We start from the raw sequence: 71932 nt of genomic DNA, 5'->3' as shown, positions 1-71932 counted from the left end.
TTTTTCTAATTCTTTCTACGAAATGCTCAAAACTTAAAGTCCGCATCATTACATACACCAGAAAAAGAAGAAACAGTATTTTAGAGATCAACTAGTTGACCACGAGGAAATGAAAAATTATAAGCTTGTAAGAATAAGGAGAATCAAATTGATAGATCAAAAAGAAGTAATTACCAAGCGTATCAACCGATCAGCATAAAAAACAAAATCATGTTTCGTAGTCTCTGTGTCACGGATAAGTGTATGCATGCCACGAATCTACAAAAAGAGAACACAAACTGCATTAAGTTTCCTAAGGTACAAGACGCATACAAATCATTACTCATTGTAACTAATGAAATTACCTGGAAGGTTGTTTGAATAACATACAGATTAGGGTATATTTTGCAGAGATCGTGCTGCCCTAATTTTGTACGGATATGTTGCACAATGAGATCAACAGCAACATGATTGTCACCTCCACGAGGAATGATAATATCTGCATACTTCTTTGTTGGAAGTATGAAATCATCAAAAGCAGGCTTCACAAATTTTGAGTACTGCATCATAAAATCAGAAGGGATTCTGGTCAATGTAATGCATAACTACATAAAAGCAAATGCCTTATACATAAATGCAAACTTTCATTCAAGTCATCACAATGACATTCTACTACAGAAGTAATAAACCCCTCTCCCCACCTTTTCCCCTTCTCCCACTAAGCTTTAATGGCGTATTTGCCTCTACACTTCGCTAAGATACATGCTCCACAGCATTCAGTAAAATAACTGATGCTAGTCATAACTTTTTACAACAATGCAAGCAAAAGATTGTTATAGGAAAAAAAAATCTTCAGAGAAATTAAATTCGTCTACGGCATGGAAAAAAACCGCGGTCACATGTGTTTCCACGAACGGTCGCAGTGTTGCGGAAAACGGCATAACAGAGTAATGATACGAATTGTGGTTGATACTGTGATTTTTGAAGAAAAAAAACCGCATAAGGGTAGTTTTGAGCTTATAATTATTATAAATTTAACAATGGAAATACAAATTACAATTTGGGAATTTGTATTTCCCTTTGTTGATGGCAAAAATAAAACTTACAAAATAACACTAAGAACAAACTTAAAGATGAACTTTGTAACGAAGATCGTTACCCGGAAACTTGATATTTGATACTTGTTGTAGGCATGTACTCACTTTCCTTTTTTGATATTGCCCCCACAAAGTACTTGGGTTTTTGACTTGGAAATTCACAACGAGATATAAACAACACAACACACCCTTAGTACTTAGGGTATGTCACTTAACAACAAAGTGTTTGATGAATTATAAACTTTGGAAATTCTAACAAGAAATTTATAACTCTTTTTGAAAGAACACAACTAAGAGCAAAAGCAAGGATAGATAAGGATTCAGAATAAGTGTGTATGAGACATCCTTCCCCAAGCCCCTATTTATACTAGTTCAAGTATACCAAAAGGTCATGGCACATTCAATCACCCATTGATGATCAAGCATAATGACCACCAATCAATACCATTATAACTATGGTATTCGTGAGTATTATTCCTTCTCATAAAGCCTTTGTAACATCAGAAATAGGATGGAACAAAAGAAGGAATCCAATGTTCATTGATCAAAGAAGACGAAAAGGCACATATGGCCAGTCAGAACAAAAAGCCGAGTCGGCTTTTGTTCCACCCACAGAAAACTGATTCGGCTTTTCCTGCAGAACAAAAATTGTTTCCAGTACCTAAAGTCGAGTCGGCTTTTCCTGCTGACTTGGTTTTACAATTTGTCCTTTCCTTTGACCCATTTGGACCTTGTATTTTTAGTACACTTTGACCCACTACTAGTTGTAGTACTTTGTGATAAATCTTAGGATTTAATATACACTAAATGTTCAACAATAATTGCATTTTTGTTGTTAAAATACTATACTATACAATAATATGCCAATAGCTATTGTAATTGCACTATATGAGGTATTTTTAATGGATAATTTGTATCTAAGGTCTAGTCCAAGGAGGGGTGAAATTTGTGAACCATGTCCGTCTAAGGTCTAGTCCAAGAGGGGTGCAATTTGCGACCACAAGCAGAAGTTTCAACTAGTGTAGAGACTTGGAATGTTGGATCACTTAGAGGGAAATCGATAAAGCTTGTGAAAGCACTTAAGGAATACAATATTCATGTACGCGTATAGGCCTAGAAGAACATGTGGTGGAAGTCAAGAAGTGTAATGATAGGATCATGTTGATTAGAATAGTAGTAGGGGAAGAGGTGATCTCGATCATAAGTGCGCATAGGCCTTAAGTATTGGAAATGCAAGAGAAGCGAGATAATTGGGACAACCTCGATGATCCGTTACAGGCCATTCTGAATGATGAAAAAGTTATTTTAGGAGGAGATTTCAATACACATAGCACATAGGTTCCCTGGCGGGCGGTATGATACGGTGTACGACGCGTATGGCTATGGGGTAAGAAATGAGAATGGTGAACAATTGCTTGAGTTTCCTTTAGCTCACGAGCTGTTGATTACAAACTCCAATTTTTAGGAAGAAAGCCGAACACTTGATTGCGTATCAAAGTGATGGTTGTGCAACCTAAATTGATTGAGCAAAATTGTTTTATAGGACGTATTATTTAAGCACACAGCATAGCTGAAGGTTGTGGCGACAAAGACTACCTTCAAAATTAATTTCTCCTGTAGAAGTTTCTTTAATTCCAAATTCAATGTTGTCACTTTGAAGATTATAGAAACATTAAATGGCAAAAATAGAAGTGTTGTATGGGCTAACAGCAAATCGAATCCTTATCTTCTCTACTACAATCAAAGACTTAAAGCAAGTTGTTTGGCAGATGTCAACATTGCCATATATTGCTCATCAAGATTGTTCTTGTTGCATCTATGCTCGAGTTATATCCTGCTTAAGTTGATTCTGAAAAGATTAGTGTGATTGTTGATATCAAGCATGCCCAAAATACCATCCATCATGGTTGAGGCCAATTATAATCAACTTGAGGACAAGGTGAATGTTTGGTGGCCAATATTAAGAATTGTGATGACTAATGACTCACACATGAAAAGGCATCAAATCGAATTGATGTTGGAGTTTGATGAGAATGATATCAAAATATTTGTATGGAGTATATATAACTCTCTAAGGGGAAAACAAGCCTTTGAAAAGTTTCTATTTACTTTCACTTTTTGCGCAATCATATAACTTCATCTTATGTTCCCTTTCAAAATTTTCTCAACTTCCTTGGTAGTCCATTACAAGAATCCATCATCAAATATCAAAAAGGCTATATTGTAGCGTATCGGCTAAGTCATACATTTTTCAAATTTATGACACTATGGAGATGTAAAAATGCTTTTTACAAAGTCACAAGGGATATTTCATAGTTACGATAATATTATGTGGTATGCAACTTCATCACCATGTTACCGCAACATGATTGTTATATCAAGCATAGTCAAATCTATTTGTTTTCAACTATGACATCTACGAACACATGCTCAAAGGTAAAAGTTGACCTGATCAAGCACCATAGCAATGTCTCTACTCTTCTCGGCTGTATCACGCCTTATTCGTCTAGCTAGTCGTACATCCGCATCTACAATGAAAATCATCATTATGTGAAGAACATAAGGAAAAGTAAAAATTCAAAAAATGTGCAAGGTACTACAATTAAATCTACTCTAAAAAAGAATTTTTCTTATTCAAGTTTGAACCTCTATAGCGCTACAGTTCAAAGCATTTAGCAAAAATGATTGAAAGATGTTGTTTTTGATATATAATACAGAAGTATGAATCAATAATGTCCATAAATAAAATAATCACTTCGTCCCAAGTTAGTTGGTGTAGATGGTCCGTGTTTAGTTGACAAGTTTCTATAAAAAAGTAAACATTTCATCTCCAACCCGAAATTCTAACTTCAACAAACATTAAGAATCCATCCAACCCATCTGGTACCATGTGTCAACTATGATATCTCATTAATAACTCATCATCATGCACATGACCTAAACCACAGCAAAAAGGAAACATAAATTTATAGGAAGATATATCGCAAGTAAAGTGACTGAATAAGACCTGTATCAACAAAAATCTTCATATTCATGAGCTCACGAACACGAGGATCATGGAAAACAAGTATCCCTTCCAATATAATCAAATCTGATGGGTTTACCTGCCAATATTAATATCAATATGCTAAGCATAATAAAACATCCAAAATCTCTTCAAAAGCAAAGACTAAAGCACATAAGCTAAGAATGCAATAAAAAGTTCCCCATTGCTAAGAGACTGAATCAAAGCTGAATTTCATTTCGGAAGTTTACTTACTCTTCGAGCAGGAAATACACTTTTTTTGTAACTCTTATAATCATACTTGGGAATATCCACTGCTTTCCCATGCCTTAGTTTCTCCATGGTACAAAGCAACTCTTCAGTGTCAAATGCATCTGTTGAAAGAAATAAACATACATTAGAAAAGAAAAAAGTTCTTCGTTGCTATAATCCTTCTACAACAAGATAGATTTCAGATTCGCCAGAACATGGAAGGAATTGCAGATCATAAGGGGTCTGAAGTCTGAATACCTAGTTTAACCTGACTTCCCTGATATAAAGAGAATGGGTGAAGCAATGAAAAATAACAATCACAGAAAGATAAATTTCTCAGGAGTTTTGAGGTTAGAAGCAAAATTGTCAACCCATTAATTAGGGAGTTATTAAACTTCGCCAGCCCTTTTCATTTTATCGCCAACCCCCAAATGAAATTACGAATTTGCCCTTGAATTTAAACAAAAATTACAACTTCGCCATCCCCTTAAAATTTCTTATTTATAATAATAATAATAATAATAATAATAATAATAATTAAAAAAAAAAATTAAATATAATAATTTAAACAAAAATGAAAATTTAATAATAATAATAATAACAATCACAATAATAATAATAATAATAATAATAACAACAATAATAATAACAATAATAATATAAATAAAATTAATAATATTAAAAAAAAAAAAAAAAACCCAGTTGCATAAAAAACCGCAAGCCAACCGGGGTTCAGTCGCGGAAAAAAACGCGGCTGGACCACGATTCAGTCGAACAATTTCATGCGACTGAACCGTGGTCCAGTCGCGGTTTTTCCTGCGACTGGTTTTTTTTTTTTTTTTAAGTTATTATTAATTTTATTTATATTATTATTGTTATTGTTATTATTATTATTATTATTATTATTATTATTATTATTATTATTATTATTATTATTATTATTATTGTTGTTATTATTATAATTATTATTATTAATTTTTTTATATTCTTCTTTAAATTTAATGTTTTTAAAATGATAATTGTGTTATTAAGTGCGATTGGCTCGCGGTTTTTCCTGCGACTGTCTTTTTTTTTTTTTTTTTTAATTTCGAATTATAAAATTTCTTTTGTTTAATTAATTTATTTTTTAAGTTATTGTTATTTAATAAATGTTGTAATAAATTATTTTATATTAATATATTATTATATTATGATAATGTTATTATAATAATTAGTTTTGAATTTAAATAATTTATTTGAATGTTTAATTATTTTTTAATATAATAATAATATATTAATTAAAATTTAGTTGTTAATTAATAATTTAAACAAAAAAAATAATAATAACAATCACAATAATAATAATAATAATAATAATAATAACAACAATAATAATAATAATAATAATAACAATAATAATATAAATAAAATTAATAATAACTTAAAAAAAAAATAAAAAAAAACAGTCGCAGGAAAAACCGCGAGCCAACCGTGGTCCAGCCGCGGTTTTTTCCGCGACTGAACCCCGGTTGGCTTGCGGTTTTTCGTGCGACTGGGTTTTTTTTTTTAATTATTATTAATTTTATTTATATTATTATTGTGATTGTTATTATTATTATTAAATTTTCATTTTTGTTTAAATTATTATATTTAATTTATTTTTTAAAATATTATTATTATTATTATTATTATTATTATTATTATTATTATTATTATTATTATTATAAATAAGAAATTTTATAAATTCAGGGGCAAAGTTGTAATTTCATTTGGAGGGGGGTGGCGATAAAATGAAAAGGGTGGTGATGTTTAAGGATTGGGATTAATTATTCCATTTTAACCATAAAGACTGGTTAGGAGCAATTTTTTTATTAATGGAGTGAGATGGTGAGCAAAAAAAGCAATGGCAATGATTTGGATATTTCACTGCCCTCCAGTTCTCATATTCACAAAGATATGCATACAATCAAGTACCAAATATCAACAACCAGACATGTCAGCTCTTTTATCTTTTATTTGTTTCAAAATGGATTCAAAACGTCATAACCTTATCATGTTACTGACCTTGTCGCCCAAAAATGTGGCTCAAACTTTTTGATTCATTATATAAAATTTGGTCAACAATTAGATCTTCAAGCAGTGTCATATGATTCGCTAATCTTCTCGCAAATCGAGAATTGAAAAAACAAATTGTGGTCGGTTTTTAACTATTTTTAAGCTATTTTTAGAGAATTGCAAATTCAAAAAAGGAATTTTAAAAAATTGTAAACATATGTAATATGTTTAGCAAATTTTAATTTTAAGAAAAATCTCAAAACCCTTGGCACATTGGGTCAACTTAAACCCAAACAAATTGGTAATGATCTAACCCAAAACTGACATCCCCCCTAGCCATTTTGAGAGGTCTAAACACAACACCAAACTCTTTGGTTATAGCATTGTCGAGATTTAACAAATTTTGAGAACTTCTGCGGGAACAAGATAGAAAAACACTAGATACAATAAAATTGGTCAAAACTATTAAGTAAGCTCACCGGGGTGGTCAAAGTTGTATTCATGAACTCGTGAAAGCTCGTCTTGTGTCAAATTATGATAAAATGAATCCTGTCATCAAAAATATGAAAATAATCAATATCAGCTAATGAAGGAGTAATGATAAGGGCTTGGAATTAAGTTGAAAATCATCAACATTATTAAAATATACATATGGTTGGCTACCAACTGCAAAACAATTATTTGAGCTACAAGTCCAGGCTTTTACAAGATTTTCTTTGCTAACAAAATTATAGACTAATAAAACAGATATGCATAAATCATGACAGATGTCACTAATAACATCAAACTGATATCATAAACTACATCCAGAAAAGACTAGTAGTAGATAACTGAAGCTGAAAGTAGTTTCATATTGCAAAATACATCCAAGCTCTAAAGCTTTCAAGCAAGTCTAACACCACAAGGATAAAATTTGGAAAGCAGATTCATTTACACAAATTAAGATACAATAGATAAAAAAAGAGAGAAGTAAACTTTTAATTTGTAGAAAATGTAGAATCCAAGAAACATCGAGGTGTCAAGTTAAGACAGAAGTCAAAAAGTATAAGATACATCCATTCAAATCATAAGAAGGATCCTACATAAAAAAAATAAACCATCGATCCCACACAATTAAGGAAAGAAAAAAGGGAAAAAGAGTGTATTTGTGGACCTTGCTAGTTACATCTGAATTTGTTTCTCCTATAATAATGTTATTTTGTTATTACTAGACAATATTAATACCTGATTTACAACTACCACACGCTGATCATGAAGCTGCTGAATTATCATATCACAAACGGTAGTTTTTCCTGATGCTGCACCTCCAGCAACTCCTGCTCAAGGAAAAGTCTAATCAAACAACAATAGAAAGCAACCATTGAGAACAAAGTGAAGATAAAAGAGAACGAAAGCAAGCACTAAAGCACAAAATCCAGGCGTTAAATGTGTTTCTATCTAGGAGTAATAAGAACAAGTATACAAAAGGGAAATTACAAATAGCAAAGCTCTAAACAAGCAACCAGCATCAGGAAATTCGAGTATACCATTCCAGTGATCTAGAACAGCTCCAATACCTGCTTACCGATGGTACAAGTCAAAAGAATTATGAACTCACCAATGATAAAAGGTTGATTGCAAACATTTGCAGTAGTTGACGTTGTTGGTTGCTCAATATCTGCTTTCCATGATTCAATGCCATCCATGTGAAATCCAGAAAAATGTACCCCTGATGAAGCCTTTATCATATCTGCAACTGATTGGGAACCCATTTAAGCAAACTGCAAAAACAATATATGATGACATATTAAATTAAAAAAAAACAAAAGAATATTTCCAATAGGTATTGAACAGCAGTACTGTCCCACTACAAGTATCTACACTTTTGCACACTTACGACCAACGGTAATTTGCCTGACAACAATTATGGCTATAATTACTTGTGTTAGGTTAGCTAGTCATAACAAAGCATTTTGTGTGGACACATACATAGTTCATAAACCAAAAATGTGTTAGTCGTCATACCAACTTATCCCATATTGAAGTTCTATGAGCTAAAAATTTCAAATACTCTTAACGGCTGTGGGAATTGTAATGAAAATTAGTGGGAAAATCTCTTAACAAGTTTAATGGTCATACTTCTACTTCAATCATCTCATTTTCTCCCCAAAATTTATTCAAATGCATTACTATTTGAAAAGAGGGTATCAAGTAATAACGTTAAACTGAACAAAAAACTTTTTTTATGATCAAAATTTCATTACTTACCACGGAAATGACATTGTATATTTACACTATAAATCATTTTCATTACAGACCAAACGGGTCCTAATTGTCATGAAAATAAAGGCCAAGGAAATGGGGGAAAGGGCATGGGAGGGATCACATTTACATCATTTGGATACCAATAGGGGGAAGGGATGGAAATGGAGGGAAGGGAATTGGATTGAGGAGCTATTTCAATCTTCCCTCCCCTCCTTTTCCCTTCCCTTTCTTTTATTCTTCAAACATAGTGCTAAGGATACAAGAGGACAAGTCACTAACATAATATCTTGGTCCAATGAAGTTAATGATGCATCAAAGAAACCTTAAAAATCTTTCAAAGTTTCATTTTCAGTCCACTACAATGTTTACAATTGAGAAAGAAAATAAGAGCTTAAGATCTACTCATAAACACTTTTACCAATAGACCAAAGCCATAATGAACAAACTCTTTCAAGGATAAGTATAACTAAAAAAGTAATTCTTGTACAATAGTACAGAATCTGAGTGACGTTGAGTGATAACCTACTACTTTTATATAGTTTATGTCAAGTCAAATTATTAAGTTTTTAGAAAAAAGATTCACCTAGAAATAAATCATATATTCCCACCCACTCATCTTTCTTTATTAAAAATTCAAGAAAAAGAATTATGGGTTGGCCGATGGTTGTTAGCTTTTTCTTCCAGTTATAGGGTTAATTTTAACCACCTACATCAAGATCAATTCCCCTCTTTCTTGCTGAGGATTTCCCTTACTCCGAATAAAAAAAAGTTATACCGGCTCAAGTTTTGCCCACAAAAAATAAATAATCTATGTTTATAATCATAACCATCAATTTTATAATTTCTGCATCATATTAGATCAGCAATCAGATCTTAAAAATTATTTTAAAAATAATAGTAAATTCTAAAGCACCCACATTGATCTGGTACAATCTCATCCAACAAAATACAATCTTTTCAGAAAACAAAAATAAAATAAAATAAAATAGAGCAACAAGACAGATCAAATCTGAAACATAAGCAAAGCATGACTCAAATAAACAATTGAGGTGAATGATAGGATTATATTTAGGTGGGGAAATAGAAAGAGATGAAAATCACAAAAATGCAAGATGATTACACATAAGAATGACACGAGATCTACATCAAAATCACAAACTAAAATCAAGAACAAAAACATGAACAAGAAATCAAAACTGAAATCAATAAATGAAAAACGCATACATGAACGAAACAAAAAACGCAGACATAAAACGATAAAAAAAGCACAAAAAAAAAACATCAATAAATAAACCCACAAAAAAACATACACTCAAAATGAAAAACAAGAAGAATGAAGAGTAATAGAATACATACCGCGGGCCGTGGAGGGCTGGAGGCGTCAAGCGTGGACCTTGATCTAGAAATTGAAGAAGATAAGATGAAGTTTTATATTACAATGGAGAAGAGAAGGCAGGAAGGGAATTGGGAAGGAAAGAATGGGAAGTCAGATGAAATCATACAATGTTGTGAAATCATACATACAATGTTATGAAATCATACAATGTTATAACATCATACAATACAATGTTATATACTTATATTAGGGTTGGGTTATTAAAAATTAATTTGTAAAATAATAAAAATTTAAATAATTATAAGTTTACAATAGATATAACTTATTATTATATTTAAAAGATATTTTAAATCATGTAAATAATAACGTGACATTTGAACACTTTATTAAAATATTATTATTTTTAAAACCATACAATATTACTCCCTTTGTTCTTTTTTGATCTTTCACTTTGAAAAAATAATTATAAATAAAAGAAAAGGGGTACAATAAAAGAAAAGGGGCGTTTTAAAGGGTAAAATTGGGATAAAAACTTTCTAAAAATAGAAAGTATTCTAGAGTGGAAGAATTTTTGAAACTACACGTTATAGTAATGTGGAAGATTAAAAAAGAACGGAGGGAGTATAAGAGAGTGGGGAAATTTCAGGTGTCAGGCTATTTAAGCTTTGACAAATGAAATATTCTTATTTATTTCTTATTGATTACATGAAAAAATAATTTAAAAAATAATAAAAATTTAAATAATTAGTTTACAATGGTTATAATTTATTAACATATATAAAAACTATGTTATATTAAGTAAATAATAATGTGACATTCAAACACTTTAATAAAATATTATTATTTATAAAATTTGAAAAATATTAAAATAAAATAAAAAGATTTTTTTAAAAAAATAATGAAAATAACATTCATATTCAAAATTTCAACATTTTATTTCTAAAAAATACAAATTACACAATTTAATAAAAGATTGAAAATTGATAAATAACACTATTTTTAAAGAGTTTTGCCTCAAGAATTAATATAATAGGTTATAATTATTTTGTGAGTCATGCGTTTAATAATACATGATTTTTACAAAAACTAACAACGAGACATTCAAAACAAGTTATTTATACTAGCAATTCTTAATGCAATTTATATTAATTAACATGTAACTAACTAATATATTTTTGTGATGTAATAAGAATTGTTGATAGAGACATATAGTGAAATGCATAAATTTAGCATGTATATTATATTCACCTAGTGTCATGTATTGTATTAATTTAGCAAAATAACATACACTGCAATGCATTCGATATTAAGTATATACATATTTATTGCTCAATTATGTTTATTCAATATTCATACATGCATCATCAATTATATTATCATTCATATTTTATTTCCCTATTAATTAAGTGAATTTAAAAAAATTAAAAATATATATTCTTTTTGATATTTGAAAATAAATACTTATAGTATTTTTAAATACAAATTATATTAACCATCAAATTAACAGAAAAAATTCGTGTAATGCACAGGCACATGGTGTAGTTAGAAAGAACAGTTAGTCTCTTGAGAAATCGTCTTTTCGAGAGACGTATCTCAAGCCTAACCCATTAAAGATTAATGCCTACTAACATTATTATTAATGCTTACTTATCATATCTTTAATGCCTATTTTTTATTTCTTAAATGTCTACTTACATTATTCTTAGTGTCTACTTATAAAATTTTAAAAAATATGTAATATGGCGGCCCAATTAAAGGCTGTCTCTCATAAGAATTTGGGTAGAAAGAAAACGATGGCCCTAAGGAAAATGAAAACAGCCGTTTGTGAAAACTAAAAAGGCTAAAAACTGTCTCTTAAACCAGATTAACAGGGAGTTAGGATTTTCTCCATTACTTCAATGGCCCGTTTGGTAGGATGTAATAAATTGTGGTAATAGAAATGAAAAATTAGTGTAATTTTGGTTGAAAAATCTCTTAACAACCTTGATGGCCATGTTTGTCCCACTTCAATCATCTCATTTTCTTTATAAACTTCATTTCAATGCATTACCATTGAGAGTCGATAGATGTGGTATTAGGTGGTAATAGAAATTTGTAAACAAATAATTTTTTTGTAATCAAAGTTTCATTACCATGGGAATGATATAGAACTTGTGATGAAATTTTATACTATAAATCATTCCCATTACTACCATTTAGTAACATTAACCAAACGGGCTGTAAATGTAATGAAGAGTCCATTACTCTATCTAATTTTAAAGGTATAAATAAATATAATTTTCAGAAACATGTAATAATAAATATATTATATACTAAAGATGAAGCAATAAATAATAATTGTTAAAATAGGGTGATATCACATTTTTATACGTGTAATAAATTTAAATAGTTCGTAGATGAGTAAAATAAATAACAGGTTGATCAATTTTATTTGCCACTTAAAGCCAATATCAACTAAAAAAATTATTTCGTCTAGCGTGGCTCTAAAAGAATGACATGTGTGATTTTTTAGTTTTTCATTAAATTGTATAATGATTAGTTGAAATAATTTCTATAACTAAATCAGTCTAAATCTTAATAAATTATTTAATATCATCTAAATATCTCTGAATTTATTTTGTTTTTCAATTTCTTTAACTGTAATTTATTAAAAGCTATATGATTAATATTTTATTCCCTAATTTATAATTTTAAATTTGTTAATATCAGCTAAATGATTCTTATTTTATTGTTTCTATTCTCATAGTCAATTTATAAATTAGAGTATCTAATTAGTTGAAATAATTTCTATAACTGAATCGGTAAATTTAACGGGTTAAGTATTGATTGATCGTCAAATGTTTGATTGATGTAAATTGGTCAGGTATTTAATTTAGTTAGTTTAAATACTCCAATAGAAAAATTATAAATGACAAGTGCTCTGTTTTTTTAATATATGTAATTATTATTATTATTATGATTATAATTTTAAAATTTTATTTTTTATTCTAAATTAAGTGTCAAATCTGTATATGCAATAAAAAAATAATGGAGAGGATCTAATACATTAATGGGTAACCATTTAGTTTGGTTAGTAACGACCCGATTTCGAAACCCACTATGCGCGTTTTATATAATTTTTTTATATTTCGTTTTTACCCACCCGATAATACCCCAATTCCCAAAGAAACCCTCAAATGACAGACACATCAAGAGCAATGTCCGTCGATATAACTTCCCATTCTCAGGTTTCACTGCCGTCGCCACAACCACAACAACAATCTACTGAGGTTCCACCACCTCTCATCCCCACCACCGGCAGCATTCCCCCTATACCCAATAAGCTTGATGCTACTCCTCAACCCGCTCCCGAATCTCCCGATTTCGTCACCGTTCCTAGCTACTCCAGTAAATTCCCTTATTTTTCTCGTATTTTTACATCTTACCAAGTCTAGAATCAATCAATTTCAATTTTCAGTTTTCAATTTTCAATTCAATTTAATTTATAAAACTAAACCTGGCAGGTTGGTTCGGATGGGATGCTATTCATGAGAGCGAGGTCCGGCATATGCAAGAATTCTTCGACGGGAAATCGTCATCAAAGAACCCTAGTATATACAAGTACTACAGAGATGCTATCATCAACAAGTTCAGGTCCAACCCTTCTAAGAAGCTTAACTTCACCGAGGTCAGACGTACTATTGTTGGAGATGTGGGCTCCATTCGTCGAGTCTTTGACTTTCTTGACACTTGGGGCCTCATCAATTACTCTCCACCCTCAGGGAAGCCTCCATTTAAATGGGAGGACAAGGATAAGGATAAGGATAAAGAATCATCCACCAAGACCAATGCTGCCACTCCTCCTTCAACTCAACCTGATACCAATGCTCGCAAAAACACCAAGCTATGCAGTGCTTGCAAGGTTGCTTGCACCATTGCCTGCTTTGTTTCTGATAAGGTATATTCTATAAACTTAATTACCCCCTCTGTTTTTCTTTGTTGTTGTTCTAGATATTGTATAACTTAGCTTGAAATTAGTTATTGTTATCCTGTTCCTAATAATAGCAGCCCAATTAGACGATTTAGATAATGACTCATCCATCTTCCAGCATACTTTTGCAATGTATTTAGGAGCTTGTAACCATTGTTGTGCTTTGGAATGCGAATGCCTATTCTTGACCTTGCAAATTTGCTTAATCACCGGTCTATTTCTTTCACACATCTACCACCTATCACTCAAGAGAGTCTTTTTTGAGATGATATTTCAAATAGGTTTCCCTTCTGCAACCATATTCCAGATCATGATGTCTCAGATCCAGGGCCGTCTCAAAGAAAGTGGAGGCCTTGTATGGATAATCTAAAAGGGTCCCTTCACTCTTTATATGTAAATTTCTTTTAGTAACTATTGCTTTCAATAATTTTTTGGTTATATTAATATAAATGTTCATTATTCTATTAATATATTTGTTTGCCAAAAAAACAAATCTAAAAACTCAGCATCAAGAGTACTAATAAGAAATACTACCTCTTTCTGATAATTTGAAAAATATATAAAACTCATAGAGTTAATTTTAAACGTGTTCAATTCATAATGATGGAAGTATTAAATTTAAATTAATGTTTCAAAGGTAAAAATTCATATAAATAGAGAATAGTTCTTGATGATTGAAACCATTTTTTTAACAATCAAGTTAATGATTTATGGGTGTAAATTGTGTGCTATTATTAATTTCAAATTACTATATTTGATTAATGAGTACCATAATTTGTCTAAAAATAAGTAAACAAAATAGTAAAGGGCCCACTATATAAGTAAGGAGTTACTCTTGTGAGAGACTGTCTCTCGGTGAGATGACATCAAAACAAGAAATTTATATGCTAATGAGGCATTACTAGTGAATTGGAGGGAGTATTACTTTTTAGTTGAGCTTCATGGTAATAAATGCCAAAAATGTTTTGTACGTGAAGTCTTTTCTTACTTCATGTATATGGTTGTATCATTGTCACATGTACCTAGTTGCAGTCTTCTTTCATATATAGAAAAGAGATTACCCGCTGTGCATACCTTAATGTTTATTCTAATGTGTTGAATAGTCTAATGACCTTCGTAATAGTAGCAATGTCCTCAATAGGGTTTGGTTTCTGGCCATTGAGGAGCCTTTGGTTTTTGATTTTTGTCTTTATTATTGGATTTAACATGTGTCGCAATTATCATTCATACCTAACATCCTCACTTTTACGTGAGTAGTGAGCTAAGGCGCGATTATCCTTTTTGGGCAGTATGACCTGGTGCTCTGTGCAAGATGCTATGTTCGTGGCCATTATCAGGTTGGTGTAAATTCTACGGAATTCAGGCGAGTTGAGATTAGTGAACAAGTGAAGACAGATTGGACTGACAAGGAAACTTTGCATCTGCTAGAAGCTGTACTGCATTATCGTGATGACTGGAAACATGTGGCTGAGCATGTGGGTGGTAGAACTGAGAAAGAATGTGTTGCTCGTTTCATCAAGCTTCCTTTTCAAGAGCAATTTATGGAATCCACATATATGGAAGAGGACAAGAATATGTCAAGTAAGGACCAAGTGAATGCTGAATCCGGAATGGGCCGCCCTGCTAAGACGATGCGTCTTACACCACTCGCTGATGCAAGCAACCCTATTATGGCTCAGGTATTAATTGTTCCTATGTATGATCTTTTAGAGTTAGGAATGTTTTTAGTTCTATCCACTTTAATATTTGACAAAAAATAGTGAGCATCTGGTTATCCTTTTAATCCAAAGCATCTTTGTTTTATGAAGTGTTTAATAACTTGTTTTTTAAGTTTTTTATCGTTCTCCCTCTTCTGTTTAAGTTAGTTTTTAGTTTAAGCTGGATTTTTTGACAGAAATTATTTGTTCCGAAGTTTAAAAAACAATAAGTTATAAGAAACATTACAATAATGGTCAGGGGTGAAAGTTTGGTTTTTGGTTTGGATTCGATACAAATCCAAATCAAACCGAGTAAAATTTGGTTTTGATATTTTCAGTCCAAATTCAAATCAGAATATATATAACTCAAATTGAACCGAACCGAATTTTGAAATACCAATCCAAATTGAACCGAATAGCCGAATTGCACCGATTTGTATATTTTGCACTGAAAATCAAATTTGCATGTATTGTTTCAAAATTATTCTTTCTAAAGCTCTTAAATAGATATCAATAGTTTTAGGGTTTTTAATATGAACAAATAAAAAACTTTAACTAAAAATAAGGGCAAAAATTCAAACAAATAAAATGGAAGATAAACATTTTGATTTTTTCGTTTTTTCGGTTTTGTTGGACGCTAGACCGAGTCCAAACAAAACATCGAATTATAATTAAAATTCAGTCCAAACCAAACCAAATTTAAAATATAGTCACACCAAATTACTTATTCGATTTGGTTTGGTTTGGTGTTCGGTTTTTCACCAAATTACTTACACCCCTAATAATGGTGAATGACTCACATTCGCGGAACTGGCCACAGAAGGCTAATTTTTGTCCACCTTGAGAGCAAGGTGGAACTTCACGCGGTCGGTAATGTGATGACTCGAGTCAAAAGGTCTAAGGGCATTATCGACATTTCACATTAATGTGTCTTTGTATGTTTTGTAATTAGATTAGTTGTTATTTTTAGTTGTCTTTTGGGGCTTAGGCAATATATAGTGCCACCCTTGTAATAATGATTAGCTTTTGAGTATTTGAATAATAAGGAAAAGTCCTTTTGGGAGTCATTGACCAAACTCAAAGTGTCCATTATTGTGTGTTTACTCTCCGGTCTTGGCTCAGGTCTTGGCCAGTCTGTTACAGTTACATGACTTACTTTGGAATTCCACTAAAGTTTGAGACAAGAAGAACTTGAAATAAAATCAATATTATACAAACTGAGAAAGGCGCTACTTGTGATCCCCTCTTGATACTACTATAAGAACAAAGGATAGGAAGAAGATTAAGATGGAAATCATACATGCTAGCTACTTGTTACTACTTCAAGAACAAAGGATAGGAAGAAGAAAGGCGCTACTTGTTCGATGAGGAATCCTTAGTTTCAACTATTCCGTTACCAAAAAGGAGAATTGTTGAAATTACAAGTCAAACAAATCGTTGTAAATCAATCAGTCATTGGCCAGTTTTGTTTTGTTTACTTCTCCATTTAAAGTGATTAAAAACCTATGTAGAACTTTTCAAATCAATTCTATAAAAACATTAAACAAAATATCTTCTTTGTCCAAAGCTATTCCATTCTTATGGTATAAAACAACTAAAATTCATTAGTTTCGAGTTCCAACGTTTTCCACGCCACAATGCCACATTAACAACCATGTGAGTGAATGATTATAAATTCCTATGTATTATTTGCCTATAGATTTCCATTGTTTTACTTTTCTTCAGATTTCTACATTAAAGATGTTCCCATGATCACTGTTAATAAGCACTTGTGTTTTAGGCCGCTTTTTTATCAGCTTTGGCTGGTTCGGAGGTTTCTGAAGCAGCTGCTCGAGCAGCGGTAGCAAATTTATATGAAATGGATCGTGTAGTTGGTAGAAGCAGTGCTCATTTGAGGAAAGTGCAAGGTATTGTCTTCCCTATTGTCAAGTATGTTACACATCGTCTTTTAACTTGTTTTGAACCATATTGGGTGTCAGGTTTGTAATGGCTTAGGTTTATTTAGATAAAGCTAGGTTTACTTCATTAGACGCATGCTTTCGGTAAGCATCACTTCAGTCATAGAAGTGCTATCTCCTCTTGATTAAACTGTTATTACTGTTTAGTTTAATACTAGGTGTCTTTATACCCTTGATGTAATCATTACATTGAATAATAGTGTCAACTAACCCAATAGGCATATAAAAAATTCATCATGCATCTACCTAGCCCTTCAAACATTAGCACATGCTAGGACTACGAAGGGTAATAAATGGTATACTCAAATCTATAATGAAATTGTTGCTGTGGTGGTTATTGTATTGCAAAAGAAGGCTCATTTATTAAGAGCTAATATAAGACAAAAGGATTAGAGAAATTATTTAAAAAATTATAATTTTTCCCTATTGTTTGTTTCGAGAGTGTATGTTGCCTGTGTCCTATACTCCTGTTGTACACACTTAAGCAAGCCATCATCTTATCTCTTCCTTTTGCTTTAATTTTATGGGGATGACTTGGATATTTGTTGTTGATTGGTTCAATGACTTGTTTGATCAACTACTAGCATAGGCTTTTTTGCTAATTGTTAAGCTAACTCTTTTAGCCGACTGTTAATATGTTATGGATATGTGTGGTACATTTTTGTTGTTAATTTTTCGGTGTTTGACCAAGAGTAGTTTTTTGAATGAATTTCAACAATTTGAGAAGTTGAGTAATTTTTGAAAAAGTATGGTCTTTCAGGGTTATTATGAAGTTGAATGTTTGAATTTTGAGGAATAGTGGAGATGGAATTTACAAGGATTTTCTAATCAGATTGGGAAGCATTAGTGTCTTTCATACTGAAGAAAAGAGTGAAGATAGGTGAATGAGTGAGGGAGCAGCGATGGATTAGAATAAGGTTGGGTATATGAAATTATAAGTTAAGGTTTAGGAGATAGAAAATTAAAATATATTACTATAGACAAGGGATATAAGGTCAATATCCAATTTTTTCTAATAGAGAAATCACTGAATGTAACAATACAACTCCCCAAAGAAGTTATACGGAGAGGCTATAATTGTCACATTCTCAATGAGACAGTCTCGCGATGAGACAATGTCAATTGGGATGACTAAATGTACACATACAATCTTGAGGTAATCGATTATAACCTTAAAGTGATCACTTTTTATAGTCCTAAAGTGATCACTTAAGTTCTTAAAATAATCACTTACAATCTTAAAGTGATTGCAAACTTATGGCTTATAGTGATCACTTACAATTTAAAATGATCATTTTTTATATCCTTAAAGTGAGATCACTTACAACCTTAAAATGGTAACTTACAATCTCTGAGTGATTAATTAGAGAAATGAGCTGATTAGGCTTGTCTCATGTTGAGGATAGTCTCAAGACTTTTTGAATATTTATAACTTTCTTATACACTTTAGAATTTACGTGTGACTACTCAAAAATTGTTTCTACTTCTTAAAAAGAGTGTTTGGCCTATTTTTTGTTTCTTTATTTGTGAAACACTTTTAAAAGTAAAAGCTAGGCCAAACACATAGTTAGTAAATAAAGCAACATACTCTTTTGCTTGAACTGATTTGTGCTTTGCAATCACCAACATTTAAGCTGTCTACATTATAAGCCTATCTGCAATAGGAAGCCTATGTTGAATGACCATCCAAAGGATGAAAATGTTTTTGTAGTAGCCATATATTGTTAATATAGATCACCTAGTCCGATGCTCCTTGTTGATACATATTTGATGGAGAAAGGTCTGAGATTGATAAAAACATGCCACCTTCCACTATCAAGTGCACATTTCTAGCATCCAAAATTGTTTTAGGCATTCAAGACATGTATTTGGAGGATTATAATCTTAAACGTGGTGCTGTTTGAATTAGTACGTAATTATATATGAACCCATTTAGCCCAAAGCTTGTCTTTTTTGTGCTCAAGAGCCTATAAAGTTTAGAAATAGCAACTTCATGCCACAACCACACTACAATAATTTTATATTCCAGCCACCACAAGACGTTGCTCCACGCAACAGGATCTATCTTGGACATACCTTAAGAACAAGACCACAAACAATTAAACAACTGAGTCCAAAAGGTTCAAGAATCTAAAAGGACTACTACGACCTATCTTACTGTCCATAAAGCTCACACTAATTAGACAATTATTAGAGAGAAGGATTCAAAAAGCTAGGTTTAGTGGAACAAAAGTATTCGCATAATATCTCATTTCCAAAAACTCTTATCACTTGTGCTCGCCACTCTACCAAGTCCCTGATTTTTATTATTCCACGAGTAATAATGTCCAGCTAATATAGCTCAAACAAGTTAGAGTCACCAATTTAATTTCATGCACATCAACTCTTGCCATTGATTCAATCATCCAAATGTAACACCTAATCAAAGACTTGAATCCCTAGGTTTGATAGCATCCCATAGTTGGTTCTATTATTAATTTTATACTTTCCTTATTCAAAAGTGCACTCCAAAGTAAAACCCTTTGTGGTATGAAACCACAATGTATAATCTGAGCATGGGAGAATTTCGCACTAATGGAGTGGTCATGATAATTCCATGATTCCATCCTACCCAAATTTTATCATTAGCAGCATCAGCATGATAATAGTTACTTACCAATGACACATGGTGCCAACCATTTTGGCTTTTTAGAGCTTTATTTGACTTCATTTGAGCTTCAATTAGAGCAACAATAGAGTTTCTTAGAATTAAGAAAATGGTTCAAAAATTTTTCAATAATACTTCATCCTGAATCGATTGCCATCAACAACAACACAAATGCTAAAGCCTTGATCTCCCGGGTAGTCGTCCACTTGAATTAATCTCCTCCATTTATTTCGGTTTTATACAAGCTCAACTAGTAAATTGTTGTAAATGTGAATTTAATTTATTAAATAAACTTCTAAAATAAAGTTACAAGTTTGTAGTAGAAAAATAAATTACATATGACAATCAAGAACTATGCTTATGTACACCACCGAGAACTCCAAGATACCGATCTTCAAACTCGAACAAAGTAACAAGAAGATTTTGTATTGAACTTGATGTTAATTCTAGGCGAGATGCTCTATCCTAAAACATCATTTTCTCCCTACTACGATGCTTGGGAATATAAATCGGAAATATGTTTCGAGACACAAAAAATTACACTAAATTCCTAGCACAAAGAACTTAGAATGACATGAGATAAACTTAAATGGAAGAAGGTACGGAAAATTACAATCGAGGATTGCAAGTTCTAAGGGCTAGAGAAGAGAAGAAATCAGAAAATACATGTAAGAAATAACCTACAACATGTCTTCTATATTTGTAGAAGAGCCAACACCATTTCATGAAGTAAAATGTCGCTCCATGAAATGCAACATCGATTCACGAACCAATGTCGACATTAAATCAATCTATCCTAATATATTCAGTTAATATGACCATATTAACCGTAGCTAGTTATAGCATAACTAACAAAACCGAATAAAACGAACTTTGCAAATGCAAGCGCGAAAGTCGCGAGTTGCGACTTGGGCAATTCGCGAGCCGCGAAGATGCAAATTCCAAAACAGAAACTTTGTCTTGAAATCTTGCAATCCGCGAAAACCACATTGCACAAAACGGAAACTTTGCAATTTTGGGATATTTAACTTGGTTAATTTATTTAATTAATTTATTTGATTTAGTTAATTTATTATTTTCGATGACCATTATACGCTCTAAATGACAACAATCCTCCTGTATAATCTTTTTCCTCTTTTGCGATCTGTAAACTCCTACCCATTCCATGCATCAATGCCATTGAATTGACACCTAGTATCATGCATCTTTATCCCCTAATGTTCTTCCGGATTGAATTAAGCAGATATATCCAATCAATTGAAGCAGTAGTACACATGGAATAATTCGTTAAACTCACGTCTGTGACACGTTAAAGGCCATGTGTCCATATCTATTCATAAGTCCAATGAAGTCATAAGTATGCCCCTTGACTTTGTTGAGATGGCCAAACCCCGAACTTATATAGGAAGCTTCTTTGGGTTACAATGCTTTTGTGAATAAAGCACTCAATCTAGAGACCATTATACTACCTCGTTTTTCACCTCACGAACAAAGTGACTAAAGGGTCTCAAAGTTGCTTCCCAACATCTGATGAGCGATCAATCCACATTGAATTCAAGACTAGATGTTTGTTCTAGCGTTGAATTGGGTTTCACTCATGGTGTCGAAGATGGGCACAAACCAATTCCATTTTTGAAAACTCAATGGAACTTCTACTCAATGGCTTAGTAAACTGATCCGCCATATTGAGTTTAGTATTCACAGTCAACTTTGATAAGATCGTGCACTAGACTGTGTCTAAGTGCGATATATCTTGACTTACCATTGTATGTTTGACTATACACTCTGTTCAAAGCCGAATCACAACGGATAGCCACTAGTGAAATTGGCTTATCCAACAGAGGGATCTCATACATGAGATTTCTTAACCATTCTGCTTCCTTACTAGCAGATGCTAAAGCAATAAACTCAGAACACATCGTAGAGTCTGCAAAACATGTTTGTTTCTTAGAAGCCCATGATATGGCACCTCCCCCAAACACGAACACCCATCCACTTGTAGAAGAATTATACTTTTTATTGGATGCCTAAGTTGCATTAGAATATCCTTCCAAAACAGGAGGATCTCCACGATAATAGAAACCATATTCCTTAATTCTCTTCAAGTATATAAGTACTCTTCTCACAGCTATCCAATGGAAGAACTAGGTTTTTGAGTAAACCTACTTAATTGTCCCACTACAAAAGCTATATCTGGATTCTTCATATCCTTTTTCACTTCCGTGAAACCACATTGCACAAAACAGAGACTTTGCAAGTTGGGATATTTTTAATTAATTTAATTAGTTGATAAATTTGATTTAATTAATTTATTATTTCGATAACCATTATACGCTCTAAATGACAACATAAATCTGAATTCTTCATATCCTTTTTCACTTCTGGGCTTCCTCACCAGCTTTTCTAAACCTCCAAGTTTGAATTTATCTTTAATTGTTCTCCAATATTCCGTTGTTGCACATATCTTGGCATTTGAAACGATTCTCTTTCTTTTTATCCTCAATATTTTCTACGCCTAAACCATTTTTTATGTCTTTGCTTCGATGTATGTTCGTCAGAGTATGTCCACTCATCCATCTAAGTATATCCGCTACTCCATCTTCCTACAATGATTCTTTCTAACTTTTGATTGGTTGTACAAATTGTTGATGCTACACTTGGTCCATATATATTAAATTTGGCCTATGTAGATTTGCTTATCATATACTAGTAGTTTAACTATTAGAGTAATAAAAAAAATTGGTGGTTAGTGGTAAGGGAAGCTTTAATAATGCATGGGGTTAGAGTTTCAAGTCAACTTATGTTTTGAGAAATTTTCCATCATTTTCTATAGTAATTGACTCAAGAAACGATTGTTGTAATATTTATTTCAATGGTTCAACCAACAACCAAAATTGCATTTGACAGAAGGAAATTCGGGTGTTATATTTAAAAATAAAATAAATAAAATAATAATAAACTTAAAAAATATGAGTAGAAATTTTGGGCAACATTTCCGCTAAAAATTGAGGGCGTGACGGAATGTAAAGCACAATAAAATAACTAAACTCATCCAAGGCATCATTGCCTTTAAAATCTCATATCACGACGGAATGATTCATTGTCAGCTCCTCAAATCATCATGACAAACATGGATCGTGGTTCCAGTGTAACGCTTGAGTTTTAGAAAGAATATAACACTTCAAAACATACAAAACCATAACTACGCAGCGAAATTATGAAAATACAACGGAGGACACAATGCCTTATACCAAAAACATATAAAACCTAAAGTTTACAAATGACATGAAAGAGCTACGAAGTCAAAAGACCAATGCATAACTCGTGTTATGCTTCACACTCATCACTCTCCCCCAATGCAATGCAGAAGAAGCTCCAATACTTGTTACTCCTATCTAGGATGATCCTGCTGCTCAACATCAGACCATATGCCAAATGTATCATTGCAGAAACATCATAGAAAGTGATAATAAATTAGACCTGATCAAACAACGGGCCGGGCCGGGCCTAGAGTAAAAATGCTGCCCATTGTTGCGGGCTTGGCCAAAGCACGGGCCGAAAACTTCCTGCCCAAACCCGTAATATGCGGGCTTGCGGGCTTATATTTTATATTATTTATACATAATTAAAAACACAAATTACAAATAATTGAAATACACAAATACAATTGTTACATATTATACATAATTTAAAACACAAATTAAAAGTAATTGAAATAAACAAATACAAAATAATCAAAATATTTAACTAATTAATGAATTGACAATCGTCATCTTCACAATCTACCTCTTCTTCCTCCTCTTCAGCATTAAAAATGGTAGACCGACCTTGATGCAATATAGAAAAAAAGTGTTAGCATATGAAATAATCAAAATATGTAACTAATTAATTATACATTAAAGCAAAATAATAACTTACCCAAACATAAACCCTTTGCACGTAGCCAATCTTCATAACAAGCAAGAGATGCAATCGTCATTGATGTTAGAGAAGCCCTCCAAGGATTAATCAATTTCTTACCCATACTAAAAGCCGACTCGGAGGAACGGATGATATAGGAATAGCTAGGATGTCATGAGCTAATGCCGCAAGTTGTGGATGTCTAGGTGCTCCACTATTTTTCCACCAACATAACACATCAAGAGGACTCTTATGATCAACATTCTTTTCTTCCAAATAAAGATCAAGTTGTGATTTTTCCACCACACTTTGTTCTTTTGTAGTCATCCAACTGCTATAATTAGCCATCCTATCACTACCAATAGGAACATGCATATTTGTCTCCCCACCAACCTCGCCACTTTGACCAATATCCTCACCATCCACATCCCTATACTCCTTTAGCAAGTCACACAAAATGGCTCTCACTTCCGCCACTTTCTCCTTAGCTATCATTTCTCCATAAAGAACGGTGTAACAATACTCAACAAATTTAAGCTTATAACGAGGGTCCAAAACACAAGCACAAGACAATAACATATTATAATCCGACCAGTACTTGTCAAATTTCTTTTGCATTTCTTTTACCATATTAATCAAGAATGAATGAGGACCATTTGCAGTTTCAAGTAGCATGCATTGAATATCCCAAACCCCCTTGAAATAAACATTTGAAGTTGGTGTTGTAGAGGCAGAGAATTCATTAGTGATATTGTAAAAAACCTTTAAAAAGTCACGAATCACCAACACTTTGTGCCATTCATCATCATCAAGTAAATACATTTTTATTTCAATATCCTTTTCCACCACATGATCAATGGCCGCCCGAAAATAAAGAGCACGATCAAGCATCAAATAAGTTGAGTTCCACCTAACACAACAATCACCACGGATTCTTTTCTTACCATCTAAATGATAAGTTTGTTGAGCAATCTGGTAGAACTTCTTTTTCTTAGGTATCGAATGCCTAAAATGTTTGCCAATTGATCTAATCTTTTCCACGTCATCATCAATAAGTCTAAGACCGGCTTGTACAGTCAAATTTATGATGTGACAACAACAACGAATTTGGAAAAAGTCACCAGAGAACAAAAGTCCTTTACCATTCCTCACAAGTTGTCTCTTTATTTGACTCACCATTGTATTATTGTAGGTCGCATTATCTAATGTAAAAGAACCTACTTTACCATCTATTTTCCATTTAGACAAACAAAGATAAACATCCTCCGCTATAGTAATACCATCAAATGGAGGTATTAAAGCTCAAAATCTAATGATTCTTTTTTGCAACTTCCAATTCCTATCAATCCAATGAGCAGTTATACAAATGTATTCATCTTGTGTATGATCATTTCTCCAATTATCAGAAGTAAAACAAATCTTTCCTGATGCATTTTGCATGTCTAACTCCACAATTTTTCTTTCCTCATCATAGTGTTTCAATGCATCCCTTCTAAGTGTGTGTCTACTCAAAACTTTATAGCTAGGACAAGCAACAACAAGCATGTTTTTAAAGCCGGGCTCTTCCCCAGTAGAAAATGAATGAGCACCAGCAACTACATACATACAAATAGCTTTCCTAAGTTCTTCATGATCTATTTTAGGATTTTTTAAGGACATGGATTGTCCTTGACAAATGGTTTCAGTCCCTATCATGAAGGTTTTTAACGACCTATGATTTTTAGCAACACATTTTTCAAGATGTCTTTTTAAATGAGAGGTTCCATTTCGAGATTTTGCTGTAAAAACTTGCTTACAGTGATTGCATTTTGCTTTTGTTTCGCTTTTATCATCTGATTCAATCCTCTTCATCTCATTCCAAACAATTGATTGACGATTCCGTATGTCCCCTTCATCTACTTCGTCATCATGTACATCATCAAGAATTTCAAGATCTTCCACTGGACGCTTTTTGCTATTTGCAGATTTTTCCATTATTTTCAGATCAAGTACTACAATCAATTAATCAAGAAATACAACTCAGAATAATAATTGGAATAAATTAACTAATATATCAGAAATAATATTTATACCAGAAATATTTATATACCAGAATCACAGACAGAATCAAATCAATACATACATACTAAAATTTCTAACAAATAGCATTCCAAATAGACAGAATCACAGAATGTAAGAAACTAAGAATCAAATCAATACCTTAATTAAGAGAATCTTAATCAACGATTTTACCCAGACAAATTCTTCAAAACAAATTAAATTCTTCAAAACAAATTAAGAGAATCTTGATTAAGAGAATCAAAACAAAACTGCCGTTTTAATCGAAGATTCGAAGTACACTAATTCTTCAAAAACCAGACAAATTCAAAGTGTCAAACAAATTCAATCGAAGTACACTAATTCTACTGCCATTTGAATAAATTCGTGGAGATGGAGAAGGAAGTCTTTTGAATATTGAAATTGATAATTTTAAAAGAAAATACTAAATAGAATTAGTGAATTACCTTGATGAAGATTTTTGATTGAGTTTGAGTCTTTGAGAGTTGAGAGCAGTGAGATGAGAATGAGAGGCGTGAGCCGTGAGCGTGAGTACTGAGAGTGAGAGTAGGGTTTAGTGATTTGAGAGATGAGAATGATACTACTTCTTAGGCCATATTCCATAAGCCCATAATCTTTTATTTCTTATTTCTGTCTACTAGTACTACTAGGGCAACATACCTCCTTTCGGGCCGGGCCGGGCCAGCCCGCGGGCCAAAAGCAAATCCCAAACCCGTCCCAAAAAAAATCGGGCCACTTATTGTCTGCCCAAACCCGCCCATCGGGCCATATTTTGGCACCCAAACCCTCACCTTTTCGGGCCGGGCCACCCATGATCACCTCTATAATAAATCAAACATAAACACAATCAGATACACGTCAGTAACTAACACCAAATATAATAAGGTCAACAGAGCTTACATTATGTTATACAACTGTATAAAGATGATTTTGTAAAACACAAAGCATGTCTACCTTAAAGTAAGTGTGATCATAGTATATCTTTGGGATTTTTAACTACCATGAGGTAACTCAACTTAGGCATAATCTTTCTATGAAGGAAAACCCTTGGGGTTCGCAAGACTCACAGGGCACTTCTCACTAGCATAAACTATTTTATCAAGGAAGACCTTGGGCTTTGCAAGACCCACGACTATCTCAAATATAACCTTCTATCGATGAATAAACTTTCTATCGATAATATCCTTAGGGAGACCCAGCAGTAACTCAAATATACTCTTGCTATCAATGAGAACCATGGGGTTTGCAAGACCCATCGGTAACTCAAATATACTTTTGCTATCGATGAGAGCTATGAGGTTTGCATGACTCACCGGTAACTCAAATATACTGTAACACCCCGGCCCCTCGGACCGCTGGTGACTACTCATAGAGACTGTAGACTGGCCCCACAAACCAACACAAGTCTTTCCAGCGCACTTTGGCCTCACTCGTGCGCACCCGGGAACACTTCCCAGGAGGTCACCCATTCTAAGATTGCTCCCACCAAGCACGCTTAACTGTGGAGTTCTTAGCAAATGGGCTCCTTGGAAAAGAAGATGCATCTTATTGATATGAGTAGTCTATCAATCTTTTTTTAAGCTAAATCTGGGGTATTACACTCACCCCCACTTAAGAATACAACGTCCTCGTTGGACCGTAACCTCAGGATCTTTTCCCCACTAGGTTCACTGAACACTATCAGTCACGGTCGCAGGGTTGCTCTGATACCATTTGTAATACCCTGGCCCCTCGGACCGCTGGTGACTACTCATGGAGATTGTAGATTGGCCCCACAAACCAACACAAGTCTTTCCAGCGCACTTTGGCCTCACTCGTGCGCACCCGGAAACACTTCCCAGGAGATCACCCATCCTAAGATTACTCCCCACCAAGCACGCTTAACTGTGGAGTTCTTAGCAAATGGGCTCCCTGGAAAAGAAGATGCATCTTATTGATATGAGTAGTCTATCAATCCTTTTTAAAGCTAAATCTAAGGTATTACATATACTCTTGCTATCAATGAGAACCACGAGGTTTGCAAGACCCATCGGTAACTCAAATATACTCTTGCTTTCAATGAGAACCATGGGGTTTGCAAGACCCACTGCTAATTCAAATTTAAACTTTTTATCGATGAGAAGTCATTACGATTCTGAGTAAACATAGTCTAATCTTTCATTAGAGAGGAGTCATTTTGACTTCAAGTAAACATAAGCCTTTCTTCATCCGTAAGGGGGTTGTTCTCATCTCTTACTAATACTTCCATTCTACGCATCAACATCATTCTAAATTCAAGGGTATCATTATCAATTGCTATTCATATATAATGCACTTGCTTGTACTTTATAGTTCCAATACAATGCATATAATCATTAATTATCGATAAATATTAAAAAAAATAAATTATTGCGTGCACGTACCTTTAATTGCAATTGCAAGAAAACAAGTTATCAAAACCACCAAATATGAGGTTCTTAAGCTTCTCTTATGAACTGAGCACCTATGCACGTTCGAGTATGACTAATAAGTCTACTTATCCTCATATAAGAGTCGCTTACTCTAAAAGAATGCACCCTAATACCATTAGAGCGAGTTGTAGTTCATGCTATAAAGAAAACTAGCCAAATGAGGTTTGCTTACTACTATACCAATAATTCTAATCTAATCACTACGTACGCTTTTCACACAATATTTACAAGAAAGTATGTTCTAAAGAGCAAGACTAAACTATATATTTTGCATTGTCATATTAGTATGAATTAGTAGACGTAAGATTGAATAAAGTAATATATTACATATAATGATAATGACAATACCCAAGGTAGTAAGTTAGTAATGATATGAAATCTATTTCACCACATTATTCAAGGTTCGTAGTAACTACAAGAAATTACTTATATCGCTCACAATATTAAGAATCCTTTTTTTTTTTTGTACCAAGACTATACAACTTACAACAACGATTAGTTTAAGTAATATTGACAATTAATTTAATTCTAAAGTACAATGAAAATAATATCGACTCATAACAAGAACTGCAAAAGCCCATTATCAGCTCTTAGTAATCAAATAAAATTAATTAACAATCACTATTAACTAACACCTCTTAATGGTATTAAGAATATAAACTACCATTAACAAAAATAATAATGACAATTAACAATCACTTTTATTTTATTTTATTTTATTTTTTTATGACCAAGAATCCTAACCATTACTAATAACTAATACTACCACCATTCATCTACAATAGCACATACACAAAGCTTAAACAAGGACGTTAAATTTATAAATCACCATCAAAACCAAAAAAATGTAGTACATATTATTATTTTCATCCTAATATAAACCCTAATTTTTCCATATTATACATATTATTTTCATCCTAATATAAACCCTAACTTTTCCATATTCAAATCACCACAATCACTTAAACCCATGACAAAATTCAAGTTATCATACCCAAATTTAACAAGGATAAACACTAAATAACAAGAAATTAAATATCAAAATATACAAAATCAAATTGGGTAAGAGATTGCTCACAAAGGGCTGAGAATATGATGGAAAAAGTAAAGAGCTTTAAGTCATGTGAGAGGGGGGTGCCGATGGTGGCGGCAACTGGTGTTGGTGGTGGGTGTTCATGGTGTTGAGGAAGGGAGGTGAAGAAGAAAGAAAGAAAGAGATGGAAAATGAGGAGTATGGGTTTAGGGGTTTTTATTTATTTATTAATTTTTCTTTCTCTTTTTCTTAATTCAACATCCTAACTCATCTATATAATCACATATTTACTTACAAGCCCAAATTAAGACAACTTTCAATATTCTAGAAAAATTTTGAATTACAAGTATAAGTTTAATTTGAACATCTTTATTTGAGTAATTATAATATAATCTTAATATGAATATGTAGACATTCATATACATATATAAATAATCGATATAAACTAATTCAAAATAATTATTAAAATAAAAAAATCTCTAAAAATCATTATTTCAAATATATAATAATGTAATAAAATGACGGGGTGTTAGACATTTAGCAATCACGTTACCCGAAGTTGTATGCTCAAGGATACTTGGAAGCCAAAATATACCTCATTGATTTATCAACTATCTTATTCATGTTTGTAGTAGGAGAATGATTGAAATATAAATTGTAGTGTTTGGGACAAGGTAGAAACTGAAATGGAGTTGATGTGAGGTGGAAGGCCATTCAGATTTTTAAACCACCTTGCTAGCCATTAGCAATTTGATCAAATTTCTCTTGAGGTAGTTTACTTACTTGATAGATCGAGAAGTTAAGCTTGGTAGGCAAAAATGGGGTTTGACAACAAATGTTGTTCACACGAAAACTATTCCTTTAGTATCTCCTCTTGCTGCTCGTACGCCTCCTTCAGTTAGTTGCTTATTGGGAGATCGAAATAAAGATTGGATCTGAAATGAAGTAGTAAAACAAAGGTCAACTAAGCAGTGGCGACTGTTAGATATAAAGGAAAGGTTGGTGATTTGGTGAGAACAGAATGGGAAAGGGTAACAAGCGAGATCACATTTGATGTAGCCTTCAGATAGTACCTATCACTTAGATGAGTGAGTGTTCCAAAGGCACATAAGGCACAATTGAGATTCCATTTCTTATTATGGATAAATGAACATCTAAGGATAAAGGAGAGGTATATCGAAAGAACGATATGATTACAAGAGTGAAAATTACATGATAAAGAGATTTTGAGCATCATAAGTCCCTATGCAATGCAAGTGGGGATAGAGGATTCAATAAAAAGGAAGTTTTGGGAGGATATTGATGATATGGTGCAAAACGTATGAACAACTCTACATTAGAGGGATTTGAATGGGCACGTAGGGGTATGTCATAGTGGCTATGAACGCATCCATGAAAATTTTGGCTATAGAACTGGGAATGTAGGAGTCTATTTTTGATTTTGCTCTCTTATACATTTTGTTGGTTACTAACACATAGTTTAAGAAGAGAGATATCCACTTAGTGACTTTTAGAACTATAGTAAACACAACCCAAATTGACTACCTTTTGACAAGGATAATAGATAGAAGTAATTTCCTAATCTGTAGAGTGATTTCATGAGAGTGTGTAGCTATCCAACATAAAATCCTTATTTTAGATTTTCCCCTTCAAGCAAAACCAAAGGTAAAGAAAGCCAAAAAGGAACGTAGGGTTAAATAGTGGAGATTTAAAGAAGAAGTTGCTAGGGTTTTTGTCGTGAAAGTTGTTAAAAAGGTTGATTGAAAGATGACTTCGGATGCGGATGATACCTGGACAAATGTGGAAATTTGCATCACCCCAATAATTAAGGAGATTTTAGGTGAATTAGGAAGTATTGTTATAGTAATGATGGCTATTACGTGGTGGAATGAGGAGGTCAAGGAGTCTTCAAGGAAAGAAAAAAATATCGTCTTGCATTAGCAAAATGTAGGAATGAGAAAAACATTGCAAAGTATATCAACATTAAAACAAAGACAAAAGTCGCAAAGATTTTTAAAGAGGTGTTCGATCAACAAGATTCTAATGACTAAGAGAAAGATATTTATAGGATGGCAAAGAGGAGGCAAACAAAAACTAATAACTTAGGTGTAGTAAAGTGTATTAAGAATAAAAATAAGAACATTTTAATTCATGATGGAACATCAAGGATCTATTGTTGTTGAAGACACAACAATCATTCCCTTGGAAAAATAAAACAAGATTTTATGCGAAAAATACAAAAATTAGAGGTGGAGGGTGCTTGGAAGAAAATGAAACTAAAGAAAGAAGTTAGGCCAGATGGTATACCTATTTAGGTATGAAGATGCCCAGGGACGATTGGAGTAAATTAACTAACCGATCCATTCAATGAGATTTGAAGGACAAATAAGATACATTTGGAGAAGAATTACTCTAGTGCTCAATCACAAGAACATGGGAGATATCCTAGATTGCTCCAACTACCGAGGAATAAATCTCATGAGTAATACTATGAACTTATGATAAAGAGAGAGAGAGATATGTATGAGGAGATATATACCGGTAGAACTAATTTGGATTTATGCTATAGAGATCTACAATTGAAGTAGTTTATATTTTGAGAAAAATAAGGGAGTAGCCCATGGTTTTTATTGATTTGAAAGCATACGACAAGGTACCAAAAGAAGTACTTTGGTAGGCAATAGCAAAGGATATTCCAAGAAGCATATTAATATAGTACAAGATATATATCGTGTGAAGACAAATGTTAGGAGATGTGGAAGGGTAACAAAGGATTTCTCAGTCACATTTGGCCTTCATCAAGGCTCGAACCCACGCCTCTTTCTTTTTGTAGCGATCCTGAATGAGATAACTTAATTAATACAAAGAGGAATGCCTTAATGCATGTTGTTTGCCAACGATATTATGTTGGTAGATTAGATTGGGGAAGGGTAAATGCTAAGTTAAAACGATGGACACAAGAGTTAGATTCACGAGATTTTTAACTAAGTTGTAGTAAGACGGAGTACATGAAGTGCAACTTTAATACAAATGAGATAATGAGATACTATAAAGTTTGAAGACAAAGACGGAGTACTTGAAGTGCAACTTTTATATAAATCGTTTAAGATGGTTTGGATATGTGCAAAGACGGGATATTAACAAACCGGTAAGGAAGATAGAAAGTTAAAACTCGAGGGGCTTAAAATGAGGGCGTGGAAGACTGAAGATGAGTCAAAGAGTAAGGGTAGAAAGGAGTATGAAAGATTTAGACTAACGTATTGAGATTGTAGAAAATCGGGCATGATAACTTAACACTATGCTGGACCATCTCGAGAGAGAGAGAGGGAGAGGGAGTGCTTTTGGTGTTATGGTGTTTGGATACTTATTGCGAATCTATTAGTCTGACACTATATAAAGGTAGAGGCTCATATTGGTCCTATATACAGGTATTTTTAATCATCCACTCTCCATTGATTACAACATCTAAAAGAACTTGACAATTTAGTAAGTTGGTTATTTGGGCTCAATAGAAACATGTTTGTACTGTACCTGATGAGAGTTCATATAAATTATATAATGTATGATCCCTTTGGAATAATTGTTTGGTCATGTATGATATAGTTTCATTTTCTGTGTACTCTATTGTTTCTGGTGGATGGCTTCTTTTCTCAGCTGTATTGATTTTGCTTTACCTATTGTGATCCAGACCCTACTGTTGAATCTAGTGGCGGTTTCTCAAATCTCACGATAGAAGAAGCTCATGTAGAGGCAGAGTCCCTACTCAAGCAGGAAGAGGATGAATTTTTAAAGTCAGTAACTACCATTATCGAAGTTAAGGTCAGTGTTGGCTAGCCTGAAACATACACTTGTAATGTATCTATATGTATCTATGTATGTATGTATAAATTTGTATATATTTCCAAGAAATGACTATTGTTGTGTTGCTTTTTAGATGAAGGAGGTGCTAGATAAGATCGGTCATCATGAAAAATTGGATTTGCAATTGGAAAAAGAATGGCGCCAGTTGGATCAAATGAAGCATCAGCTTTTCTTAGATAAACTCACTCTTTTATTACACAAGGCTGCTGCAACTAAATCGACAGAATTGCCTCCATCTAGTTGAGCTTAGTTTGCGCGTTTAGTTATTAATTATTAGTTGTATTCTTGTAGTTTCAAGTAGATGGAATATCTGATATGTAATTAAGTAGTTTTCTCTCATTTTGATTAAATGTCCCATTTAGTTTCGATACATAATATCAATCATAATTATTTTCTAATTGGACATCTTTAGAGGCTAAGCTTTCCTATCTAGCAACTCTTCGGTCTTCAACATCAATCAAATACTTTATCTCTAATTAACATCTTTTGGTCAGAGTAGTAGAGTTCATATTTTGAGCGGTTCTAAAAGTGGTTTAGATTTTTGCTCATTGGCAGCGGTTCTTTGTTGTTTAAAAATGTTCAATAGTTAAATGGATGTTTTTCATAAAAAAGGATTTTCCTATTAAAGAAAAGATAACATTTGTGATTCTCTTCTTCATGGTTTTATTAATTCAACTCACTTTAAGTTGGTGTTTTCACTTAAAAAAAAAAAGTGGATATTTTATAATTTAATTAAATCAACACTTTCAATCTTTTTCCAAAATATAGCTAAATAAACACCTAATTATTACATTACTATCATGACAAACATATTTTCGCATTTATTACTAGAATAAATTACTATGTCACGTAGCAGTTTAACAATAATAATAAGTTATGTGATATAGCGATATAATTATTATTGAAAATTCAAATTTGTTGGAAAAACTCAATAAATAAATTGAATTATTTTGACTTGTTTTCTTAATTTTGTCCTACTTTCAGTTTCAAACCATCATTATTCAATTGGCATTGACTATATTTTAGACAATTTTTGCATTTAACTTAATATTTCCTTGATTAGAATCGGGATTTGTCTCATTGGAGAAGTGTCACTTTTTCAATGTCAGGTCATAAATCAATGTCAGGTCAATTCTCACCTCACCCTTCCCATTTCTCACCTACCTTATAATTAAAAAAATCTTTGTTGAATCCTTAAAGGTGTTTATTGCTCATATTTTTATATGAATTTTAATGTAAGAAACTACATGTTTCTAAACTCTTCCTGTCGGATCGACCAAACCAAGTAATCAGAAATAACGATCGCTCCAAAAACATTCCGATTCAAAGTTGACCCAACCCAACAACTGTCCCACGCTTCAAACAACACCTACCAACAAAGGTCAACTACCTCAAGACTAATGTCTGCCAGTCGAAACATAAGTTTGTCTAAGCAGGGATGAAAAGTGGAAAAAGCAACTTATAGGCCTTCTAAGTTACTTCCTATCTGCTTCTACTACAACTACAACTACAACAAAGAGATAAAGGGAGTATTTGAAAACAATCTCATCGCTCCTTTGGTCTCGGTTGGTGTAGAGCAAACTAGAGACTATAAACAGTATTCAGAAAGAAAAGGACAAGTAAAATCTCATCCTAAAATAAGTACAAAACAAAAACAATGTCACTTATAGCGCTTTCAACACCGTGGTGTACACATATTACATTATATCTTGGTGTACTGGGGGCGGGAAGCATTAAAAATTTTCCCTATTTTCACATGCCCCATTGTAAACAGAAAAGGCTAGGTAGGAAAGATCACGATCGCATTCCAAAAGAAAGAAATTACTAAATACAGATGGATACACAAAAGACTTGCTCCTTGCATCACCAATTCACCACCAAAGAATAAGATATTATACCATTCTTCAATACACTTTACAATTTGTAATCCTTTCATCTTTTAGTCTTTTATGATAGCATCTAGTGACATAAATGAAATAATGACGAACGACTATGGATTCCAGAAGCAATAGGAGAACAGCAAAGGCCTCACATTTTTTCAGGGTTAAGAACCACAACAACCCGTCTTTTTAGGCTGTTCCACAGGGACATTTTCATCTCCCTGTAGAACTACTGTCCGCCCATTACTCAAGGAAGAAGAATCGCTCTTCTTCAACTCGTGAGATTGCATAACTTTACGGCTCAAAATATTGTATATCTCTCTAACAACAGTCTGAAAAGCTGCAGCAACATTGGACGAGTCCAAAGCCGAAGTTTCAATAAAGAACAAACCTTGAGCCTCTGCTAAATCCTTTCCTTCAGAAGTTGACACCTCCCTTGCATCCTTGAGATCAGATTTGTTGCCTACAAGTATGGTAACCACATTCATATCGGAATGCGCTGCCAACAGATATCAAAACTTATCAGTTCAACTAAAAAAATTATTTGGGAAATAAATTCAAAGAACCCTGCTATATTTGGTACCAATTGCTATCATTTTCATTCAGTACCATAGCTATAGTCACTACTCACTAGAACTTTAATTAATTGAAAATCATATTTCATGTCAAGTATCAAAAAATAGACAAGAGTTAATTTTATTTACAAAATAAGCAAGAGGTTGAATTCACACAACTGAGACGTTTGAAGGCAACAAACATTCGTAACAGCTATGTAGCAATGACAAAATGACATTGACATCATGCTTTAGTTTCAAACTCATATTACGATATTGTGCTTACTGTGGAGTTCATTGAGCCATCTGCTGATGCTATCAAATGTCTGACGTCTACTGATATCATAAACCAAAAGAGCCCCAACTGCACCTCTGTAGTATGCTGATGTAACAGCTCTGAACCGTTCCTGACCAGCAGTGTCCCAAATCTGAGCTTTGATTTCTTTTCCATTTATCTCCATCTTCTGAGTTTGAAACTCTACACCTATAGTTGACTTGGAATTTGGGTAGAATTCATCTCTAGCAAATCTTGCAAGTAAATTAGACTTTCCAACAGCAGAATCGCCAACTAATACTATCTTAAAGAGATAATCCTCAGAAATTTGTTCATCCTCTGAATAAAATGCCATTTCTATACCTGAAAATGAAAAGGCATTAGAAAGAACCAATCTCACCAACTGATTACTATTGATTAGTCTGTATATTCAAGACATACCAAGAGCTCAGGACCAGAAAAAACAATGGTTCCCTAGTGAAGTGACAAGAAAACCAAAAGGCAGGTGAATACCTAAACAAAGCCTTACAAAGCAAATGAATAATCAACCACAACAATGGCAAAGCCCGAATCCTGGAAAAGCAGACAAAGGATATCATTGACAAACGATTCTTACTAAACCACCAAGCAAAGCTCCCACCAACGCAAGTGAATCAGGACTACGTATTACAAAAAACAACCAGTAAAGCATATGATATATTGCCTCTTTTTATTGACATTCACCATGTTTATGATCCCCAAATACCTCGAACATCAAAATCAATAGTAAAGCATATAATAGATGGCCTTTTGCATTTAATATACAATTCAGTATAATGGATATTCAAGACTCGATTTTCAGTACACTGGATAAGACTCGGAAACTCCTTACATTAAAGTTTGTTGTACAACAATTTATATATTCTCCACACTAAACAGCAACATCATAAAAAAAGCAATGTCACACTGCCATCACTCTAGATTCATGCATATCTTCTGGTTTTTATTTTTGCAAGTTCATACCTCAATCAAAAGCTAATAAAAATTTCCTTAAAAGAAAATATAAAAATTGAAAAACACGTATCTATATAGTATATACTCACTTTATCAGAACTAAGTATATCAGACTTCAATATAAGGTACAAATTAATATACACCATCCCCTTTTGGGGTTGTATCTTTTATGTTAAGTTAACAGGTTGTTAATTAGCTTATATAAAAAAAACTTTGCACAAATTATTTCATACTTCTATAAAGCTTACACAAACCATGCTACTCAACCAATGAGGTTAGTTAATGCATAGATAAACATCTAGCTCACTCGTGATTTGTGGGCAAAATGAGTGGGCGGGTGCGGTATGCCCTCCCCGATATGGTCGATCCAGAAAAAAAAGTGATGTTAATAATTTTTGGACCTTGAACTAGATGGAAAATGTCATTCGGAAGCAAGTCTTTTGAAATACCCATCCATTTGCAACTCTACAATACACAACCATGAGTCCATGGATCATTACATTAGTAATTAATCATTACTACATATTAATCACTATTGATAATCCTAATCTCAACATCAAATTCAAATTCAAAAACCCAATTACCCAATTCAAAAAAATCCCAAAATTAACAACCCTAATTGTGTAATTGCAAATAAAATATTAACAAGATTAATTTCAGCATCATTCCAACCTTAGAAATAAATTACTACAAATTAATTTGATTAATTTTAGCATTAAGATCAAACGACAATAAATTGCGAATAAAAAAGATAAATAACCTTAAAGAAGAAGAGAATGGTGGTGGCTGGTGCGGCAGACGGCAGTCGGCAGTGCAGCAATAGACAATGGTGGTGGCGTGGTGCCGAAAGGATACAGCAGCAGTAGGGTTTCGGGATTGGAATGAATGTCGACTGTCATTGAGGGTTTCTCTGGGAATTGGGGTATTATTGGGTGGGTAAAAACGAAAAATAAAAAAAATATCATATAAAACGCGTTTAGTGGGTTTTGAAATTGGGTCTTTGTTGTGCAAGATAAAAACTGTGATTTCAACCGACCTTATAATGTATATACCCACCAAAAATTTGCATATTCATCACCCATGACAGATAAAATTAACATTTGCACTTCTGCCTATCTAATTATGTATTCAAACTCATCCTCGTTCACAATGGTCAACTGGGTATACTCATCATGACTTCATGTATACCCCTTATACTCGGCTCACATTTACTCCATGTCTACATCATATGTGTTTCATACCAATACTAAATGAAACTAAAAGACAAAATGATACAAGAAACAAAAATGGAAATGAAAAAGGTTAATCTAGAATTCCGAAAATATGGGTACTGGGTTGAGCTTTAAAAAAATGGTTGATAGACTATTCGTATCAACAAGGTGCACCTTCTTTTCAAAAAAGACCCTTTGCTAAGAACTCCATAAATAATTATGGTTGGTGGGGAGCAATCTTAGGATTGGTGACCTCTTGGGAAGTTTTCTTGGGTGCGCATGAGTGAGGCCATAATGCGCTGAAAAGACTTGTGTTGGTATGTGGGGCTAGTCTATAGTTTCCATTGGTAGTCACTGACGGTCCGATTGTGTGTTAGAGCTACTTTGCGACCGTAGCTGATTGTGTGTTCAGTGCACTTAGCGGGGGAAAAGATCCTGAAACTAAGGTGCAACGAGGACGTTACATTCTTAAGTGGGGTGAATGTAATACCTCACGTTGAGCTTTAAAAAGGATTGATAGATTACCATCCCAATTTTTTGTGGTCATCCCAACTTTATGAATTTGTGGTCATTCAAATTTTTTCGACGGGATTAAACATACCGATTCACTTAAGTAGGGTAGAATGCGAGAAACACCCACACAAAAAGTACCAGTCTAGGGTGGTGACATTCTTTATGGCCTCGGATGAGGCATGAGAGTTTGGGTGGTGACATTCTTTATGGCCTCGGATAAGGCATGAGAGTTTGCATTCTGGTCTGGAGAACCCGAGGCGACATGTAGATATGACAAGATACTAAGCAATTAAGATTTCAAATAAAACTCAAAACTTATGAAACATAGTTATCTATATATGTCCTATTTATATATATAATATGTATATTCAACGTAAGCTGATTTTTGTGATTTTGTTCTTTAAATCCAGTTTTAAATAGGGAGGAGCAGATGACGAAGAAGATATCACTAATGACCAGGGTGTTCACTGGTCTGGCTGAAATTTTAAATATGCTAAGACCTGAGACCGGGTCGGTTATATTTGGTCCATTCCTGGTTTAACCCGGTTTCCTTCCGATCCGGTCTGGGTTTAGACTGGCTAGACCGAAAGTAATTTTTGATACCAAAAATAAATTAAGAAATTGAAGATTTTAAAATAATTTAGCAAATTAATTATCCTAAATTTAAAATATTTGATTAAAAAAATTATTTCGTGTTAGAAATAAAAAATATAAAGTACTTTTGATAAGTATATACATAAAAATCGTCCCCTTCAAAATTACTTTTATATACAGTCGGTCTAATTCGGATTTTTCCAGATTTAGACCGAACTGGACCAAAAACCCAAAATCCGGACCGAATGCAATGGGTCTGGTCCTGTTTAGGTCCGGACCACCGGTTCGATTTGATTTTGCACACCCCAACCAGTGAGCAAGCAAGGAGTAAAGGTGATGTGATTCAGTTTGTCCGTATCAGGCCTTCTGTTACTACTAAGTCGGATTAGTGATGTATTATAATTTATTTTGTATAAATGTGTTTAATAGAACTTTATTATGTTTAGTTATATATCAAATAATATATATCCGGTATTTGGCAAGAACAATGTAGTTATTTAAGTTTGTATTAACCTTGTTTATAGTTTACAATTGTAATGTTTTCCTTAATTCCTTGTAATAATATTAAGTATGACTTGCATATAATATAGAAGTAACAATCTTGTTATGAATGGTGTGACTTGAGTGCACATTTAGTGTGTTTTGCATTCATGTGTGACTCTTGGGTTTGGAATCCAATAAGTATGTTAATGTAGGTGTATTAAGTTGAGTCTTGATGATTGTGGTTTATGATGGTGATTAAGAGTATGGATTAATGAGGTAATGAAGTATGAGTTATTCATGGGAGTTATGGGACTTAATGAAGAAGTGCAAAGGTTTAATTCAAGATGCTCTACTATGCAAGTCGAGCAATACTGTCATAAGCCTTCTGAAGTGCAGCTCGACCAGCTCGCTCGACCGAGCGAGCATAGAATGGGTCGAGCAAGCATACAGAATGCAACCAGAAACTTCCTATAGCCCGCTCGACCAAACCGCTCGACCGAGCAAGCCCCTGTTTTGGTCGAGCGAATCTGATACTCCTAAGATGCTGTTTTTGACTCTTCAAGTACTTGGGGATGTTTCATTATCATTTATTCATAGTTTTAATGTACTTAATGTTACTTAGTGAGATCTCTCCTATAAATAGAGAGCTCTCATTCACACATAAATAATCATCCACAAAATACACCCCAAGCCAAACACTAGCCTATATCTCTTCTCTATTGTAATTCTTCATATTTGAGAGTTCTTTGAACTCCTTTGATAATATAAGAGATACTACACACCGGAGGACGTAGCCTAAGTTGGGTGAACCTCGTTAAGTTTTTGTATCGTTTTATTGCATTACTTTCTCCTACAAACATCGATATCATTGATAGCTTAATTTGTTTGTCACAAAACCTCATACATTAGATCTTAACATTATTGGAGTTTGAAACACATTGTTCGAACTCTAATATATCATCGTTTTCAAATCTTGATCATGAAGTAACAACCTTTACAAAGCCAACAATACCCACCTTTAAACAACCTTAAATTTATTTCAAGTTAATGTTATATACTCCACAAAGCCACAATTTTTTACAAATTTAATTATATATATATTTTTCAAGCGTATAATGTAATAAGAAATTAATATCCTTAAATTTTTATTAATATTTTTTAACAAAAATATATAAAATGGATATAAAGTAGTGCATTGTAGATATGGAGCAAATGAATATGCGGATAAGACCTTATACCCACCACCTACCCACTACCCCATAATAGGTAGTGCTTTTCATGCCCATACACACACTACACTTACCTATACCTCGCTCCATTTAGAAGAGATGCGTGCAAAATCCGTATATTTTTACTCGTCTACTATCCTAATGATAACATGTGGTTGCTATTATGCGTTTTTTAGTTTTAATTTGTAAAAGTTGAATCTTTGATTCTTCTAAAAATAAATTTTATAAATATTGATTTTTATAATTTTTAATTATTCACGATTATAGATATTTAGAATTGAAAGTATTTTAAATATAATGAAAAAAAATAAATAAGATAATTATTTGGAATTAGATAGAATATATTACAATCTCGAAATTATTAAGTTATTGAGAGCTCACAATGCATGTTGACGAAATTTAAAAGGTAAGTAATACTTCCATCGGGAAAATTTTTAAAAATGGAGTAAAGTGATATTTTATTGAAAAGTGAAAAAATATGTGGATAAATTGAAAAAGTAAGTTAAATATGTAAGAATTAAAGACGAAAATTATTGTATGAGATCGTCTTATTGTAAGACGCGTTTCATATATGAGTTAAATAGCACAACTAATACAAATTTATAAGAAAAAATCAGAATATGAACCGTAAGGCTCAAGACAAACTCAAATTAAAAAAAGAGTGTGGGTTATGGCTAAACCTGTGCGATGGATTGGATAAGGCTCGGGACAAACTCAAATTAAAAACAAAACGAGTTCAAATGGATTGGGCGCTCTTGGCCCACTCTGTCCCAGCAACCTCATCGTTTATAATTTTATTTATTCAAATGTCCATTGAAATAAGCATATCAAATTGAGTAGAATGACTTATAACTTAATTACTTGATTTTGTCAATTTTAATCAGACTATAAAGATTATAAATCTATATTTCAATTCAAGCAAAATAATTATAATAATAATAAAAGCTTGTATAGAGCCTGTTTATTTTTTTAAATAAAAGGTATGTCTCATTTATAATTCGTTCTATTTAAATCCCTTATGTTCAGGAATCAGATTCGGATCCCCAATGAGCCTTTGACCCATACAAGTATAACGATAATTAAATAAAAATAAGAAATGCAAATTTAGTGTTACATGCAGATGCACTAGAAGTATAATTTAAGGTTTTCATGCATAATTCATAATTAAGAAAGATGTGTTGCTTCATTGCTTGTAAACCAAACAAAATGTATTTTGCGTGTAACCCAAGAAAGATAGTAATAAAATAATGAAAGTAGGTTGATTTCAGAGCATCCGTGCGGCCTTTCAAAGATGGATTAGTAGTTTTTTTTTTTAATTTTTTATTTAAATTTGTAGAATATGACTTGAAAGATGGATTAGTAATCAAAGTAGTGTGAATTTCACAACATCACTCCTAATCTCATTAGTTTTAGACCCGTTTGGTACATGGTATTAGAGGGCGGTAATACTAATAACATTAAGTAATAAAAAATTTGGTTGTTTTGATGCCTTCAATGGTAATGGATGGTAATAAAATAAGGTAATGAAATTACCAAAAATGGCCATTTTTATTACCATCAAACAACCTGGTATTAGGCTGTAATGGTAATGAAGTATTACTGTGTGGTAATAAAATAAGGTAATGTTGTTTTGAGTTGAAGAAAAAAAAGGTAATGTATGTAATTATTCAAAAAAATATTATTATTAAAAAAAGAATCATTAGATAGAATAATTTAGATATAATTATGTTTTTAGATACAAATATACAATAATGAAACTAAGAGTCATTACCATTTTTTATTACTAACAACCAAATGCAATCAATGGAATATTATCCTCCATTACCATTCTTTAGTCATGCACACCAAACAAAAGAATCTTCATTACCAATTCTCATATCCATTCCTTCATTACTATTGCCATTACAACATTTCATTCCCATTACTTCATTACCATCAACCAAACGGGTCGTTAGTCCATTTCATAGAATACTTATTTTGTAAATCGTAAATAATACTCTTCTGTTACTCAATCCTTGTTATATTTTTTTCTACCCGTAATTTAATGTGTATTTTAATATTAAATATCTTTATTCTGACTAAATAAAAAATTATAAAAATTACATATAAAAAAACTAAGTTTTAAAAAGAATAAAACAAAATTTTGTATAACTATATTATTTCTTATGTATGAATCGGAATTACCGAAACAAAATCAAAGATTAATAATATTACTAATTTAACATAGTAAGCATTATGAAACGAAGGAGTAAAGTCGAAAAATAATTGAGAAAATGAATGGGACAATATAATGGTATTGGATGTTGGGAATAATATGGTAACACCAGCAAGCAAGTATCTTTGATCTCTGCTGCATTTCCAGTAGTGAGGTCAGTATTTAATATTTAGCTTCATATTACTTTAATTTTTGTTCTATTTATTATTTTATGGTATTTTATATATTTCGATTATTATACGAGAAAAAAATATAGTTATGTGAGATCTTATTTTATCGTCTTGTCGCATATTTTCATAATATTAACTTTTTATAATTTTTAATTATGTATAACTCTAGATATAAATGATCCGACAAATATATTTGATTGCGCAAAAATATATATTTGGTGGATTGGTGCAGATATTTTAAAACAGCAGAAGCCGTATTTAATGGAATTTTTGAAATTGTTGAGCGAAAAAATAAAAAAAAGTAATTAAATAAGCGAAATTTTAAACAAATCTCAAAAGTAAGCGTCCAAACCCTAAAGCTGTGCTTTGGAGCTGTTCGCAGTTACTAACTGCGAACAACATATAAGACAAACTAGCTGTTCGCAGTTGGTAACTGCGAACAGTTCAAAAAACACAAAATAACTGTTCGCAGTTAGACTGCGAACAGCAAAAAGACAAAATAGCTGTTCGCAGTTACTAACTGCGAACAAAAAAAAAAAAAAAAAAAAAAAAAAAAAAAAAAAAAAATATTTCTGTTCGCAGTTAGTAACTGCGAACAGATCCAAAGCACAACTTTGGGGTTTGAACGCTTACTTTTGAAAAAAGTTTAATTTATCGCTTATTTAATTAATTTTTTTATTTTTTCGCTCAACTTTTTCAAATTTTCTATTTAATGCCCCTCTCCTAAAATCCTAATGTGCAGTAGCCAGTAGCCCAGTAGGAGTACTGGAGTAGTAATAAAAATATATTTAATACCCAATAATGGCAATCAAATCTAATGCAAAATCCAATACCTCCATTCATAATTTCCAATCATCGTCTAACCAAATCAAATCACTCAATGGAGGCTTGGGACTTGCGCAAAACTTTTTCCGAGCATTCTTTAAAGCATTTTGTTTTATGAGTATGAGTTATCGTCTTTTATGATTACTGGCTATAGGAAGTATAGTAATTATAATAAAATAATAATTATTATCAGCATTACATCTTTACTAGGGTGTACGAGTGTCTCCTTCCATTTCGGTGCATAGCATTGTAATAGTACTTTTAACATACTTTCTCCGTTTAATTTTAGTTGCTACATTAGCATGGGCACGGGAATTAAGAAAAGTGATTGACTTATACTGTAGCTGATTGTTTACTTTATAAAGTATAGTATTTTATTATTGTTAATTGAAAAAGAAAAAGAAAAAATAAGTTGTTAGGTTACTTTATAGAGTATAGAATAGTATTTTATTATAGAGTATAGAGTATAGAGTAGGATAAAAATAGGGGTAGGTAGAACTTTAAATGATTGTTTTAAAACTAAAAACGAAAATGTAGCAAGTAATATGAAATTGCCAAAAATAGAAAATGTAGCGGATATTATAAAACGGAGGAAGTATATTATTACTCCTAACAACCTCCTCCCATACTTTAATTTCCTTACGCTAATACTTGTAGGAGATTAGGAGAATTAATTAGTGCATCTCCTGCTTAGCTTGCATTGTTTCATGCATTTACGTTGGTAATTACCAATATTATGTTTGGATAACTATTTTAAAGAGAAAAAAAGAGAGGAAAGGGAAAAGAAGGAAAGAGAAATGAAAGGGAAATAGCTTTTGTTTATATAGGAGGGAATGAAAAGGAGAAAAAAAAAAGATAGGAGTTATTTCTTCAACTCTTTTCAACTTTGGTGAGATTGAAATCTTAACAAAAAGTATCTATTAAATCTTTTTAATTTCCATCGCTCTAAATTCCTTCCCTTTCATTTTGCTATCCAAATAAGAAATTCTTTCTCCCTCTAAATCTCTCCCCTTCCTTTCCCTCCATTTCCTTCCGTCCAAACACACCCTTAGGGATCATTAATCTAGAGAATTGGGATACAATAATTAATCATTAATCATTAATCTGATGAATGATGAGGAAATTCCTTTGGAAAAGAGATGGTGAAATTAGAAAGGACATCTAGAGAATTGGGATACAATAACGCTTTCTATCGATCAAGGGGGTTTGGGAGTAGGCAATCTTAAGGCTAAAAATACAACACTGCTCGGAAAATAGCTTTGGAGATTTTCTCGCAAACCAAATTCTTTGTGGCATCGGGTCATTAGAAGCACCTCTAGAGCTCCTACCACTCGATAGGAAATACGTGGATGTTCCAGCTCCTCATATTTCATATTTTCTAGGACTATAACAACTCTCATCGAAACACAAGCCCCCTAATTTCATTTTTTCCCTGTATTTTTTCCTTAGGCATCATCCATTAGATAGAGAATTACTTGGTGGTTGATCTTAATGTTCAACCCTCCAAAAATTTGGACTCTAGAGTGTGGAATCCTGACTCATCAAAACTTTTTGATGGAAAGATTAATATGAAAAGCTAAGGTGCCTATCAAAATCACAGCTTGCATTTGGTTTAGCAAAAAGAAAATAAAGTAGTACGTAGAATCTTCAAAAAGGCCAAATAAGACTTCGACTCAAAATAGGTTAAACATGTGTATGGAGGAGAGAGAATATCAATCACATTTTTTTGCATTGCAATTTTACGCCAGACTTACGGACTAGACTTTTTTTAATTTAAAGGTGAATTATGGATTGCTCCAAAAAAAAAATAGATGACTTCTTAATACCTTCTATCGTGGTCTAGGGTATAAGGGAGACCTTTAGTCTTTATAGAGGTGTGGAATTTTGCATTCTTATGGTAGATTCTGCTAGAAAGAAACAGAACTTTTTCTGATCGGTTTCTACAGTTGGATATCATTTAAAACAAGGTGAAATTCCCAGCCACTTTTCATTCTAATTAAGACTTACAGAAACTAGTTATGACTTATGATCAGTTCTATACATGAAAGTATACAAAGAACTTCATTGTTGAAGGGACTCTCAAACTATTATATCAAGGGAGAATCTACAAGTAGCCCTAGGGGCATATTATCGCAATGGAAAGGAGCAACTGCTTCAACCTCCCTTCAGGCAAATACGCAAACAAAGCTTTGGAATTTGGTTCTAAACAGAAGAACATATGTATATAGAGAAAGTCAAACACCTATCAAGCACCAATGCACGATATCTCCTTAAGATTGTATCATTTCATTGGGACAGCAAAAGCTTCGCTTAATCAAACTCCTCAAATATCTTTACTCTAAAAATTAAACACACAAATTAACACAAACCAGATTGGAATGAACAAGAAATGATTCAGCATTTTCCATCCTCATCTACTATGTAAACTCATCTACCTAGAACCAGACCATCTCTCACCAGTTACATTTTGAAACACCTAGAACGCCTCCATGTTGATTTCCTCTCGCATCATATTCACAAATTCATTTAAAGCCTAGAACACGGCACACCAATGGCCTATTTAACTCCAATATTTTCAATTACCAGACACTCGCCACTGAAGTTGCTGAGAACATATTGAAACTTCATCAATCACAATGCTGCCAATTTCAGCAGCATGGCCTCCGTTGTCTCATATACATGGCTCTCTTTCTTACTCCTTTCATCTATCTTACACGAATTGACCTAAATTCCAATACTGATGCAACTACATGGAGCCATAGAGAGGAGTATAAGGTATACATAATATTCAGAAAACTATGAGGGACCTTAACAGGTCATTTTTGTGCTCCAAGGTACCAAAACCCTAAAAAACATTACAGAACCAAATACCCATCAAGGTGAACATAAAAATGCTTCGGCCAGATACCATCGTGACACAGTTTTAATGAAGTGGCCAGCAAAAGAATCATTACATATCATTATATCAAAATATACAATCTAGCAATTCCTAGGTCATAGGCTCATAGCCAGTATTCATAAACAATCACAAGAAAGGCATATTAATTGATTACAAGAAAATTTAGAAGCTCAATAGGGCAATTAGAAAGATACACATACTTGTGCTAGACAGTCTTTCCCAAGGTTGACTCAGCCTAAATGACCACCTCAACAATATCTTCAAGGTTTCATAGCTCATTGACACAATCCTCAAGAGCAATAGAGGACCACAGTTATTGTTACATAACAAAAATAATCATTCCAACTAATTTACCCCAACTAGGCAAACACATACAAAACTGTGTATATATGGTAAAAGCAAAGGCATTGTGTCTATAGCTTCCACTAATTAATAGATCAAACTTCAAATAATTCTATGGAAAAGCCGTCAGTGTCAGATAGTCATCAAATGAAATCCAATTCAATCTCAACAGTAACACAGAGGGTGGGAGAGTGAAGAACTTTGCACATAGAACAGCAAATATAGCACTAGCCCTCAATAAAAAAGCTGAAATCTTTTAAAGCAAAATCCTAAAACAGGTCAAACAACCCAGAACAAGGTAGACGGAGACATTTATCATTCAATTATCAGAGTTGTTCATTAGAACACACAATTCTTAAACAGAAAATCATTACAAGAAAGGGCGTTCATCTCACAAAAAGTGATTTTGATGTTTGACGTTTTGCCAACATTAACAGAGTAAAACATGATAAAGTCATGAGAATTTTTGCACACCTAAAACTGCAAGATCAAACTATCATCAAGCACCAGAGATAACCCTGCACCAAGAAAAAAAAGGACATAAGTAAATGCAGAGGATCAAAAGAATTAAACAGTAGCACTAATAAGAGACAGAAACATTCTAACAAGTTGTACTCACAAAATAATATTTTCCTCCTATTAAATAAATATTACATATCATCATTTAACAATGAACATTAATAAATGCCAAATTACTTTACTTCTATTAGAATTAGAATTCATTTAAGACTTCAATCCCTTCCTAAAGAAAGGGACAAGGCAAAAGTCTGCACAGCTAGCTTTCTCCAATCGTCAGGCCAAGAAAATCGTTAATAGTAAGGTTTTGAATGTTGCTAGCAAAACTAAGGTGGTTGTTGCAATAGATGGACCAGCATAAGTGAACAAGCAAGCTATGTTGTTGTGTTCATTTTGAATTGTGTTCATTTTGAGGGTGAGTGCACCTTTACAGAAGCTCCTCTTGAACAAGAAAACAACTAGAGGTATAAAGGTGATCCCTAGTATGCTAATCAATAAAAATGGTGTATAAGGTTTTGCTCAAATTAAATTAGTGTATGTATGCAGCGGTTCATACAAGAGCCGAAGGGAGATCATTGAGAAGTGGGTTTGAGAATTGTGCAATACATAGAAGGAGTAACAATAAAGCAATCTGTCACTATCTCGTAAAGTTGGGGAGTTCATCAATATTTGGAAGACTAAGAAACAAACAATTTCAGCACGGTCATAGTCAAGGCATGATATAGAGCAATGGTAAGTGTGGCTAGTATAAATTAAGTATTCCTTTGGGGGGTTTTTCACACACAACCAAGGGCGGATCTATGGGAATATCTGGGTTGGCACTGGACAACACATAAATTAAAAAAAAGAAAACGTGTATAGAACAGGAGTATAAGATAGATTCGTTGGTAAAGTGCTTATAATAATGAGCTGGACATTACAGGTTTAAATCCTCCCTGCCACATTTTGCATTTCCAATTTTTACTTTTGACTTTCGAAGATTAAAAGGGAAGGGTAGCCCGATTCTTCCTTCCCTTTCCTTACTCTTCTGTTTACGAAAACCCTAAACCATTTTTTCCTCTGCCTCTTCACTCTTTTGATGTGCCTCCTCGGCTCCTCCTCTCCACAATCCGCTGTTTCGCCTCCTCGGCTCCTCCTCTCCTCTTCACTCTTCTGTTGTGCCTGCTGCCTCTAGAGTGTAGCCTATTCCCGTCTCTGCTGCGGTTCCGCAAAGCCCCTAGAGTCTGGAACGCCTCTTATAGTCTTATTCTATTCATTGTACATTTGTGTACAAGGCATGGAACAAATTAGGTTCTTTAAAGTTTAATTTGCAAATTCGATTATTCACTATTTTTTCCCTATTTTTCTTAGTTACTTGGCTTTACTTAGGCTTAATTAGTTACTTGTTTTCTTTGAATATTAATATTAAATACGATTGTTGTTTTGAATACTAAATTGAAACAATATTCTCAGCAATGAAGATTATCAAAACTAAGTTACGCAACAAGATATCTAATGACTTTTTAAATGATATTGTTGTAATTTATTTTGAATGGGATTTGTTTCAAAATTTGTCAAATGATAACATTATGCGTCGTTTTCAAAATATGAAAACTCGACGCGGACAATTGTCTTAATCAATCATTCTTCAATGTAAACTTTTAACGCACTTGATTGTATTTTTTAAAATTATCGACATCACTTATTTATTTTTCTAGTTCCGCCCCTGCACACAACTAATGTGATGGTACCGTGACAATCAAGTATCATGGCATATACAGAAGAACAGCGTCTTTCATGATAGAACGAAGCACAATAAAGCTGATTGTCATTTTGTGTATGAAAAATTAGTTGACAAGGAGATGGTGACAGATTTAAGACATATTTACAAAAGCTTCAGGAAAGAAGCGTTTTACGGGATTGATGAGCAAGTTGCTAAGAGATATCAACGCCACAACTTGAAGGGAGTGCAGAGAATCCCGTTATCATTTTGTTTCCTTATTTTTCTACTTTCCTTATTACTTTGTCTTTCTTAAAATTCCTTCTTTTGCTCTTGGGGCTGATGTATATAAGGTCCTTTTGTCTATGTTTTGCTATGAGTTGAACCAAGGTAATAAGAGTAATAGTTGCTTTCAAATGGCATCAACTACAGTGAAGTAAACTTGTTAGAACTGAAAATAAGTTAGGAGAACAAATTCAAAACCAACGCATTGATTAGGGTTCCAATAAGCCTTATCAAAAGTGGACATAGCGCAATTTTCTTCCTTATTGTTCAAACGGCTAGAGGAAGTAAAAATCACAATTCAAATCCCCAAATTTTGCAGTGCGTACAATATAAGGACATTCATCATCGATACAGCTTGGACCCATAACTAAAAAAGCAAGAAAAATAATCCTAAAAACAACAATGAAACCTCTCATGAGTAATCAATATCCTGATTGTATAAAATTTCTAATCAACTAAAAATCAAAATCAAAAAGATAAAAGTAGGTGACCCTAAAAAAATCAAAAGATGAATCCTTTTAATATAGGAGAAGATAAAACAATCCATATGATAAAGAAACAAGGAGTGCAATCCTGTATAAAGAAATAGAAGGAATAACATACAAAAAATCAATCAGAAGAAGTAGCAGCAGCTATAGATTTGTTGGGGTGGTTGTAATTGGGAGGCGCATAGACATAAGCGGCGACGAAGACACCTGGGTATACCACCCACTTGGCCACCATAGCTAATTTATGGACGAGGGGCTCTCCTTTCAGAATCAGCACCATTTTTGTTATCTTCTCTCGTTGTTCTGTGAATGCAGAATGATGGATCGGATCAATTACCAAGTTTCAACTCTCACCTACCTGTTCGGGTATACTTCTATTTGTTTCAAAGAGTTTTCACTTGTTACAAGACAACCCACTCAAAAAGAGGAAATTTTTGTTACTAAAACCCAACGGGTCGGACTAGATTCAGATCATACACCCTCTTCTAACTTTACTTCGTTGAAATAAAAGTTAGATTTGTTTAGTCCACCTCCACTTAGAGTCAGATTATGTATATTTTAACTTTTTTCCGACTCGGACCCTTAAACCTCCAACAAAGTTCGGATTATTGTCATTTATCAAGGTTTATTCTTATCAACATTATATTAATGATTTTAAAACATAAAAAAATAATAAAGTAGTTATTCAAATATAATTTAATAAATAAAATATATCTTTTAAAGTCAACTGAGAAAAGAAAGATAATCTTACAATTATAATTAAACAAAATAGTCCTTTAATATAACTTATGGAATAAATATTACAAATGAAAATGCTCAGGAATTTGAAATCAACACATGCTTACAAGAAATCTTTGAGGACTACTTGTAAATCTGTGATCATTTTCTTGTGTTCGATGATTATTAAATGTATGATGATTGATGATAGACAAAATTAATTTCGTTTTACGCTTGCCTTTAGGCTCCAGCACTAGTGTTAGAACTTCGAAGTTGCTTATTTACAGTATTTTTTCAAATTTATATCAGATTATGACCGATGAGCGAACTAATTTCGTTTAGGCTTGCCCGAGCACTAGTATTATAAGTTGTACATTTACAAGCTTCTTACAAATCATATTGTATACACTGCGTATGAACTTAAAGCGATAGTAATGCAGGTAATTTATAAAAAACTCCATATAAGTTCGTCCCCCATTTAACAAGAAAAATACTGCAGAAATGTAAAGAGTATCATAGAGAATAATAGCTAATTTTACTGAAAACTTATATACATTGCCGTATGTATGAACTATAAAATGCTTCAACTGACATTCAAAAACTTTGCCACAGGTTATAACACTTGATACTTGCACATGGAGCTACTAGCTACCAGTTGGTTTCAGATTTCATCTTTTGCAGAAGCTGCATTGCTATCTGAAATCTCTGGCACCGAACCTGAGTTTGGAGGTTTATATTCACTCACTTCGCCATTCTGAGAGCCATTCTCTGCACATTCATGTGTTTTGGCCTGCGTCCTGAATGCCCTTTCAAAATCCTTTGCATTTACAGGATCAATAATTAACTTATTTAACTTCTGGTCCTGCAACAGTGAAATGTGTCATATCAAGGACGTTGCCACATTTTTACTATACAAAAGATTTATCATCTAGTTCGATGGACTAGACTCCAGCAACCAAAGTATTGGGAAACAAACACTGGTAGCAGACTGACCATTCCCTCTTTGATAATTTTTTAACAAAAATTAAACATTCCCTCCACTATCCATTGGAATACATCATTAGTTACAAGGGAAGTAGCTATTCCTAGGCAGTGTAAGCCAATAGATTGGAAGGGTAAACTTAACAGTCGCAAAGTGTAACTACATCCTTGTACAACAAATTCTAACTTCACCCAATGCATCGTCACTTTCAGATGCCAATCTTGACATCATGGGGTTCAAATATGACAGCTTAGACACCATGTTTGTCCGTGGTCTTGTTTATATCAGACAGATGTCAGAAGATTCAAATCAGTCCATCTTATTGTGGGATCTATAAATGCATACGTTAGTTCATTGAAGTTCAAGTCACATTCAGGCCCGTGGGGAAAAACTTTTGGAAAAGGATTAGCACATATTAATTGAATGTCTATTGTAATTATGTTACTAAGATTCTTCATCGCATTATTATACCACTATGCGACACTTGGTTATACCTTTCTATCTCATGGCAATAGAGCATACCATTACCAGCCACTCCCTCCTATTCTAATCAAATGTTTCATTTGCTTTGACACCAATTTTAAGAAAAATGGGGAGGTGAGCCAAATCAACTAGGCTCAGATGAAGGAAGCAGCATAAACCCAAGGGAACCAATGAACAGCAACAGCAAAGACAAAGGCAAGAGCAACAGAAACAACAAGAGCAGCAGAAACCATTCTGATGTTTCTGTTGATTCTGATTCTGCACATGGTGTTACAGCAAAGCCATCAGCCATGAATCAAAGCCAAGATAACCAGGAAGAGCATGAATTAATAATGGAGAAACAGATACAAAGGCATGCACAAGAAAAACCAACAACAGCAGCAAAACAGGAGAATTCAGACAAGCAGCAGTCTGACCCAGCCTGATGACCAGGCCACCTTGACAGGTCAGCCCAGACGTGACGAGAGTTCATGGGAGGACGTGGAGGGTAGAATTGGAATCTCCCTACATGGGCCTTACTGTCATGGTCCAAGAGTCCTCCTTATAGTCACCGGAGATGCACAAAAAACAAAGGCGAAGATCGAGCAGTCATCAGACAGACGCTGACAGAAGGCTACCTTGTATTCTGATTTCTGTTTTAATTTTTAATTGGCACATGAACTTAACGTGGGTAATATTACCGTTATAGGCAGTTACTTGGCGTGTATTCTCCCTTGCTATGATCATGTAATCTACGCCTATATATATATGACTCATTCATTGTAAAAGAGACCAAGTTTTGATTAATAAAAATTTCAGAAAATTCACTAAGTGTTTTTCTCTTTCAATTGTTGTGCAATTGGGTTACTAAGGGTCAGCCTACCCTTCATTGATGTACATATTCTTGAGTGTTCTTTAAGATCCTACATCACCCTATCCATAGACACTGATAACTCCCTTGGAGATCAAAGGAGGAAGCGTAGAATCGTGTGGTTAAGGAGCCTGGCAGTCCAGTTCTTTTCAACACATTCTGGGTGCCAGTTCTTGGAATATCCCTCATTTCGTATCAAATACAATTTCATGTGTTGAATCTTTCATTCACCACGCATAACTGGATCAGGAGGGACCACATGGCACATAGGACCATATGGGACCACATGAGAGGAGTGGGATAAGGTAAAATGTGAGAATTTAATGATAATTGTGTAAATAGTTGGATTCCATAAGGGCATTAGTAAGGAGAAAAGGTTACCAAGGAAACGAGACATTTGATGTGAATATGCCAAAAGAGAAAATAGGACAGTTGATTAGAAGAAGGGAGTATATTAAAAAACAAAACATCACCTGCAGACAGTCAAATTCAATATTTAAATATAATCGCTTAGATGCAAATAGATGACACAATGACACTTGTTGATTGACACAATGACACAGTGTCATTACTCAATATATGTCAAACAAAACGGTATCGCAACTAGAAATGGTTTATTACTATTCAAAGAAATGTTTTTAGATAACTTACACTCTGCAAGGCTTCCAACTTCCTCTGCAATGCCTCATGTTCAGCCTGGATGCGGAAAGGAACACCATGTTTTTGGTAAACATTGTTTTGTGCAAGGTCTTCATCGATATCACTAGTAGTAGTTGCAAAGGGATGATTTGCTGGAATCCACCTGACCGTATCAGGATCAACATCAGGTGGAATTGAATCCCCTTCCTTGAGGAAGACTTTAGGTCGCTTCCACTGATATGCTCTTGACCTCCTTTTCTGATGAATTGCTTGTTGTTCTTTAGTCAGAGTGACGGGAGCCAACCGGTAAACCTTTCCGCACATCTCTACTGTGGAATTATTATTGCTCAATTTGACCAGAGGATTGTTAAATGGGTCTTCATATTTGAGAGGCTTTGAACTGATAAGAGAAAATACAAGGGAATACTGCAAATCAAATTCGTATATCACCGGCAGGAGCCAACAAAGAAAGATGAAATGTCTATTTAGTAAAGACCAAATGACTTGTGTTCACTACAAAACAATGATTATTAAATTGCAAATCATTTATAACAATAAAAGGATACTGTTCTGAAATATTTTTCAACCCAAATTTTACAAGAGCTTTTGAAAAAAAAAAAAAAGATTTTGCAAGTCTATTTTGATACAATCATTGATTGAAAAAAATATTATGAACAGATATAAAGTCATAAGATCTTCACTTTGAAACGAAAGACTTGACAAAGACAAAGCACGGGAAACATCAAAGATAAAGTGCTAGCTTATGGTGAGGTAAAACAATTATAGATAGATGGGATCAAGACTCATACATGCCTCTTCTATCGGATCTGAGTTGGCCTCGTCTTACAAGGTCATCCACAGAGCCAGGACGTGTATCCCCTAATCTTCTAGCCACATAAATTCTCACAGCAATAATCAGGCATGTAGTTGCAATAAAAAATCCAAGTACGAAATTGGTTGCAGGATGCCTTTTGACCTACATCAGTACCAAACATTGAAGCCATCAAGCTAAATACTAAGAATATTAAAAACCTAATGCACACAATAATATTACATTGCCCCAATGCTCCTAGGGTGGCTCTCCATTAGGGTGGTGGTGGAGTTAGATGTAGGACCTCACACAAATAGGTTGTTTCTGATTGATCCTAAATGCAAAGAATGCCTTCAAGTTCACACAAAAAAGCGTACTGCGTAAAAGAAATGATGAACCATGTCACTCTAGTCCCTTAAAATGAAAAACCAAGGAGCTATAAATCTTGGCTCCATTGAAAATGGGCATCAAACTTTATGAAGCAACTGAAACATTTTGTGCCACTTCAATGGAAAGTGTTTATTATGAGACAATATTTTCAATCAAGTAAAGAAAATAGGTCAAAAGACTTCTTTTATTCTACTTCCACCATGTTCATATTTCCACACTTCGTACTTCTGAGTGGCTAGAAAGTTAAAGACTAAGACGAGTCTCACAATTAACAATGAACATTGGAACTGACACCTCGTGAGGTTGGGGTACGATCAGATGGTATATTGATACGAATACCTTTTACATCAAATGACCTAAAAGGTCAGCGTTAGCCTAAACAAACACCATAACGGTTGGCTATTCCCTTATACTTCCTAGATACAGATTTTACCCCTAGAAAATGATAAAGAAAACCTTGGATATAGATTTCAGCAGCAGGGGGGGGGGGGGATGGAGATACACTCAATCTAAGAACACTTAAAATATTTGATAATATTACTCATACAAATAGCTTGAGCTCTATGAGATACATCATTGGCTTTTAACAGTGTTTTTTCACTGACTATTACAATAGCCCATTAACTATATACACTTACTTCACTTACTTTCAAGTCATATGGTGGGCTAAGAGTCCCAAAAAGCCTTCATTTCAGAGCTATATTGTAGCTAGGGGATAGGTTCATGCTGTGCTAGGAAGACTAAACAAGAAAAGTGTATTAGAATATGTGACGTTGGGAAACAAAAACGTGGAAATGACAAATCTAAAGTCAAGACAGAGATATACAAACAAAACGAGGAAAAAAGTTAGGTAAAGTTCCATACTGAAGGGTCTATTAAGTTCAAGTAAGTGTGGTTAGGTTAATTTGGTTGGGTTTACCTCATTTCCAATTGGTTTCAGTTCAATACAAATGAATTGAGGGAGAAAAAAATCCAAATACGCAAAGAATTACGACAAATAAACATGATAAAAGACATAAAAATGGGGGGGGGGGGGGGGGGGGGGAATAAAAGAAATAAGAGGAGAATAAGGAGAGAAACTGACCACAAGAACAACAGGAGGAAGTGAGGTAAGAATTTGTTGGGATTTCTGTAAAGGCATACCCAAATTGAAGCCATATTTGTGAGTTGGAGTAGAAGTAGGGGGAGTTGAAACGGTAGAATCGGAAGTAGAAGCAGTAAGCAGCAGCCTTCCGCGATGATTTGTACAACCATAATGCATTCTTAGCTCAATTCCGAAGCCATTACTGGAAATCCGATGCTATTTCAAAGTGAAGGAACAAAATTAAAAAAAATAAAGCAATAATTAAGAGCTAAGAACGCACCAAAATTAAGGAGATCGAACAAGGGGAATAGGAATGTTACCTGAAAAGAGATTGGATAGAGTCGGAGAGAGCACAAAGATGCCATTTTTTTGGCATGCCAGAAGGATCACATTCAGAACCAACCAACAATCCAAAAAGATTGATTTTTGGAAATTTTTAGGGTTTGCTCGTAGATTTTTTTTTTCTTTTTTCCAGAATGAATCTTTTAGGGTGTAATTGTAGACTGTAGTAAAGTTTTGGAGGATATACTGTTGTCTGTTACTGTATTTTCTTTTTCATTTTTCTTTCACAATTTTTTATTCCTACAGTCCTACTGAGCACTGAGCACTGAGCAGTGAGCATGAGCACCGTTGCCGCCTGCGTTATGTCTGAAAATTTGAAAAAAATAAGATCTTTTATTAACTTTAGTTAAAAAATAAGCTTTGTTTAATTTTAAATCTCAAAATAAGCATTTTTGGTCCAAAGCTAGGATCGGTATATAGTCGCTGTTAGTAACATCGAATTAGTTGTTGCTGAAATTTTGAGTGAAAGATTAAGTTGTTGTTACTAACAGCGAAGTATTGTGTTGACTGGTCAAGAGTGTTGTCGCTGTTAGTAACAACGACCTTATGCGTCCCTAAGTATCAGCAATTCTCCTTTTTCCTCATTTGACCCAACTTCGTTTCACAGCCCTAACCCACGAAAGTCTCCCTCTTCTTTTCACCATTAAAATTAACTTCAATCCTTCAATTAATCTCATCATCTTACTACTCAGGTAATAATTTTTTTTTGTTTTTTTTTCTTTTTTCGAAAATATAGTGTTTATATTTCTTCATCAACTTTCACATAAATGCAGCTTCATAAACTTGCAAATTACTACTTCTTGGTGATCTACAGCTTATTAAGGTACCTTTTTATTATAAATTTTTTTAGTTCTTTTTGTTTTTAAAAAGTATGTCATTTATAGTGGTCATTTACACTTAACTCTATAAATATGTCAAATGTAGTTGTTATTTGCCATGATCTTTATACTGAGGTTGTTTGTTCATGAATTTAATGTAGAGAATGTTTGAATGCAAACCCTAAATATGTAAATTATATATATATTTATGCAGTCAATAATCAATGTGCCTTGTTTTTAAATGTTGTTATGAATGTTGTGAACTCTAGTTGTGAGGGTTGTTGAACAATGTACTTGCTTTCTTATGAACTTGATGGTGATGATGATTTTGTACTTATTGTTGTAGAAATGGCTTCATTTCGTGTGCCTGTTGTATGTTTTTGGAATGGTTCAATTCGATCAAGTAGTAGCAATGTTAAATATGTTGGGGGATGACGTAAACTGTTTGCATGCAACTCAAACATGGATTTGAATGAATTTAAACATCTTATATGCTCTAAGATTGACATTGACACTACAAGAAGTACTGTTAATGTAAGTTTTAAATACAATAAGAGTGGAGAATTGTTAGCTCTTCCGGTTGAGGATGAGGAGTCTATAGATGCAATGTGGGAGTATTCAAAGTCTACCTCTCTTCCTTCTCTAGAGTTATATGTAGAAGAGGTACCCTAGGGAATCAAGATGTTAATGTTGTAGAAACAAATGTAGTCCTGAATGTAACATCTTCTCCTCCTTCTCTTACGCCTTTCTCTACCCAAGAAACCTAAAATCCCATTATGCCATCGTCCTCTTCTTCTAATGAACCCAATCAACTTGAACTTCAAGTCACAAATGATGATACGATTAACTTAGAAGATACAAATGAACCTTGGGATGATGTTAATAGTGAGAGTAATGAATTCGTTGAAGCTCCTTCCGAGGACGATGTGGGTGTTGATGAGGAGGCTCTAGCTAATGACATGACCTTAGGTAGTTCCCCCTTTAGATGAACACGTTGAGGACAACTCTTGGAGATCTTGGGCATGTGATACAACCTACACCGATGAAGGAGAGTTTCAAAAGGGTATGATGTTTGATAACAAGGATGCCTTGTTGGACTCTGTTAGATTGTATCATATTCGTAGGAGCGTTAATTACCGATCTGAGACTTCAAATCAAATCGTGCTTACCTTGAAGTGTAAGAGGGGGTGTGCTTGGAGGCTAAGGGTTAGGACGAGCTCCTATTCATCGAGGGATTGAAGGCTATTGGTGTTGCCAAACGAGAAGCTCTTTTTTGGATTAATCAAGTTGGTTATATGTGTAAATGATCAATATGTCATGATGGAGGTTATAGGTATGGTGTTACTAATACCAATTTATCCGAAGTATACAATAACGTGATGAAGGGTGTACGTTTCTTGCCTATAACTACACTTGTGGAGTTCATCTTCTATCGTGTAATGATTATTTTGTTAAAAGACGCGAGAATGCAAATGCATGGCTAATTGGGGGAAGTAAGTACACTTCACACGCCACAAGAATTATCCCCCGTAACACTGAGAAGGCAAACTTCCATGAGATCGTCGCATTTGACTACAGACAAGGCCTTTTTCAAGTTAAGATCGGACGTGGTAATAGAAGATCCGCCAAGGGTGGTAAAATACAAAGTGTGGATTTGAGAGAGAGGAAATGCACTTGTAATAAACCCTCTATATACCACTTACCTTGTTCTCATGTTCTTGCCGTTTGTATTAAGACACATATCATATGAGCGTTTTGTGGACTCCTGCTACACTACCCAGAGCTATGTTAACACATATGAATCCATATTCATGCCGTTGATTGATAAGAAGTCATGGCCTCAATACACCGGTGTTGAGGTGATACACGATCCAGATCACATTCGTGGACTAGGAAGACCTAAGTCAAGGAGGATCACCAACGAGATGGACGAAGGGTCAAGGAGACGCAATGCTTGTCGACGGTGTGGTAGTGAAGGTCACAACACTAGAACTTGCACATCAAGATAAATGTATCATTATTTGAGTATAGAAACATAAAGACTATGGAAACAAATAAGTAACATTAGTATACAATTTGAGTATTTCTTAAGTCTGTTACATATAAGCATAACTACAACTAAGTTATTATTGAATTATAGTAGAGATGGATCCAGCAGCTCCAGGCCCTCGCGACCCTAGTGTGCTGACGATGTAGTTGGATCACAGGTTAGTGTACTATAGGATATCCAGGTTAGTTAACTTAATTTTTTAAATGTATATGCCTTAATACTTTAACTTTATTCTAATATAATCATTCCCTTCATTCAGCGAGCGAGGTTGTACGGCTTCCACCTCATCGCTTATGGGAGAGTGGATCGGGCTTTAGTCACGACTTTAGTAGAACGGTGGCGCCAAGAGACACATACCTTCCACCTACCTCTAGGTGAAGCTACTATCACTTTACTTGACGTAGTTGTGGTTACACGGCTTCCCATCGAGGGACATGCCGTCTGTACCGTTGGACGCTAACTCGATAGTTGGCGAGATATAGTTCATAGGGTTTTAGGAGTCCGACCTCTCTTAGAGGTATCCAAAGGGAGTGGGTTGCGCGTGACATGGCTTGCGTAGAACTTCTTGCACCTTCCTGAAGGTGCTGATGAGGCTACCATTGAGAGATACGCTAAGGCGTATCTCTTATATCTAATTGGTTCTGTTTTGTTCTCCAACAAGACTGGCAACAGGGTACAGCTTTTGTACTTGACGTTGCTTGATGCGCCATGGGAGGTCATCTCCGATTACAGCTGGGTTCCGTGCCCTAGGTTATCTGTACAGGAGACTATGTGACGCTTCACGGAAGAACGTGAAGGAGATCGCTGGGCCCCTAATTATTCTTCAGGTAATACTAACTTTACATGTTATTGATTTTTTTCTTAATTTGTTCTTATGTTTCGTTTACTTACTTATATCTGTAATTCATAGCTTTAGGCGTGGGAGCACATTCTCATTGGGCAACCGATGAGAACTGTGGGACGTGGTGCATTTGCGCCACCAATTCTTCCACCACCAGATGTGCCATATGGATCGTGGTGGTCTTTTGATAGACGTACAAGGACTCACACATGATCTGGCGTGTGCTTCTATCGCGATCAATTGGATCTACTTCGAGCTGACCAGGTAAAGGCTTCACTTACTAGTCTTGTAACTATCATATTGCGTAATTTATTAATTACATTTTTACGTGTAGTTTCGATGGGACCCTTACCCCGCTGAGGCATACGCTGCATTGCCTCAGCACTCAGGGATATTGTCAGGGACGTGGAGTGCATCTGTACCTTTGATATGCTTCAACATAGTCGAAGTGCATCTCCCTGAGCGCGCATTACGCCAATTTGGGATGGTACAGGGCATCCCGCCGCCTTGTGACACAGAGGTGGAGCTCCATCACAGCTCACGCAAGGGTCGGGAACCCAAGAACTGGTTGGAAATCAACTGGCGCCATATCACTCGTTGGGATCATAGGCTAGAGCTGCTGGCCCAAGGTGCGCCGATCGATGCTGTAGGCGCACCTACTTCGGCGGATTACATGTCGTGGTTCCTCTCCATTACTCGTCGATAGATGACACCACGAGGTATCATCGCAGCCACCCAGTACACTCCCGCAGCACCGACGATGATACAATTTGTAAGTATTCTTCCATGTTGATTATTATCCATAGAACTTACATATTATAGATTTCATTAACTCTAAACTGAATGCAAGCACAGGGCATTACAGCTGTCATCAGCTCCAGCCAGAAGGAGCCTGTACGAGAGATTGTCCAAGGCATAATCCCAGGGACACAGTTTCAGCACTTCATTCCAGAAGTCGTTGTGCCTGACACCACTATGGACGCTCAGGGGTCATCTCCTTATCATGCCGACGTTCATCTTGAGGAGGTAGACTTAACGTGCCCCGACTACGGTGTCGGGTTCTCATAGGGTGCTGGATCATCCCAATATCAATCACCTCCCCTACCCGAGTGTCATGCGACCACCTCTTACTATCGTAGGAGGCGTCATAAACCGTCACAGTTAGAAAGGGTACAGGAGGAGGATTAGCATTAGTATACTGTTTTTATATATTAAACATTAGTAACGTTTTGTATACATTAAATATTTGTAACATGTGGACTGTTGTGTATATTTTGTAATATATATGTAGATGTGTATATGTTTATCGTATAATCACATGTTTTTATGTTACCTTCAAAATCGATAAACTAGAACAAGAATGATGGAGTTTGGATACAATGAAGTAGGAAAATGATGGAGTTATTTATAAAACATAATAACAATGGCTATTTTCAACTTCATAACGGCTATTTTTTAGTTTTACAACGGCTAGTTTAAATCATACCAAAAAAGTCAATAAAAGTCAAACATTTGTTCGCTGTTAGTAATAGCGAACAGAAGCAAACCAAGTCAAACCAGGTCAAGCCTTAGATTTTGTTTGTGTATATATTTATGAAACCTAGTCACAATCCACAAAAACTTAGATTAAAGGTAACGATCAAGTTTGTATGACTCAAATAATTTATTTTTAATGTGTGTATGCACAAGTATATATGTTTTGTTTAAAAGTTTTCTTAATTGTTGACAATGATTGTGTGTTATTCCGATGTCAATTTAATTCTCAATGCAGATAACATGATTCTAATATTTGAACTCCTGATTACGCCATGCCCCTAGTCCCACTACTAGTGTAATTCTGGTTTAAAAGATTGATCATCCATCGTAACCTACAGCTATCGAGAAGCTTGGTTGTATATGTAACAGTTGGTTGATGTTTTATTCAGCCAATGTACTCATATGCTACCATGTTCACATGCAATTAAATTTACCATAACGGAATCTTTGAAAATGTTCGAATTACACAAAAATAATCCTACAATCATAAACATCAAATGTGCCAAAAACCCTATTCAACGGATAAAAAATTATCATCAAATTTGTGCTTCAAAGAAAAAAATACAATGGACTACAAGGGTTGAAATAGGGAAGAATTTTGAGAGCCATATACAATGACTACAGACAAGTATAAGAATGTTTACAGAGGAAATTGCGGTGTATTGCCAAAGCAGCCATCTGGCTTATGATATACTCCTACTACATTAAGCTTGGTGTTGGTCAAGAAAAATTGTTAACCTCCTAGGGTCTGGTCTAGCAGCAATCCACAAGAGAAAGAACTTGTCTCTTTTAACTGTTTCCTTCTGGTGGCATTACTTGTAAAAGCTCAATGTTTAGATTGAATGTTGCCCCAGGCTGCAGTTAAAACGAAATGAGGGAAACATGCTACTGCTATAAAATTGAACAACTGATGATGCAACTGTGTGTCAGAAATTACCGGAATCTCATTTGAACCTTTCTTTCCATATCCAATTTCAGGGGGAACTATCACGGTCCTCTATCACATTAGAAGCCAAGCACCCAAATCATATGAGAGACACAAAGAAGAGGCAAAAATGACAACTTGGATGTGAATAAAGTGAAAAAACTAGTAATACTGCACCTTGCCTCCCACTTTCATTCCTTCAACGATAGAATACAAAACCGGGGGAGGTTTAGGAGCTGCCTGGGCTGAAAACAGTCCATTGGGGTTGTCAACAAACTCACGCTTTCGTTCTCGGCCAGGAGGAGAACCTACTTGGAATGCATATGGCTGAAATGTGAAGAAAATCATGCATAAGCTGCATATCTCATGGCAGACTAGAGAGTAAAATGAAGGAAATATGAAAAGGAGATGGACAGGTATAGGGAAATTGGGAAATAGAAAAAACAACTCAGCCTACAAATCAAGGACATAAAAAATGTCTGCTAAAACTAGAGCAGTGGTCTGCGCTGCAGAATGACATACAAATTTACCCAAAAAACTAAAATGACGGACCACACCATGAATGAAATAAATCCAATAACCTGAGCTATGATCCGATTTCCAGCCAAAAGTTTTGATTCTCTGCTTGATACGGCTGTTATATTGCGATATACACAATCAAAATGAACCTACAAACAGTACCCATGAGAACTGATGTCACTATTTGAATAAGAAACAATTTAAGGTAGAACCACATCAGATTAATGTTAGAATTTTAAGCACACCTGAACAGTAGCTCCTTTTGTAGCCACTGGTCCCTTCCCCTCTTCGATATCATAGTACTTGACTCCATCAGCTGTTTCATGTTTTCACAAAGTTCAAGTAAAGGGTGGGCAAAAATGATCTTTTTCTCTTACTGAGACGACAAGTAATGTTAATATACAGTTGTAATTGTCAAAGAATGCTAGTTGGATTGCACAAATCCCATTCTTGACAGAAATAATAGAAAGGAATACTATTGTACCATCCAGTTTAATTTGCCAATTGCTCAAAATAGGAATCAATCCTAGATTTATTACAGCAATTGATATTCAGGATTGATATTTCATTTCACTAACAAACTCTCAAAAAGCCAATTTCTTAGGTCTTCTCCTACTACCCCAAAACGACAAAGAAAGAAAATAAGACATAAATCGCACTACCTACATGACAAACAACGCCATGGCACATATACATGAAAATATTAGCGTTGCTCCAAAGCCCAAACTCCAAAGTCTAACAAAACTTGATTTATGCAGTGAATCAACATGCTTGTACTTTCAATTTTGTACATATACAACTCTGAATTCTGGTGATAGGTAATGAAAATCTGCACATTATGTTTTCTTGTTAAGGTGCAAAGACCAGAACAGCTCCCAGATTTTGTTCGAAGTGTGCCAACTACAATCCAGTTGTTGACGTTTGGTAACTTAAACCAAGTTTGGAGCATGGGAAGAAACATGAATGGGCAAGATTAAGTTGTGGTCGCGTTTGAAGGACTTCCAGTGGCCTAGCGACGAGTCGTCGCTTTTGGGTTGGAGAAAGCAACGAGTTGTCGCTTCTGGGTTGGAGAAAGCAACGAGTTGTTGCTTGCTTTCTTTGTACATGCAACTTCAAGTAACTTGTGTACGACGAGTTGCTGCTTCCTCACTGAAGTTGAAATAACAGTCCAGGAACTATGCGACAAGTCGCCTCTTCTAGTCGTCGCTTTCTGCGGGTTTTTCTGGATTGCGGCGGTTACGTGTTTTTTAAGCAGTTTCTTTTTTATGTTTGACCTAATTTCGATGTAAATGGGGGTTACTATATAAACCCCCTATTCTTTAGGGTTAGGGTTAGGGTTAGAGTAAATAGTGAGCAAGAAAAGATAGAGAGAATAAAAGTGAGAATTCAATTGAGAGCCACAAAATTGAGAGTTTTCTCTGATTCATCTTGCTTCCGTAATCTTGTTTAATTGTGAAACAATTTCTTGGTGCCCGGTGGATGTAGCTATCACATTGATAGTGAACCACGTTAAATTTCGTGTGTGATTTCTTTATTGCTCTTGAGTCTTTATTGTGTTCTTTATTGTTTTTGTGTTCTTTATTGTTTGGGTAATTGCTTCTGTTGTCTGCACAATAATTGGCATCAAGAGCACAAGTTACAATCTAGGAGTGTATTTTAGAGAAACAATGGCAGGAGATTCAACAATAAGAATTGAGAAATTTACCGAGAAGAATAGTTTCGGGCTATTGCAGATAGCATTGGTAGGTAGCTATTAATAGAATGTTTCTTGAGCAAGTTTGGAGCAAAAGGGAATGGAACTATAGTATGTAGGCAGTAGGATCCTATTCTAAATGACCAAATGATTTCTTGTCACTTGATCCAACAAAATTGAGCGGTGGAGGAAGGTACGGACATAAGCAAGAGATTAATAGATGTAAAGTGCGTTTAAGATATCTGAATCCGAAGTCGATAGCTTTTTTTTGAAACAAAGGGAGCAGCTGCAAATAGTCTCCCCAGAGTTTTTGAGCTTCAAGGATTTGCAAAGAGCGAGGTGGCTAATAATGTTAAAAGATAAGCAGTTCATCCACATTCCTGAGTCTAACTACATGTTATTAACAATTCATCTGGAGTCTAACCACATGCTAATTACTCTTAAAAGCAACATCAGAAGCAGAATTAACAACAAATAAACAACCATTAAATCCTGCAAAAGTGCAATTGAACTTTGGAAGTCCAACATAAGTAAAAGTATATGAAATGAAACAGTGGAAAAGTAAGCTAAAGTATCAACATCAAATGTCCAATATCCATCCACATGCAAGTGATGCAACAGCTCATCAGTATCGATTATCAAATATGAGGTTAACCTAAGATGACACATAAACCAGACAATAACCCACCAAAAATAAAGCAGATTAATAAAGTTTGCTACTTTATACAAACTACATGTGCAAAATCAGCCAAAGAACACATGGACATTCCATGAAAATACATCATATACAATCAATTGAATAAACTTGCAGACGTATCAAGACAATTTCAATCATACCCACATAATTAAACTGTGAAAAGAATGCATAAAAAGCAAATAAAGAAAAAGTAAGATGGAAATCAAGAATCCAGAAAGCAACAAAGAGAAGAACTTACGGCTAGTAAGATAATCTTCAAGAGGGATGACTTTTCTGCTCCTTCTATCTCTTGCCAAGGAAGGAGGAGGAGGAGGAAGAGATGAAATGAGAGCAATTGAGAGTAATGGAGTTAGAATTGCACATCTTCTGGAAATGGGTGAGAGAACAGGAAACTCTTGCTTAGTTGCTGTTTGGATTTCTCTGGAATTCCAGATAATTTGATTCTGATTCTGGGTTACTGCACATCTGCATATGGTTTGTGTAATTGAAGCCATAATATAATAATTAAGAATATTGTTGAATTTGTGGACAGCCAGTGAACTCCATGCCTATCTTTAGTTATCCACAGACATACTAGAGACTAGAGTAGATACTACTACTCCTTTTCCACTCAACTTCAATTTAGTAAATGAATTACGGGTGGGCCGGTTCGGATAGTATGAGCCATGAGGTAATTTATGAGTCCATGACTATGAGCCCGTTGCTTGTTCATATTGTGTGTATTTTATTTTTGAAAAATTATTCTAAATAATTTAATATTTAAGTGATTTTTTATAATAATTTTAATTTTTAATTAATTATAAATAATCTCAATTATTGAATTACTTAGCCAAGAATGTTATTACACATATTATAACTTGTTTTTATAGGTTATCTTATAAAAAAAAGATAAAATAGAAAAATAACAAAAATATTGAAATTAAAAGGAAAAAAATAAAAAATAAAAAATAAAAAAACAAAAACGCTCCCTCCCTCCCTGCCACCCTCTTAAAATACTAATAATTAAGAAAAAAGTAGAATAATGTTATAATAATATCTGGCATAAGAAAGTTAGAGATAGGATAAAAATAAACTGTAGATAGAATAATCTAGTACTAGATTAATCTAGAATAAAGTAAAGCCTCATACTTTCAACTATACAGAGGTATATGATGTACTTCACATTTAAGCAATACAAGTGTTAGCAATATTCAATCATCCACTCTCTTATTTTACACAAACAAATTTCTCTCCAACTACATAAATTACTATTTCCTACATTTGGTATCAAGAGCAAATTAAACCAAGACCTTCAAACACCTTAAACACATTAACCAATTTTTCATATTCCAAATAAAATAAACTTCTAACCACAAAATAAAAATGGTGTCGACCATTACCTCAAAGTTAATTGGGTTCCCATATTTAAGGGAGAAAAATATGAATAATGGGCCATGCAAATGAGGTCATCTCCCAAGATTTATGAAAATTAGTACAAGAAGGTTATGAGCAACCACCCAACACCAAAGAGTCATCTTGGGATGAAACAAAAATAAAACAATATAAACAAAATAGGATAAGGGATAACTACGCCTTGTCCTTATCATATCGTAGAGTCGACGAGACAATACTTACAGTGATCATGCCCGCAAAAACAGCTACAGAGGCTTGGAGGATCCCGAAGACAAAATACAAAGGCTTCGAAGATGTAATTCTTTTTAAGCTTCAATCTCTATGGAGAGAATTTGACAATAACTAATGGCAGAAAATGAAACAAACACATTCATTATTTGATCGAGTCACTAATATAGTCTATCAAATCGATTGGTGATTAAATAAAAAATGAAGATGTGATCCAAAAAATATTAAGGAGTCTCCCACAAAAATATAACATTATAGCCACGACAATAGAAGGAGTTAACAAGAAAAATTTATCTCAATTAAGTATCCCGAACTAATGGGATGACTACTTGCACATGAAGATAGATAAAAAAGATTTAACAAAGAACCATTAGAACAAGCTTTTCAAGCAAAATTAAAATTTTTTAATGGTGAAAATTAAAATGGTAATGGTAAAAATTATAAAAAAGGAGAAACACCATATAATCGTGGTAGGGGGAGGAAATTTAAAAAATTAAAGAAGTCGAGTAAATAATAAAAATGGTAATGATAAAATTATGTAAGAAAACTAATCACAATACTAATATTTGTTGTTACAAATGTAAGAGGGGTAAAAAACACACTCACCTTGACAAAGATTGTTGGTGTAGACAAAAGGAACAAACAAACTAGTCCGAAAATAATAATTCCGGAAAACAAATATTTTACATTGGATTAAATACATAAGAAAAGGTAAATTGTATATTGATAGTAGTTGTTCAAATCACATAACAGATGATAAAAATTATTTTGTCACTCTTGACGAAAATGTTAAAAAACACATCACACTTGACGACGGTAAAAAAGAAGATGTCGTCGGAAAAGGGACAATCGCTGTTAAAACAAAAAATGGCTCATCAAAATTAATTAATGAAGTTTCTATGTCCTCGGACTTGCACAAAATTTATTAAGTATAGGCTAACCAATTAAAAAAGGCTATATGGTTAAATTTGAAAACAACAAATGTCAAATTTATGATAAAAATAAGGGTTAGATAATAACAATTGTCGAAATGACTCCCAATTAAATATTCCCATTAAAAAAGCCATTTGAAGAAAAATTGGCTTTATTATTAATAAATGATGAATCAACCTTATGACATTTAAGATTCGGGCATCTAAATTTTAACAATTTAAAACTATTAAAACAAAAAGAAATGGTAATTGGTCTCTCATCAATAAAAAATGAAAGAAAAATATGCGAGGGTTGTATATATGGCAAGATGCACAGATTTCCATCTCCTACAACATCTTGGAGGGCCAAGGCTCCTCTAGAGCTTGTTCATGTAGATATCTGGGGTGCTACCAAGAATTTGTCTCTTGGTGAAAAAACATATTTTCTATTGTTCATAGATGACTATTCTTACATGATGTGGGTATATTTCTCGGAGAAAAAATCAGAACCTTTTATCCACTTTATACAGTTCAAAGCCCTCACAGAAAATTAAAATGGGCATTCTCTTTCAATTCTTAGAACGAATCGTGGCAGAGAATTTACAAGCAACGAATTCAACAGCTTCTGTAAGTAGCATGGAATTAAAAGAGAACTTACAGCAAGACGCACACCTCAAAATAGTGTCGTAGAAAGGGAAAATTGCACTATAGCAGAGAAGGCCCGTAGCATGATGCAGGGTAAAAATCTAGCCAAAAAAATACTAGGCTGAAGCTGTTCACACGGCAGTATATGTCCTCAATAGATCTCCCACAAAAGCAGTTAAGGATTTAACACCATATGAAACTTAACACAAGAGAAAGCAAGAGTAGAGCACCTCAAAGTGTTCGAGTGCGTAGCTTATGCCCATATCCGGAAGGATAATCGGGAAAAGCTTGATAAGAAGGGAGAAAATGCGTATTCATTGGATACAATCACGAAACAAAAGGATATCACCTCTACAAGCTCGAATCCAAAGAATTAATCATTTCAAGAGACGTAATTTTTGACGAAGCAGCTGAATGGACGTGGAAAGAAAAAGAAATTGAAGCTCGTGAAAGAGATACTCTCCAAGAGATCCAAGAGAAGAAGACGGAGCAGACTAACCAAGAAACCCATCATCTCCAAGTCCAAGCACAACTGAAAGTACAAGATCATCCCCAAGTTCAGGAAGCCAAACATCACGCTCAACTCCTTAACATCAAGAAGCCTGAAGATCAACACAAGATCGTCAACCGCCATCATGGCTATAAGATTACCATTGTGACCAAGCAATGGTGACTTTCTTCTCTAGTGAGCCAGAAACATTTCAAGAAGCAGCATAAGAAAAAACATGGATCAAGGCTATGAGCGAAGAAATCAAAATGATCGAGAAGAATCACACATGGGAGCTTGTAGACAAGCCACAAGACAAGGAAGTCATCGGACTCAAGTGGGTCTACAAGGTGAAGCATAACGATGATGGCTCCATCAACAAGTACAAAGCCAGGCTTGTAGCAAAGGGATATGCGCAACAATCAGGAATCGACTTCAACGAAACATGTGCACCGGTTGTCCGCATGGAAGCAATCATAACAGTCCTGGCATTAGCAGCACAACATAAGCTACCAGTCTTTCAGCTCGATGTCAAATCAACATTTCTAAATGGAGAAATCAAAGAAGTGTACGTCGAGCAACCGTAGGGATACGTCATCGAAGGCCAAGAAGACATAGTACCGCCTTCGAAAAGCACTCTACGGACTCAAACAAGCACCTCGAGCGTGGAACAACAATATCGATAATTATCTTAGCCGGCATGGTTTTATCAAGAGTCTGAGTGAACCCTCACTATACATTAAGACGCAAGGTAACAACTTTCTCATTTTATGCCTGTATGTGGATGATCTAATCTATACAGGCACGCATCCAACAATGATCGAAGAATTTATAAAGGCTATGATGAAGGAGTATAAGATGACAGACCTCGGCACCACGAAATACTTCCTTGGCATACAAATCAAACAAAGCCCATGAAGAATATTTCTATATAAGAGATGTATGCAGAAGGCCTTCTTAAGAAATTCAACATGAATGAGTGTAAACCGCTGGCTACACCAATAGCAATCAATGAGAAGTTATCAAAGTATGATGGCAAACCAAAAGTCGACGGAGCAATGTATCAAAGCTTGGTCGGTTCTCTCATTTATCTCACACATACAATGTATAGTCAACGCTGTTAGCATCATATCCAGGTTCATGAGTGAACCGAGTAAGGATCATCTAACAACAGTAAAGAGGATTCTCAGATACATTAAGGGAATGAAAAGTTATAGAATCATGTACGAGACTGAAAAAGATTTTAAGCTCACAGGATACACTAATAGCGATTGGGCTGGAAGCGTAGATGATAGAAAAAGCACAACGGGTACGTATTTGAGCTTGGAACCAAGATGGTCTCATGGTCATCAAAAAAGCAGGCAATGGTAGCTTTATCATCAGCAGAAGCAGAGTACATTGCAGCAACAAGTGCAGCATGTGAAGCAGTCTGGCTCAGAAGGATATTGATCTATCTACAACATAAGTAAGAAACACCAACTACAATGTTCTGTGACAACATGTCAACAATAGCAATGACGAAGAATCCAGTGTTTCATAGCAGATCAAAACACATCGAGATACGACATCACTATATTCGCGAGTTAGCAGACAAGAAAGAGATCGAGCTAAGATTCTGCAAGATAGGGGATAGCTTGCAGACATCTTCACAAAGCCCATATCATCAGAAAAATTTATTGAGTTTAAGAGATAACTTAGAGCTCAAGATTTTTCAGATTAGAAGGAGTGTTAAAATACTAGTAATTAAGAAAAATCTAGAATAATGTAATAATAATATCTAGCATAAGAAACTTAGAGGTAGGATAAGAATATTCTAGATAGAATAATTTAGTAAGAATAAAGTAAAGTCTCATACTTACAACTATATAACTAGGCATATGATATACTTCACATACATTCAAGCAATACAAGTGTTAGCAATATTCAATCATCCACTCTCTTATTTTACGCAAACAAATTCCTCTCCAATTACAAAAATTACTAAATTAAAACAAGCTATTTCCTACACACGCCACTCTTCATCCTTACTCTTCATCAAAAATAAAAAATTAAAGAAACAATAAAAAAATATTGCGTTGTTAATCCTTACTCTTCATTCATCACTTACTATTTTAGATTCAGAATCTATATTACAATTGGATTACATCTCAATTACAATTGGCGATGGTAAATAATGCTGCATATCACCATCACCACGCCAAT

The 71932-nt window shown here is 34.1% G+C and overlaps 5 protein-coding genes and 1 long non-coding RNA gene across 14 annotated transcripts in view; 1 reads left to right on the top strand and 5 right to left on the bottom strand.

Moving 5' to 3' along the window:
* The window catches only part of LOC130811285 (uridine kinase-like protein 3), a 14464-nt gene extending 4305 nt beyond the window's left edge, over positions 1-10159 (bottom strand). The window contains exons 1-9 of one of the 3 annotated variants that reach the window (XM_057677519.1): positions 9967-10159; positions 7964-8101; positions 7591-7682; positions 6846-6915; positions 4336-4454; positions 4084-4180; positions 3525-3604; positions 345-539; positions 175-258 (exon numbers count right to left, since the gene is read on the bottom strand). In XM_057677519.1, coding sequence (XP_057533502.1) covers positions 175-258; positions 345-539; positions 3525-3604; positions 4084-4180; positions 4336-4454; positions 6846-6915; positions 7591-7682; positions 7964-8093 — 867 coding nt within the window. In that variant the 5' untranslated portion in view covers positions 8094-8101; positions 9967-10159. Of the gene's footprint in view, positions 1-174; positions 259-344; positions 540-3524; positions 3605-4083; positions 4181-4335; positions 4455-6845; positions 6916-7590; positions 7683-7963; positions 8127-9966 lie in introns of all 3 variants that reach the window. The other 2 variants (XM_057677520.1, XM_057677518.1) reach the window with 2 other exon arrangements.
* Positions 10160-13099: 2940 nt separating this feature from the next.
* Positions 13100-33925, top strand: LOC130810193 (SWI/SNF complex subunit SWI3B). Its single transcript, XM_057676167.1, has 6 exons — positions 13100-13333; positions 13450-13883; positions 15206-15595; positions 17394-17520; positions 33348-33478; positions 33594-33925. The coding sequence occupies exons 1-6, from the start codon at positions 13123-13125 to the stop codon at positions 33762-33764; spliced, it is 1464 nt and encodes a 487-aa protein (XP_057532150.1). The 5' UTR covers positions 13100-13122; the 3' UTR covers positions 33765-33925.
* Positions 33926-35325: 1400 nt separating this feature from the next.
* LOC130811028 (ras-related protein RABA5a) lies at positions 35326-38192 on the bottom strand. 6 transcript variants are annotated; one of them, XM_057677169.1, is made up of 5 exons: positions 37982-38192; positions 37623-37686; positions 36670-36801; positions 36241-36591; positions 35326-35899 (listed from the first exon to the last, which is right to left on the bottom strand). In XM_057677169.1, exons 4-5 carry the CDS (start codon positions 36581-36583, stop codon positions 35565-35567), a joined length of 678 nt encoding a protein of 225 aa, XP_057533152.1. In that variant the 5' UTR covers positions 36584-36591; positions 36670-36801; positions 37623-37686; positions 37982-38192; the 3' UTR covers positions 35326-35564. The 6 variants fall into 6 exon arrangements, with proteins under 6 accessions (XP_057533152.1, XP_057533150.1, XP_057533148.1 ...); XM_057677167.1 differs by lacking the exon at positions 37623-37686; XM_057677165.1 differs by lacking the exon at positions 36670-36801 and having other exon boundaries at positions 37982-38191.
* A 9744-nt stretch (positions 38193-47936) lies between these two features.
* LOC130811096 (uncharacterized) lies at positions 47937-51247 on the bottom strand. The gene is made up of 2 exons (XR_009041106.1): positions 50806-51247; positions 47937-48220 (listed from the first exon to the last, which is right to left on the bottom strand). It is a non-coding gene; the product is annotated as an uncharacterized LOC130811096 (long non-coding RNA).
* Positions 51248-51869: 622 nt separating this feature from the next.
* Positions 51870-57289, bottom strand: LOC130809831 (protein MULTIPLE CHLOROPLAST DIVISION SITE 1). Of its 2 annotated transcripts, XR_009040938.1 has the most exons (6): positions 56967-57289; positions 56647-56862; positions 55171-55337; positions 54374-54761; positions 52884-53130; positions 52131-52269 (listed from the first exon to the last, which is right to left on the bottom strand). XR_009040938.1 is itself a non-coding variant. In XM_057675663.1 (5 exons), exons 1-5 carry the CDS (start codon positions 57009-57011, stop codon positions 52069-52071), a joined length of 1017 nt encoding a protein of 338 aa, XP_057531646.1. In that variant the 5' UTR covers positions 57012-57289; the 3' UTR covers positions 51870-52068. The 2 variants fall into 2 exon arrangements, 1 of the variants encoding a protein (XP_057531646.1); XM_057675663.1 differs by lacking the exon at positions 52884-53130 and having other exon boundaries at positions 51870-52269.
* Positions 57290-62646: 5357 nt separating this feature from the next.
* LOC130809832 (peptidyl-prolyl cis-trans isomerase FKBP18, chloroplastic) lies at positions 62647-66788 on the bottom strand. The gene is made up of 6 exons (XM_057675664.1): positions 66306-66788; positions 63923-63993; positions 63740-63826; positions 63336-63485; positions 63171-63230; positions 62647-63088 (listed from the first exon to the last, which is right to left on the bottom strand). Exons 1-6 carry the CDS (start codon positions 66559-66561, stop codon positions 63023-63025), a joined length of 690 nt encoding a protein of 229 aa, XP_057531647.1. The 5' UTR covers positions 66562-66788; the 3' UTR covers positions 62647-63022.
* Positions 66789-71932: the final 5144 nt, after the last annotated feature.

Source organism: Amaranthus tricolor, chromosome 4, assembly GCF_026212465.1.
Source record: "Amaranthus tricolor cultivar Red isolate AtriRed21 chromosome 4, ASM2621246v1, whole genome shotgun sequence".
Lineage (NCBI taxonomy): Eukaryota > Viridiplantae > Streptophyta > Magnoliopsida > Caryophyllales > Amaranthaceae > Amaranthus > Amaranthus tricolor.
This window is presented reverse-complemented; position numbering and strand designations above follow the sequence as displayed.

What these genes read in the sequence shown, in the direction of transcription:
- LOC130810193 (XM_057676167.1), top strand. Translation starts at nt 13,123, where the DNA reads ATGACAGACACATCAAGAGCAATGTCCGTCGATATAACTTCCCATTCT. An exon ending in GCAACCCTATTATGGCTCAG is followed by an intron (nt 15,596 to 17,393) that starts GTATTAATTGTT and finishes CTTGTGTTTTAG; the next exon opens with GCCGCTTTTTTATCAGCTTT. An exon ending in CTACCATTATCGAAGTTAAG is followed by an intron (nt 33,479 to 33,593) that starts GTCAGTGTTGGC and finishes GTTGCTTTTTAG; the next exon opens with ATGAAGGAGGTGCTAGATAA.
- LOC130811028 (XM_057677165.1), bottom strand. Translation starts at nt 37,674, where the DNA reads ATGGGTATTTCAAAAGACTTGCTTCCGAATGACATTTTCCATCTAGTT. An exon ending in CATTTTCCATCTAGTTCAAG is followed by an intron (nt 36,592 to 37,622) that starts GTCCAAAAATTA and finishes TTTCATTTTCAG; the next exon opens with GTATAGAAATGGCATTTTAT. An exon ending in ATGGCTCAATGAACTCCACA is followed by an intron (nt 35,900 to 36,240) that starts GTAAGCACAATA and finishes ATCTGTTGGCAG; the next exon opens with CGCATTCCGATATGAATGTG.
- LOC130809831 (XM_057675663.1), bottom strand. Translation starts at nt 57,011, where the DNA reads ATGGCATCTTTGTGCTCTCTCCGACTCTATCCAATCTCTTTTCAG. An exon ending in TTCCTCCTGTTGTTCTTGTG is followed by an intron (nt 55,338 to 56,646) that starts GTCAGTTTCTCT and finishes GTACTGATGTAG; the next exon opens with GTCAAAAGGCATCCTGCAAC. An exon ending in AGATCCGATAGAAGAGGCAT is followed by an intron (nt 54,762 to 55,170) that starts GTATGAGTCTTG and finishes TTCTCTTATCAG; the next exon opens with TTCAAAGCCTCTCAAATATG.
- LOC130809832 (XM_057675664.1), bottom strand. Translation starts at nt 66,561, where the DNA reads ATGGCTTCAATTACACAAACCATATGCAGATGTGCAGTAACCCAGAAT. An exon ending in TGAAGATTATCTTACTAGCC is followed by an intron (nt 63,994 to 66,305) that starts GTAAGTTCTTCT and finishes AACATGAAACAG; the next exon opens with CTGATGGAGTCAAGTACTAT. An exon ending in GAATGAAAGTGGGAGGCAAG is followed by an intron (nt 63,231 to 63,335) that starts GTGCAGTATTAC and finishes CTAATGTGATAG; the next exon opens with AGGACCGTGATAGTTCCCCC.